The 72,089-nt window shown below is 40.4% G+C and overlaps 1 long non-coding RNA gene across 1 annotated transcript; it reads left to right on the plus strand.

Annotated features, from left to right (window-relative positions):
- The first annotated feature begins 17,356 nt into the window (after positions 1-17,356).
- LOC121495473 lies at positions 17,357-37,241 on the plus strand. Its single transcript, XR_005988998.1, has 3 exons — positions 17,357-17,484; positions 36,031-36,166; positions 37,179-37,241. It is a non-coding gene; the product is annotated as an uncharacterized LOC121495473 (long non-coding RNA).
- Positions 37,242-72,089: the final 34,848 nt, after the last annotated feature.

Consider the following 72,089-nt stretch of genomic DNA (forward strand, 5'->3'; position numbering starts at 1 on the left):
AGGGTGTGTGAGAGACAGGATTATTGGCCCCAGTTCCTTGTACCTCCTGGTATGCATGGAGGTCTATTGTCCCTTGCCCTTGGTTTTGGCTCTACGACTTGCTTTGGCTGATGAGTGGAACCAATCGTTTTTGCTGTTTCCAAGCTCAGGCCTTCAGAAGCATCATGTGTTTCCTTGTGCCTTTTTTGTGCCTCTGCCATCTCCATAAGAAGAGCTTCCTCTGGGCACTGCTGCCTCTTCAGTCTGGGCCCTAGAATGAACCCATGTGGAACGGACCAGATCTTGATCTGCATAGAGCAAGCAAGCCCAGCTGGACACCAGCATAAAGCAGAGACCGTGCTGAGCTAGAGGACCTGTCGGCACCACCACCCTCAACACACACCCTTGAGAAATACATGCTTAGCTGCCTTGTGATAACGAGTGGTAACACGCCACTGTCACCAGCACCAGGGATACTGTACTATTCTTTATGCTTCCCCAATACCATACTCTTACACTATAAATACTCCCTTTATTAAACCCTTGGAGAACCATCCTAATTTGAGTGTCATCTGTTTCCTGTAGTGACACTGAATGAATGATACAGGCACAGGGCCCAGTCCTTCCCTGTCACTATATCACACTGCCAGCGAAGCTCAAAATATGACGTGAAATACCAGCTGCCCCCTCTTCTTTGTTTCCCACTTGCCACTCAATATTCCACTGAAACCCTGATCTTAAAAGCCAATAATGGCATTTAATTTTATTCTTTTTATATGTTAATTTGTTTTCAATTTTTCGACTTTTTATTTGGAAAAAAATTTCAAACATATACAAGCAGAGATATCAGAATGAACACCCTCGTCCCTGTGGCTCAGCTTTGGCAATGATCAACATTTTGCCAATCTTATTTTCTCTCCTGTTTTTTTTTTTTTTTTTCCTTCTGAATCTAATGACTTTTTGGTTTCCAGGGGGGAATCCAGAGGTCCCATCTCAGCTCTAGCCTCCTGTGGTCTCTCCCCAGCATTTGTTGCTCACCCCTCTTTCTCCGCCCTTGCTGTCTCTGAGTTGCCTTTTGCACCTGTGACTGCTGTTTCCTGTTTTTGAATGTCAGCACTTCTTCTTTTTTAAAAAAGATCTATTTATTTTTAGAGAGAGAGTGAGCACGTGTGAGCATGTGGGAGGAGGGGCAGAGAGAGAGAGAGAGAGAGAGAGTCTTAAGCAGACTCCATGAGCTGAGCAGACAGCTTGACTCGGGGCTCCATCTCACCACCCTAAGATCACAACCTGAGATCATGACCTGAGCAGAAACCAAGGGTCAGTCACTTAATGGACTGTGCCACCCAGGTGCCCCCTGAATGTCAGTCTTTCTTTCTTTGTTTCTCTTTCTTTTCTCTCTTCCTTTCTCTCTCTCTCTCTTTCTTTCTTTCTTTTTAAAAGATTTTATTTTTATTTATTCATGAGAGACAGAGAGAGAGAGAGTGGCAGAGACATAGGCAGAGGGAGAAGCAGGCTCCTGTGGGGAGCCCGATGCAGGCACACCAAGGCAGCTGTCCACCTTGAAGGCAAGATTGAGCAAGCACAGCGGTGGATTGATAATCCCACAGTGGATGACCAGGGTGTTGGTCAGGCTGCCATCCAGGGGCTTGTGGCCAAAGGGCATCGTCTGGCTAATGTCATGAGGGGGCCTTATGGCCCCATGACTCCTCTCTTTTTTTTTTTTTGACATTCATGTTTTATTGGGAAGGGTACATGAAGACCACCTCTGACACAGCCCCAGGGGAACCGACGAGCAAGGCGCCGCACACCTTCTTTTGTCTTCTAAAAGCTGGTTTCTTTGGAGTCCTGTCTTGCCCGTTCCAGCCACAGGGTCCCAGTTAACTTGGCTCCTTCTCCTCCAGGCTCAAAATAAACTCAAACTCCTCTGAGGTCAGGGGCTGAATGGAGAGTCTGGGGTGAGTGAACAGAGCCATATTCTTTAAGGGGCCTCCAGTGGCTTTGTGGGCTTGGTGATTGGCTTTGATCTCAGTCAGGGTAACGTAACGCTTCATCAGCCGAACAAACTGTACATCCACCATGGACCACTTGGGGTTGTTTCTTTGCTGGATGGGTCATAATAGGGATTGTTTTTCTCAAACTGTGTGTGGTCTGGGTAAGCTCCTTCACAATCTGACCTGAGCCAAAGGCAGATGCTCAACCACTCAGCCACCCAGGTGCCCAATGTCAGTGTTTCTGAGGCTCTCGTCCTTCACTCATTTTCCCTCTACATCTTCTTCTTGAGATGTCTCATGTACTCCTATGGCATAAACTGTGAGCCTGCTCCATCCCTGGGCTATACTTTCTGTCAGCCCCTGAAGTACCTTCACTTGGATGTCTGTATATACTTCAAACTGAACATGTCCAGCCTAAACCAAACTCAGTGATTTCTCCTTGAATCTTCTTCTTTAGCTCTTAATCCGGGCTTCCCATCTCAGTTCAGAATTTCCCTAGTGACCAGTCACATGACTAGGTATCCTATTACCTCTCTGACCCAGATCTGACTATCCCACTTCTGAATGGTCTTTCTAGTTCTTTTCTTGTTTCTTTTTTCACCTCCTTGGTTCAGACCCTCATCATTGCTCAGTTGGGATATTGTAGTATTCCCTCTGATGAGTCTCTCAGTGTCATTCCTCTCCTCAGCGCTAATATCATTTCACTAAATCATATACCTAATCAGGCTAACCTGAGCCCAGCTTATAAATCTTCTACGGTTCCATTCCAAATGTATTCTGAACATTTTGTTGTAATATTGAAACCTCTTTACCACCTTGTCTTCTCATCTCACCTCCTATACTCTGTCCTCCAAATATAGGGCCCTGATTATTTCCCCTATAACACACCACATGATTTCATGTAGCCTTTGCTCATACTGATCACTGCTTTATGTTTTAAGGTAAAAAAAAAAAAATTAGATGTTGGTTCTCAAACACTAGTTTCAAAGTGCCCCTTCCACAGTCCTTTTGAGATTCTTCTTGGCTTCTGAATTTGTAGTTCCTGCCAAAGGAAATAGTCAACATGGTATTTAATTTTTTGAGCAGTCTCATTAGAGTTTCTCTTTTCAAAAGGGGCCCCTTTGCCATGGCAATGAGTATTATCTCCATAGAAATACCGTCAGTGTAAAGTTTCTGACTCTTCCATAGGACTTTGTGTGCCCCAGAGCAGGAATGGTGTGTTACTCATCTTTTTATACATCCCCAGTGCCTGGCATATAGAAAATGCTCCGTAACTATTTGTTTGAATTGCATCTAAATGAGCATTGGGACCAGGAAGTAAGATCTGGAGAGGAAACAAATGTTGTCAGCCAATTGCAGAGAAAACTGCCAAACATAGAATCTATGAGCTGAGAAGCTGGGGTCACCCCATTCCCTGCAGTGAGAGCCTCCAAGCCCATCAGATGTCAGTTGTATTTGCAAAGCTAGGAGTTCAGGTGGAAGGTTGGATTTTTCTTCATTAAACTTGTCATTCCCCAAGGTGCGGCTCTGACAGGAACCCAGTGAGATGTCAAGCTGAGACAGCTGTTGCCAAACCTGGTGGAGGCATTTCAGACAGCCGGGGACACAGCTGTTGCCTCAAACTTCATGTGCAACATCCTTCTCTTCTTTAAGGAGGTCAAAATGCTTAACAATAAATAGTAAGAAAGAGGCAGTCGTGGTATGATGATAAAGATCATGTGGATTTGAGTCTCAACTCTGGTTCTTATTAGCTGTGTGACTTTGAGTAAGTTACGTAACCCCTCTGAGCCTCATTCTCCTCATTCATAATACTGGTTGCTGTGAAGACTGAGTAAGAAATGTTTTATGAATTGTAGATCATTATTTAAATATTAGGTAAAATTAGAATCTATTAAAATCATGTTTAGTCTTTGCAATACACACATATTAAGTATAGAATGGTCAAGATGATACATATTTACTCTCTTTTATAATGTCCAGCTCTCTGCTCTGAACTGTGATAGATGTAGGGGTTTATATAAGTCAGTTTCCTGACTTTAAGAAATTTACAGTCTAGCTGCGAGAGGAGACCAAGTTATTCCCTACTCTTCCTGTTTCTATAGAGAAGAAGAAATTTCTACTCCACAACCAAGGTAGACCAAGGTAGACCATCCTAAGAGAGGAGGAGTAATGTACATGATTGGTGAGTTGGGCAAAGAGACTGAGCATGGTGTCTCAGCACGTTCTTTCTTCTGTCTTCCTGAATTAGTAGGTCATTGGGAGTGCATGCTTTCTCTATTCTTTGTCACAAAGTAAGCCTTTGGATGGCACTGGGTGGGGGAAAGCTATTGTTGTCCAGCTCATTCTGTGACTAGATGGGTTAAGGTTAAGTTCTGGGGGAGGGTATTAGGAGGTGCATTGTATCTTGGCATTTAACACTGTTTCCTGTCCTTGATGCCATCCTAAGGTATTATTCCTTCCTTAAAACCTTCAACATCTATATCTCCTCCCATTTTTTTGGAAGCACCTGCAACTTACCCACAGGGCTTGAACATAACTCAGGATCAAACTACTTCTCCGACTTTAGATTATTTCAATTAGACCAGTGCCTTAGGAATTCTGTGAGTCTCTCCAGGAGGGCTTGCCCCTCCAAGTCTTCAGAAACAGATCAGAATGCACCCCACATCTGATTCACTTGTAGGTGTCCCATCAATGTGAGATGTTAATGTGCTTCTTTATCTTTGGCTTTAAGCTCTGGGAGGCATGCTTTCCTCTTTGTTTATCCTATTTGGGATTTGATGAAATTCTTGGATCTGCGACCTAGTGTTCTTCACCAAAAATTTGGGAAATTCTTAGCCATTATTTTTTGATATTTTTTCGCCTGTTATCAGTCAAGGTTCCACCAGAGAAACAGACCAGTAGGGTATATGGTAGGATATGTGTCCAGTAGGCTATGTATATATATATGTGTGTAAAGGGACTTATTGCAAGGAATTGGTTTACATGATTGTGAGGACTGGCTAGGCAAGTCTGAAATCTGCAGGATAGGCTGTCAGGAAGGGCAGGCTGGAATGTCTGGGGCAGAAACTGATGTAGTCCACAGATGGAATGTCCTTTTTCCTTGGAGAAATCTCAGGTCTTCTTCAGAAACTTTCTTTTTAAGAAACTTAAAAAGTTTCTTTTAATTAAAAAAATTTTAAAGGTAATCTCTACATGGGGAGATTACCTTTATTTTTTTATTTTTTTAAATTTTTATTTATTTACGATAGGAACACAGTGAGAGAGAGAGGCAGAGACACAGGCAGAGGGAGAAGCAGGCTCCATGCACCGGGAGCCCGACGTGGGATTCGATCCCGGATCTCCAGGATCACGCCCTGGGCCAAAGGCAGGCGCCAAACCGCTGCACCACCCAGGGATCCTGGGAGATTACCTTTAAAAAGGTAACCTTTTTGGGGAAGATTGCTGGGGAAGCCTCAACATGGGGCTTCAACTCATTACCCCGAGATCAAGGGTCATGTGATTTACTGATGGAGCCAGCCAGGCACCCCTCAGCCCTGTTCTTAAGGCCTTTCAACAGATTGGATAAAACTCATCCAGATTATGTAGAATAATCTCCTTTATATAAAGTCAACTGATTATATATATTAATTACACCTAAAAAGCACCTTTGCAGCAACACTGAATTAAGGTGTGGTTGAATAATGGTATAATTTCAAATAGTGCAACATTATTTATATCAAATCTACCTTATTTAAAACTTTAAAAGTCATCATACATGTAAAATACCACATGCAAATACATGCGCAGTTTAGAGTGACAATGAAATGAATACTCGTGTACTCATTCTCCAGTTAAAAAAAAGGAATATTAAAAAAAAAGAATATTAGTTATTTGAAGACCTGTGAGCCTTTTTTCAGGTGTGTCCTCCTCCCTGCTATATGTAAAGTTTAAAATATGAAAAACAATACCCTATATTATTGTGTAAAACTATAAAAACCATGGGTACAGTGCTAAATACCAAATTAAAGACAGTGATTATTACCTCTGGGAAGGAAAAAAAAATGGGATGGGATCAGGGAGCACAGGGTTTCAATTATATTTGTAAGGTTTTATTTTTTTAAATGATGTCAAACAAATAGGCCTCATGTTAAGATCTGGTTAGGTGTTTGCTGTATTATTTTCAAAGAACACAAAGGCAAAGCAGCGCGATGGGTTCAGTGTACAGGTTCTGCGGCCAAATTGGGTTAGATTAGATTTTGACTACATGACTTATTAATTGTAGAAATTGCCCAAATTACTTCGCCTCTCTACAACTCAGTTTTTCTCATCTATAAAGTGGAGATCACAATAATACTTTATGGTATTGCTGTGAGGATTGCATTAATTAGTTTATGGAAAGCATTAGAAGAGTGCTTGGTATATAAGCATACAATAAGGGATCCCTGGGTGGCGCAGCGGTTTAGCGCCTGCCTTTGGCCCAGGGCGTGATCCTGGATACCCGGGATGGAATCCCACATCGGGCTCTCGGTGTATGGAGCCTGCTTCTCCCTCTGCCTGTGTCTCTGCCTCTCTCTCTCTCTGTGACTATCATACATAAATAAAAATTTTTCTTAAGAACCTGCAACACCCCCCCCCCCCCATTATAGGGTCACAATAATGTTTGAAACTCTTGAGGCACATGTGTTTCACATTTCAGAATTTTTGGTTGTTTATTATGCAGCACCACTAGTGGGGTCTGGGGCAACACCCCTTAATTAAACACATCAAACACCTTACTGTTTCTGCAATGACAATTATGAATATTCACTAAGTAAGATAAATAAAGACTAAAAGATTCATGTCATTTCAGGTCAGTTTTACCACCAAATGAGTTTGCTGCAAACTTTCCAAAACCTCTGTTTTCAGAATGGTTTTGAAATCTGGAAATGTGTATAAAAGATTGTGGACTCGTACTATAATGCATCCACCTTATGAGTACTGGCTTGTCTTTAAAAAGAATGAGACAGATCTTTACATATTGAAATGGAAAGTTAAGGCACATTGTGAAGTAAAAATACCATATGTGTTGTAGCATTTGGCCAAACTGTATTATGGTTCCTGTTATAATTATAAAAAGAGATGTCTATATTTTCATATGTAGGTATGATAACTGCATTGAAAGAGAATGGAAGGATACCTGCCTAACTGGTGAGAGTAGTTACCTCTGGGGAGGGGAGTGGGGGAGGCCAAAGGGGGGGCTTTCTCAGTTTTCTTTATATACTTCTGAATTTTTAAAAAGATTTATTTATTTATATATTTATTTGAGAGAGAGCGAATGAGTACGAGCGAGGGTGGGGGGTGTGAGGCAGAAGGAGAGGGAGAAGCAGACACCCTTGCAGAGCAGGGAGCCCCATGTGGAGCTCCATCGCACCCTGGGATTATGACCTGAGCCAAAGGCAAACACTTAACCGACTGAGCCACCCAGGCACCTCAATTCTGAATTTATAAGGTCTTTTATGAAGAGGTATTCACCTCTACTTGGGTAATAAAAGAGGAAAAACTGCTTGGAAAAATAAATTAAGGCAGTATCGTGGAGACCTGAGAAGTTTGTGTTTAAATCAGTAAATGCAAGGAGCTGTTGACATATTTTTAAGTTTACTTATTTCTTTTTAGTAATGTCTACACCCAACGTGGGGCTTGAACTCATGACCCAAAGACCAAGAGTCCCATGCTCCTCTGACTGAGCCAGGCAGGCACAATCAATTTGTGAGCAGAGTAGTAAGGCTCAGAAGAGAAGAAAGTTGGAACTATAAGGTTTGGGTGTGAGTATGGAAAGGAGTAGAGTCCAGGATTAGTCTGTAAAAATCTTCCCTTGAGTTCCAGCCTCAGGATCAGAAGAGTAACACTCTGGATTACTGTTACCTGTGTTTGTAGTTCATGAAGAACCCGAGAGATGACCTGTGGTAACAACAGAAATGAACCTAAGGAGCTTCTTAGCTCCCACCAGAGACCCATAATGTTCTGTGTCACAGAAAGCAAGGGAAGAGAGAATTTCATTAAGGAACTGACCAACAAGGTTAAGTGGTGCTTTCATTTTTGCCTCTATCCAATTTATTCTCCAAACAACAGCCAGAGCAATCTTTTAAAGGCACAAACCTGGTTATGTTGCAGCGTCAGTGGTTTCCCTAGGATCTTACTAAGTAGAGCTGGTGAGGAAGAGCCCTCAGTTTCTTCCATTTGTAAGCCTAGAGCTCTCTGGAGTTGTATTTCTCCTTCTGCTGTGAGAAGCCAGCTCGAGGAAGAGATGCTGACAAAGCAGAGAGCAGCAGAGATGAAAAAGAGAGAGAGAGAGAGAGAGAGAGAGAGAGAGGACTAATAGTATTCAAGTCTCTAAATTCAGCCTCACTTTGAGGTCCAGGATACCACAGTTCTTTTTGAGTTTGCTCATGATGGTTTTGTCCATGCCAGTTTGAGTTAGAGTTCTGTCTCTTGGAGCCCACAGAATCACTCCTAACTTATATACTCCTCTTCAGCAGTGCATTCCCTAGAACATTTCACTGGGGCTCAACTTAGATCTTTAGCAGCACATTTGAATTGTTCCAGTGAGGCTTATGAGGATTTATGGGATCTAAAGTCTCTAGTTTCCCCTTATACAAAAAAGGATGCTACATAGCTAAAGGGTGAAGTGGTGGCAAGTGACTCAAGGAGTCACTGTATTTATATCTTGAGATACAACGGGTCATTGTGGTAGTCATGAGGGCTGCCTACCATCATTCCAGTTCCCCTTTCAGTCAGTTGAATCCATTGAAGGTAGCTATGTGATGTATTTTTTAAAGATTTTATTTTTTAGTAATCTCTACACTCAACATGGTGCTTGTGATCCTGAGATCCAGAGTCCCATGCTCTACTGACTGAGCCAGTCAGGTGCCGCTCTATGTGATTTGTTTTCATGAATGGAATACAAGTGGAAGTGACATGTGCCACATCTTCTTCAAGAGGTTGTGTGTGATTTGCATGTTCTCTTTTTGCTACTCTGGAGATGGTGGAAGTTCATGTTGAGATGAAGCCTGTGTTATCTAAGTGCTTATGATGGGCTGAGACCCTTTGCCAGCCCATTTTGGTCATGTGGATGAGAAACAAATATTTGTTAAGTTACTGAAATTTTGGGGTTGTTTGTTAACCACCATAGAACCTGTCCTATCCTGATTGATACAACTGCTCAAAAAATTGAATATTATAAATTCTGGAAAACTTTGAATTTGTACTTGAGAATCTGTAATGAACAATTATGGAGACAATGGAACTAAAGATTTCAACTGATGTTTAGGAGAATCATTTCCTCCAATTAACTACCTCATATTTTGTTGCTTTTTTGGTAGGCCCTGCTAATTGCTCCTCTCAAATTCACCTTAAAGCCCTAGATTAAGATTTTATTTTGCTGTACTTTTTTCAAAGTCTACTATTGTTGGTGACCTCTACCTTTAAGAAACATTTTTCATTGTTAACTCCTCAGGTACAGTTCAATTTGGCACTCAAGACAGAAGCCACTTGATTTTTTTTCAAGATTTTATTTATTCATCTGAGAGAGACAGAGATAGCGAGAAAGACACAGATAGTGAGAGAGAGCACTAGCAGGAAGGAGGGGAAGAAGCAGGCTTCTCACCATATAGGGAGCCAGACATGGGGCTCCATCTCAAGACTCTGGGATCATGACCCAAGCCAAAGGCAGATACTCAACTGACTGAACCACCCAGGCTCCCCCGACTTGATTTTTATAAAGGGAATCTTCTAGCTCTCAAGATTCCTTTTTTATTTATGGTGCATTTATAGTGCTTTGCTATATTTTCCTTCAGTTTATGTGTCAGGCTCATTCTTAAGGAACCACTTCTTTGGATTTCTTTCTTTCTTTCTTTTTTAAGATTTTATTTTTAAGTAATATCTATACCCAGCATGGGGCTTAAACTCATAACCCTGAGATCAGAAGTCATAGGCTCTACCAACTGAGCCAGCCAGGTGCCCCATTGTCTGGGTTTCTTTTCTTTCTTTCTTTTCTTTTTTTTTTTAGATTTTATTCATGAGAGACACACACAGAGAGGCAGAGACACAGTCAGAGGGAGAAGCAGGCTCCATGCAGGGAGCCTGATGTGGGACTTGATCCTGGGACTCTAGGATCACGCCCTGAGCCAAAAGCAGGCGCTAAACCGCTGAGCCACCCGGGCTGCCCCATTGTTTGGGTTTCTATGACAGAATTTTATACCTAGAACAAAGGTGCTTTAGGCATGTCTACTACATCATTCATCAAAGGTAAGATATACAGTGATTCCCAATGAATTTGAGGTGAGTTTTACTTACCTAGCTTAAAGGGCAGAGGTTTACAATCATATCCTCCCCTACAGAGCATTTATAGCTCTTACATCATATGTGTGTATGTAAAAAAAATCACTGTATAAGATCACTTTATGATAATTAAAATTTCTTTTTAAAGATTTATTTATTCATGAGAGACACACACACACACACACAGAGGCAGAGACACAGGCAGAGGGAGAAGCAGGCTCCATGCAGGAGCCTGATGTGGGACTTGATCCTGGGACTCCAGGATCACACCCTGGGCTGAAGGCAGACACTAAACCGCCACCCAGGGATCCCGATAATTAAAATTTCTATATTTCTTGCAATTGTACTAATTCAAGTTGGAATTATTCAATATTCCCAAATTTGGTATATAGGTTTTGCTATTCATTTGATTTCTTGTTGCTTATTATAGGAGAGGAAATGTACATTTAAACAATGTCTTGATGCCAAGATGTTGGGAGCACCTAGATCCACCTAAATACTTTCTTGATTCTTGTGAACAGGTGTTAACAATATGTCACAAGATGCCAAGATCCCACAAGAAGGTGAAAAAAAGTCAGATGAGACTCTCAAAAAGTAGTAGCTCAGGGAGATCCCTGGGTGGCTCAGTAGTTTAGTGCCTGCCTTCGGCCCAGGGCATAATCCTGGAGTCCTGGGATAGAGTCCCACATCGGGCTCCCTGCATAGAGCCTGTTTCTTCCTCTGCCTGTGTCTCTGCCCACCCCCTCTGTCTCTCATGAATAAATAAATAAAATCTTAAAAAAAAAGTAGTAGTAGCTCCAGCTTGAAAGTGAAGTTCAAATTTATAGATGGTTTAGTGTATGTGTGTGCGCATGCTTGCATGCATCTTAAATTTGGAGATGAGTTACATTATCAGGCCCATGATATCAGGGGCTGTCACAAAGCTAATAAAATTCTTATGGTTCTGTGAGCCAAACTGTCTTTGGTCTCTTTAGTCATCCAAGGAACCCAGGGAGGCCACAGCTAGGAAGGGGAAAGGAAATCCCAGAAGTGGTAGCATTGATCTTTGTCTAGAATTATCTTGTGCAGAAATCTGGCAAGAATAATACAATTGTAGCTTTTCTTGACCTTCCATTGGTCTTCCAAATCATAAACTCAGTATAGACACTACATTATTGATAATTCTACAAAAAATGCATTTTAATACCCCTCAAAAATTCAGGATTGGTAGAAATTGTCCTCTATCCTAATGACCTGAAGCTGTAGACAAAAATGGATGCTTGCCTTCCCGAATAGGAGATAAGTGTCCTCCTGTGTGCTGATGATATGGTTTTAATGTCATGGTCTAAGAGTGGCCTCAGTAATTGGTTCTGAGTAATTAACCATTGTCAGTGCTGTTGATGCAAAGGATTCCAAAGCTAATGTCATTATCATTAGCAGATATTTCCCAAAATTCAATTGATTTAAATAAATAACAAAACCAAACAAAAACAACAATCACAATAAAACAACCCAAATCCAAGAACATGTTTAGCCATTTCATTTGCTTGGGGCTAATTCATCCTGCCAAATCTACTCGGAAGCCATGTGATTTACTGATATATTATTGAGAGTTTGTAATAACCATTGGGGTGACTGTTAACATCTGCTTTGGATATTTTCTAATTCAAAATAAACTTAACCATGCTTTGTGGAACATAGCTTTGTGTAGAGGAATCCAGGCTGCTTCCTGAAGAAAAAAAACAATTTTGCCAGTATGTTCATCTCTGTGGAGAAGGGGTAACTTTTGATTTGGGTGGAGATCCTCACTAGCTTCCTCCATTTTTCAGAGAAGACATTATTATGTGGAATTATGTTCTCTCACAGTGGTATGCTAGAGATGGTTCTCTCTGGCCTAAGAGACTGTGCATATCTCTTCTTACATCTGTGGTCAGTGATGTCAAGTTGGCTAGTTTGAAATTGGTCATAGCAGGAATATATACCCCAGTGATTCCCAATGAGGGTCATTTTGCCCCTTAGAGGACATTTTGCAATCTCTAGAGACGTAATCTGTTGTCACAACTGGGGGTTTGCTACTGACATCTAGTGGGTAGAAGCCAGGGATGCTGCTCAATATCCTACCATGCAAAAGACAGCTCCCCCCAACACAGAATTATCCAGTCCAAAATGTCAATAGTGGTGACGTTGAGAAACTCTGGTTTATACCATAGAAACTGGCAAACATAACAAGTCCGTTTTTTTAAAAAAAATTATTTTTAGGATTATTTTTAAGCCATAGTTTACTAATCACTAATCCCAAAAATGAATTCTTACGTTTTCATCATTGTACAATCTCTAATTCCTATCAGAAGCCCATGGGGAGAAGTCATGTTTCTGGAAATCTAAAAACAGTTTTGTCCCCTGGATAACTTATAGAGACTATGGTTGGCTTTTTTTGTTGTTGTTGTAAATAAAGGGTAGATAGTAAATATTTTAGGCTTTGCAGACTATGTGGTCTCTTTTGCAACTAGTTATGTCTGTCATTATAGTGTGACAGCATCCACAGACAAAACATAATGAACATGGCTCTGCCCCAATAAAACTTTATTTACAAAGCAAGCCACATAGTTTGCTGACCTTTGACTTAGATAGTAGCTTAGCCCCATCTCAGAACTGCCTTCACTAAGATTTTCTTTTGATGCCAAACATTCAGCTTTTACAAAGATATAAGAAATTATCAAATTATGTTTGCTGAAACATTGGTACAAAAAAGTCAGTGAGAACGTTTTCCACTGGGTCATTATATGCTTCATTCTTAAGGTCCTGGAGTAAAGAATTCTTTAAATGCTTGGCTTCCCACTGAGGAACTAATTATGTTTACTTTTTTTTTTTTTTCAGATTTTACTTTTATACTAGAAAATCAAAGCTATATTTGATATTCACCTATAGTATTTCTTAACCTGACTAATGAGAATTAGCTCTGGGTGTTTAAAAAAATATAAGCTCCTGAGCTCCACTCCAGATCTCCTGAATCTGTTTTCCTGGTGGAGGGGTGGGGGTGGGGGGCAGATCAGTTCTTCTCAAGCTTTATGTACATAAAAGTCACTGGAGAATCTTGTCAAATGGCAGATTCTGATTCAATAGGTCAGGGATTCTGAATTTCTGAAAAGCTCCCAGGTGATGTTGATGCTGCTGGTCTTGGAACCACAATTTGAGTAGCAAAGTCCTATCAAAATATCAATATTTTGGTGACAAATTCTCAGATTCTTATCACTAAACTGCATCTCAGTTGTATTTTGATTTAACTATTATGTCTAGGTTCTGGTTTTTATTTTTTCTTTGGTTTCTGCTTTAGTTTATAATTTAAAATTTCATTATGTATGCTTTAAATCTAATAAATCCTTTGGATGGGGTGAGATGGGCACCAGAAATAAGTCTAAGGTGGATAACTTTTTTTTTTTTTTTTACAATTGTGAAATATAAGTTTAGACTGATACTAATTAGTTGTATTTCTCGTAATCCATACATAGCAAATAACCAGGTTAATTTTTATGCTACCTCTTCAAGATTGGATGCTTCAGAATCTGGGATCATTAAATTCAAAGTTATTGAACGTGTTTATGTCTGTTTTACCTTACATCTGTTTAAGCTTTAAAAAGTTCCCTCTTCAGCTTTTGCTGATGCTCTGGGCCAATATAAAGAGGTCCCCAAGATGCTGATCCCTTAGCTTTATACTCTCTGATCTTATCCACGGGGAGTTTCCATACAATCAAGTTCCTTGGGCCGCCCGGGTGGCTCAGCGGTTGAGCATCTGCCTTCGGCCCAGGTCGTGACCCCGGGGTCCCGGGATCGAGTCCCAGGTCGGGCCCCCTGCACGGAGCCTGCTTCTCCCTCTGCCTGTGTCTCTGCCTCTCTCTCTCTGTGTCTCATGAATAAATAAAAATCTCTAAAAAAAAAAAAAAAAAAAAGGGCTCAAGTTCCTTATTAAACCCCACTGCTGTACCACCAATGGTCTGCAAATAGCCTGAGCGGGTCAACCCAACAGAATGAGAAAACCTGAACAACCCCGGAGGCGTCAAAGCGATTCTTGGCTATTGGCGCAGAACCTCTATGGTGCGGCTGGACCGCGTGCCAGAGCGGCCACCAGCTCACTTCCGGCCTCCTCCTCCCCCACCTGCCCGCCCCCCTCGCAGTGCATTATGGGGCACACTGGGGCTTGAGGCGCCCCGGGCCTCTGGGAGGCTGCGACCTGTCGGTCGGACCAAGCGCTTTTAAAACATGCGCTCCTTCAATTTACAGTCGGGAATTAATAGTTTTTAAAAAATATTTTATTTATTTATTCATGAGAGACACAGAGAGAGGCAGAGGGAGAAGCAGGCTCCATGCGGGGAGCCCGACGTGGGACTGGATCCGGGGTGTCCAGGGTCACGCCCTGGGCCGAAGGCAGGTGCTAAACCCCTGAGCCACCCGGGCCGCCCATTAATAGGAATTTTTACCCATCATTTTGTGTGCTAAGATTTGTGAGTAAAAGTTACCCCAGTTCATGGGGAGAAGATAATAGTATTACTCTTCCTTCTTACAGTGGAACGTCTGGATTTTTTTTTTTTTTTTTAATATTTTATTTATGTATTTGACGGAGAGAGAGAACACAAGCGGGGCAGCAGGAGAAGGGAGCTGAGCAGGGAGCCCTGGAGGGACCCAGTCCCAGGAGCCTGGGATCCCAACCTGAGCCAAGGGTGGGCTTTTGTTGTTGTTTTTTTTTTTTAATACAGACCTTTTTTTTTTTTTTTTAAGATTTTATTTATTTATTCATGAGAGACACACAGAGAGAGGTAGGCAGAAACCCAGGCAGAGGGAGAAGCAGGGTCCATGCAGGGAGCCCCATGTGGGACTCGATTCCGGGTCTCCAGGATCACACCCTGCGCTGAAGGCAGATGCTCAACCGCTGAGCCACCCCGGCGTCCCCAAGGGTGGGCTCTTAACCAGCTGAGCCACCAGGCGCCGGGAGCTTCAGGGCTACCATGTCCAGTGTCAGGAGGCCTTTTCAGTCTCACTGTGTGTTTCCCGTTGAAGCCCTTGCACGGGGCAGGAGGTGGCAGAGGGGCCAGCAGACTGTGTTAAGTGGTAGACTGTGGCCTGGCCTGTCAGCCGTAGACTGAACAACTCCTTTGGCCTTTGACGGTGTTTTTGACCGTGTTTGCAGCGTCTCCTGGAGTCCTGAGCACAAGTGGCCAGAGCAGTGGTGCCCCAAGGGCTCGTGGGATGAGGCCTGTTCGGAGTGCTCAGGCCCTGACCCCATGTCCAGGTGGCGGAGGGCAGCCGTCTCTGCCCCTGGAGCCCGGCTCAGGAAGTATGTTAAATTTCCTTTGTCACTAGGTGGCAGAGTATAATTAAGATGTCAGAATTTTCCCTGTAACATTGGAAGGTGTTTCTAGCTCCTTCCTCATGGCCTCTTTCATTACTTTGCAATATTTGCTAATGCCACTTAGGGTTGAGGCAATGAAATAAAAATTCCTTCTGCAAACACTTCCTATATTATCTAGGATTTTGCTTTTTTATTCATTTAACTAACTTACCTCTTAGGGTGAAGCATCCTTAACATAAATCACATTCTCTTCCTAAGGGCTGGTATTTGGATAATCCAAGCTTCTTACTTTTACCTATTATTTTCTTCTTCTTCTTCTCTCTTTTGCTCCCTCCCTTTTTTGAGTGGGCTTCATGCCCAACATGGGGCTGGAACTCCGGACTCCGATCAAGAGTCACATGCTGCACTCATTGAGCCAGCCAGGAACTCCTTTATTTTTCTTTGGAAGCAAATCCCAGCTGTGGTGTCACCGCACTTACACCTATTCCAGTGTGTATCTGTAAAATAAGGACTATTGAATCTGCAGTTTTGGTGATCAACACAAATAATGAATTCTACGCCTGTGGATCACAGTATAAGGATATGCACAGTTATTTACAAAAGCCCAGTTTTGCGAGGGTCAGGGTTGGGTGTGGTCTGACTTGGAGTGGGCCAGTTCCTGTAACTTATGGAATCTGGGATTTATTCTGATGGGGAACATAGATCCCTGGACCAATGCGGATCACCCTTTGGCCCTTAGATGAGTGTATACGAAGAGTTTAAATGAGCAGAAAGCAACAGATCAAATGTGTGGTCAGCATATGCAATTAGAAAATCTTTAATACTGATCTTTCACATGTCCTCTGCCCTGTTTTTAGAGGGGTGGGAAGTCTTCAGCTGAATCTCCTGTGGCTCTCGCTTCTGGGGTGTCAGTCTTGTGCTGTATTTCCTGCCCTTTCAGGGCGAGTCTCAGTGCTTACGTCTTCCTCAGCTAGGGGTTCTCCTTCCTCATTTCTCCCTGATTAGTACTGGCCCACAGTACCCCTTTTACCCCTTTGTCTTAGCAGGGTTGAGTACACCTTTTCTGCAAGGGTTGCTATGTTTTCCTCTCTCCTAGCTTCCTCTTCAAAATCTTATTGTTGTATGAAGGCCCCAGTCGATTCCCCTTTCCACAGCGCTCAGACCACAGATTTGGCTGGTCTGCCCCACTTCTGTTTTTCCACTTCCTCTTCCCCATGTACTGGATGTTTGCCACATGACAGGGACTACACTAGATGTTGGGCATACAAGAATTGAAAGAATCAGAAGAGCCTTTGAAGAGCTCACCGCTTGACTGGCGGTGAGGTGAGGAGGGGAGTAGAGCATAAATTAGGGCAGTGCAACATGGTATGTGCCAGAAAAGTTGTAGGCACAAGTGATATGAGAACCTAGAAGAAGGGTGGGCTTACTGTGCTTGTCAGGGAGGCCAGAAAAGGCTTGTCCCGGGTGAGAATTTGCTTTCTGTTTTTATATTTAATTTAATTTATTCCATTGATTTAATTTTAATTAATTTATCAAGTTATCCATTGATATAGTTGAAATATTTATGCATCTATTATAAAGTTAATTTACATGTATCTGAGCCCTAACCCTGTTACTTTTCTGCCCATCCCCATGCTATCCAAAGGTAACTACTGTTACTAGTTTTTTTTTTTTTTCTTTCTAATTTATTCACGAGAGATACAGAGAGAGAGAGAGGCAGAGACACAGGCAGAGGGAGAAGCAGGCTTCCCATGGGGAGTCCGACACAGGGACTCGATCCTGGGACTCCAGGACCATGCCCTGGGCCGAAGGCAGGCGCCAAACCGCTGAGCCACCCAGGGATCCCCCTGTTACTAGTTTCTTATGTGTCCTTTCAGAATATACAAGCAAGTAGAAGTAAGTTTTTAAATTTCTCCTTTTTTACCCCCCCAAATAGCAGAGTGTACTTACTGGTCTGTACTTTGCTTTTTAACATTATCATTTAATGGTTAAAAAATGGACTCTGGAATCAGAATGCTTGTGTTTAAACCCCAGTTGTATAATTTACTAGATGTGTGAACCTGGCAAGTTACGTAACTTCTCATTCCTTTAGTTTCTTCATGTGTATCTGAGATTTTCAGAATCTCGCAACTTTATATCTAAAATCTCTTATGGACGCTCTATTCTTTTCTGTGTACCAATACTACACTTTTAATTTTTTAGCTTTTATATTATGTTTACTATTTGGTAGGGCCCTGAATTCCCCAGGAAGACATGATAGCACCAGTGACAACAGATGTTATTAGTACAAACTGTTTTCACCACCACCACCACCATTTTATTGTATGTCTACGGTATGTGAGATGTTCTAAGTCACTCCTTGTTTACTTTTGACTGTTTTCCCTTTGCTTTGAAATTTTGCCTCTTTATTTTAAATATATTTACTTCATCATGGATAACATTTTTAAGCCACTTTTAATCCTTTTGGAAGCAAGGAGAGGCATAAATAGAAAAAGACCAGGCAGGAACTGTATTAGGTTACTTTGCATAATAAATCCCTAATCCTTATAACAACCCTACAAGGTAGATATTATTATCCTCTTTTTTATAATTGAAGACATTGAAGCCTGGAGAAGTCAAGTAATTTTCTCAAGGTTATATAGCAAGTAAATGTAGATTCAAACCAGAGTCTATTAGTGTTATCATCTTTGTGGTTCCTGGTGCTTCTTTAAACCATACTGGATGAGGCTCTTTATTAGGATTCTGGTAAGGATAGCAGAAAGACTGTGAAAGAAACTGAATCCGTAATAGGGAACAGTTATACACATTTTTTCTTAATGGCTAATATACACATATAGTTACTGTGGACCATGTAAAATCATCACTATCATGTGATTTTGGTGTTAACTCATTAATTCACCAAATATATCCAGAGTCTACCATGCTGGGCACTTTGCTGGGTGCTGAGGATAAAATGACACATGGGATCTGGTCCCTGGCCCTTAACTCTTCCTGTGAGAGTTAGCTAGCAGGTCTTCCTGGTCTCAACCCTCTTCATCCATTGCACCCTGAGGAATATCTAGTCTATTCTTCATCCAGTGCTAGTTTATAACCATCTTTTTGTTTGAAAGCTGATAATGCGGATATGATTAGCTAATAGTGGCTTCTTGAGGTATTTAAAGATTGTGAAGCTACATCTGGAATCGTTGGCAAAGAGTGCAGTGACTTAATTAGTTATGCCTGCCATGGGGGCAGGAGGGAGAAATGAAGGAAAACAAGCCATGTACTTGTCATACCTGAACTAGTTGTCCAGAATGATCAGTTTCTTTTCTGCAGTTGTTATAAATGACACCAATTGTATTTTATTGCTCGAATTCACCATTTCTTAAATTGCTATATAAGTTATTCTCCTCTTGGGAAGTCCTGGAGTAAAAAAGCCATTTAACTTGGTTGAGACACAGTTTCTCAAACATACTTTTTGTACAGGAATCTGTCCCTTCATTTCTAATTGCACAATCTATATCAGTGCTGGATGTATCACTTTGTCTGAGTTCTGGAAATATGCCACCATCACTGCCAATGTAAGCCTTTGATTGCCTTTGATTTCCTAGTATGTTGTAGTGACTTTTGTTTGGAGGGAAGACTCCTGGGCTGAATGCTACTCTGTTGTATGGAAGCCCTTTATTCAATAATTTCTTTCTTTGTCTTGCCATATAAAATTCCTCTGAGAGCCACACGTGGAGTTAAAAATGGTTACACGTTGCCTGTCTGGAGTTTTGCTGTTTACCTTTTTTAAGACCATGCACAAATGAGTTCTTGCATCACTGGGATGTGTTAGAAGATAATTCTGTTCATTCTGTTTGTTTGCTAAAATCCATGCTCATTAATGAAAAATGTCCTCTAAGAAGTTAATCCTCAAATGACTGTTGCTTCATGGGAAATGTATTTGAACTGCTGAGCAGGTTTCTCTCTGTCCACTTGTGGTATCTCTCTGGCCACAGAGGGCGGGGAGGTGGTGGCAGTTGTGCTATAGCATGAGGTAGTTATGGAAAGAATACTGCATTTGGGTTCACTAACTCTGGGCGAGTCCCGGAACCATTGCTTGGTTACTATGTAAACTTGAGCCAGTCAAACACTGAACATCAATTGCTCAACTATAAAATAATGATTATAATAATTCTGATCTTCCCAATTTAGGGAGTTATTGAGAGGACTAAATAGGATGATATATGGAAAACATCTATTCAAAAGTAAGTTTTCAGTATTAGATGTCTGGGTTTACATTTTTTTCCTGCTGGTGTTTCCATTGCTCTTGTCTTAACAAGATGTGAAATTCAGTCTTTCTTGCAGCTTTTCCTGATGTGATTTTCATGAAAAGTTATAGGCTCAATCAACACCTTATACTAAGACCAACCTGGTTTTGGTGATAGACTTCCTCTTGCTTTTTCTTTCACTCCTGCTCTTATTCATCATTATCTGTAGATTTTAAGCACAATGTGACCCTAATCCATAAATTACACCTCAATGTTAATGTCTTTTAACAATGTTTTTTTTTTTTTTAAGGAGGAGGAAAAAAGAGATGCTCTGTTCTACAAAACTTAAAAAACAATTTAATTGAATAAATGCTTTAGATAGCTGAGGCTCTGAGAGAAAGGAGAGTCTAAGAGTGAAACAATAGTGTTAGAAGTACCTATCTGGCAAAATGTTGAGGGTCTATGCTCTGTGCTGTAACTTAGGTGAAGATGTGAGGAGTTATAAAATGGGATCGCACTGCATACTGCAGTTTTGTTTATCCATTCATCAGTTGATGTACATTTGGGTTGTCCTCATAAACATCTTGTACCCCAAACTGCATCTCAACATCTACTTCTGGAGAGCCCAACCTGCAACCTATTCACACCTGGGACCCTAGGACCTCAGCTTCTGTGCCAATGGGGGGTGGGTTATCAAGAAAAACTTCCAATAGAGGTGGTTCTGCCCAAAGAGAAATTCTAATACCAGATGCCAAGATAATAAAAACCTTTCCATAATAAATACTATAAGCCAGCCTGTTGGCTACTTGGTCTACACTTGGCTTCTTTAGGGAGGAGATTTAATATAGTTGAAATCTAGTGAACAAGAAGAAAGAAGGGTCAGGTAAGAGGTGAAGCTAGAGGGACTGGTAGGGGCCACACACTATGAGTGGCATTTATGCTATGACAAGATATTTGGATACTTCCTGTAGCAGTAGAGACTCATGTAAGGTAGGTGATGTATGATTGGGTGTGCCCTCACTTCATATGTGGATTACAAATTATGGGCAGGTCTTCTTAGAAGACATTGTGAGTTGGCCAGAGACTGAGTGGGGGAAGTTGCTGGAGATGAAGCGATGAAGTGTAGATTGAAGAAGGACTCAGCAAAAAAAAAAAAAAAAAAAAAAAGGAAAAAGAAAGAAAAAAAAGAAGGGCTCAGAACAAATATCAGGGGTGCAAAAAATTCAAATGAGCCTCCAGGGAAGGTGAAAAGGAATCTGGAGAATCTGTATGGCATATTGTAAAGAATATGGCCCTGGAATATTTCTCTTTCATCCTGTAGCAGCTCTGTGACTTGAAGCAGATTACCTAACTTTTATTTTCTTTTTTTAAGAAAAGATTTATTTATGTAATTTTAGAGAGAGAGAGAGAGAGAGAGAGAGAGAGAGAGAGAGAAAGCATGAACGGGAGGGACAGAGAGATAGGGAGAGAGAATCTCAAGCAGACTCTGCACTGAGCACAGAGCCCAACATAGACATTGACCCCATGACCCCGATATCACAACCCTAGTGAAACTGATAGTCGGACGCCTCCCAGGCATCCCTAACTTTTCATTTTTAAAGGAGGCTAGTTATTCTTACTTTTCAGCATTTTGTGAATTTGAAGTGATAGACCATGTGTAATACAACCAGCTCCTCTTAGTTCACTTCCCCTGTCCCTGTAACTGGGATAGGCCTGAGAGGCAGGACCCAAGGTAGAGGTCCAGAGTTGGATCATCAGGTAAGTAGGTGCAGAGGACAGGGATGGTAAGGGCTGCTGGGGACCAAGGAGCAGGAAGAGGAAAGGAGAGGAGGGCCAGAACCCAGGGAATCACAAGGCTGTTTCCCAGGCAGGAGCACATCTGCATGGATAACATTCCTCTGGAGCCCTGTCCTCTTGGAAGTTTCAAAACCACCTTTCCATGATCCACCAACTCAGGCCTCTCTGCAGCCTCAAACGGTGGCTGCTGGGGTCCCTTTGGATGGTGGAACCTGACAAACCTCACAATTTTAGACCCTTTATAGCCGGATGAAGTGAAATCAAGTGCTGTGTTTGGCGGGTGTACCTGCCTAGTATAGAGGGTTTGTACCAGCTGTCTCCTTCCTTTATTCCTTTCCTTTTATTATCTTAAACTCCCTTCCACTGATACATGTCTTGATTTTTTAAGAAGTTAGATTGCATGTGCTAATTTTTGGTTCTAAATGATGTATGGTTGACAACCATGACCTCTGAGGCTTCTTACCATTCTGTGATGCTGGGACTGAAAGTCAAGGGGAGTTCAGCACCTGCTTTCTGAGCCATCTTGGACACCTGCCATCTCAGACCTTTATCTTATCCGTCTTGGAGTCTGCCACTTTTTAGCTGTGTGGAGTTGCTGGCAGCCTCCAAAAATACTAAAACAGTACAGCAAACTGCATTTGACCCCTTGGGACTCACTCATCTTCTGTGTGGAGATACTGCTAGCCTCCAGAGACATGAAAATGGTACAGAACTTGTTTGTTTGACCTTTTGGGATTACTCATTGGCATCTCCACATTCAAAACTGCAAAAATAGTTGAGGTATGCAATCAGAAATCTGAGGCCATGCAAAACCTGAGGTAGTTTCTTTCTTTGATGTTTAACTAGAATTTGTGGGTACTTGATTGTCTTGTCATTTATTTAGTAAACATTTGCTGAGTGCCTCCTGATACTCTGAAATTTATGGAATTGCATGTTGTTTTTTTTTTTTTTTGGATGAAAGATGATAAAATGGCAGTGATTTCACATTATCTGACCTGACATATGCCAGAAGCCATGCCAGGAGCTGGAGATGTAAAGGGATGAGACACAGCTTCTGTCCTGGAAGGGCTTTTAGAGGAGCACACTTGGGACACAAGTGATACAGGTCCTATTACAGATGTGTACAAAGGGTGGTGTGTGGTACACCCCCAAGAGGGAGGTACCAAAAGAAAGACCTCCTGTAGAAGCCTCCTGGACTTTAGTATGTGGAATAAGAGTTTTTTGGTGAAGTTCTCAAAATTGACCAGCCGTTCTAGGGACACATAGTCTGGTAGCTTTCCATTATGTCAATTTAGCTTCAGTTCTAATTGCTGTAATAAATCCTTTATTGTGTATCACTCATTAGGCTCTGCTTCTCTGTCCACTGACTAATGCACACAGGAAGTCTCAGTTCACCCTATGTTTGATGGATTAACATTCCATTCATATATGGAATACATATATATACGGAATATATATATATATTATTTATTTATTTAAAGATTTTATTTATTTATTCAACAGAGACACAGAGAGAGACAGAGAGAGGCAGAGACACAGGCAGAGAGAGAAGCAGGCTCCATGCAGGGAGCCCAATGTGGGACTTGACCCCGGGTCTCCAGGATCACGCCCTGGGCTGAAGGCAACGCTAAACCCAGGCTGCCCTATATTTTTATTTATTTATTTATTTATTTATTTTTTACATAAAGGTTTTATTTTTTTTTTAAGATTTTATTTATTTATTCATGAGAGACAGAGAGAGGCAGAGATATAGGCAGGGGTAGGGAGCCCCATGCGGGACTTGGGATCAGGCCCTGACCCAAAGGCAAATGCTCAACCATTGAGCCACTCAGGCAGGCATCCCTAACATTCCATATTTGAGTACCATAGTATAATATGTTTTCAAATGCCAACATCTATGAAGATATGGCCCCTTGGGTTGACCTCGAGACTGGCTGTCAACCCAGCTTCCCACTCAGCAAGTCATATCTCCAACTTCCACATTAGGACAGAAGCCATTGTTTTAATTCAAGGCAGTACCTTGGAGGGAGCTCCTGGGCACTACTCTAAGAGCTTTGCATGCATTAATTTACTGAATCTTTACAACCTATGAGGTTGGTACAGAGGTAATCCCTATGGTAGGGTTTAGGAAACTGGGGCACAAAGTGGTTAAGAAACCAATTAAAATTTTTTAAAAATCAATTAAAATTGTAAAAAAAGATAAAAGAGGAGGTAATGCTTATTCTTTCTACCAAAAGCATTCTTCATTTTGCCTAAAGGATTCATCATTGGTTGTTTTGAGAATTACCAATACTGTATGTATAGTATGTCTCTGAATGCAAGATATTGCTTGAGGCTTCTCATTTTTCTTATTTTGCCAGCTTCTCCTGAAATAGAGATCCTTGATCTGCATCCTCTTAACTACTGGCTATGTCCTCTGCCTTCCCCCATCAGAGCCTGTGTTTCCTAAGCCAAAGACATAGGGCTCAGACCCTTCAGAGGTCTCTAGAGAGAAGAGCTGGAACCAGAATGCCGTCCTGGCAGAGGATCTCCCTGGGCCTGCTGCTCCCCTACTGGGCTAGCACTGTGGAAGTCCTGCTGCCACCAAACTAGGCCAGAGGGAGGGAGGAGTCTGGCTTTCAGAAAATAAAATCGAGTTTCATAGCTGCCTGAGCCTTGGAAGGAGAGAGAACAAGGAATATATGGGGCGAATACTTTTGTCTGATGGGCAAGGTCTTCCACAGTTACCCTTACAGTCTCCCCAACCTGTCAGTGGGTGAATTCCCATCCCTCACACCCAGAAACAACAACTGGCTCCTGCCAAATAACCACATTGCTATTTTCTGATGCCCTCTGCCAACTCATTCCTACTGATTTCAAGACCCAGCTAAAAGTCACTCTCTGAGATCTCTTCCTCTAGGCCAGCATACCACAGACTTTAAGGGACATGAGCCCTTGTGTAAAATCTCACTTGGAGGCCTTGCTAAATTGCAAATTTTAATCCAGTAGATGTGGGATAGGGCCCGATATTCTACATTTCTAACAAGCTCCTGGGGGAAATAGATGCTATTGATTATATCAATAAGACTCTAGATCTCATTTTTCATTTTGGAAAAGTAAGCCTGCAGAAGTGATTTCAAGGGAAACAAGATGTTTTGCACTAACTCAAGCTACTTTGGCTTTAGCAATTGGTAAATTCTTTGAGTAGATATGTGTGTGGGTCCTGGTTTGCCTGGCATGGTGGGTTTTCCTAGGACATGGGATTTTCAGTGCTGAAACTGAGAAAGTCCTGGGCAAATCAGGATGAGTTGGTCTCCCTACCTCTGGTGGCTATAACTGGGTGGGGGCTATATCCCCCCCCTTTTTAATTTATTGTTATTTTTAAAGATTTATTTACTTGGGAGAAAGAGAGCACAAGTGGAGGGAAAGGGTGGAGGGAGAAGGAGAAGCAGACTCCCCACTAAGCAGGGAGCCCAAGTGGGGCTCAATCATAGGACTCACAGATCATGACCTGAGCTGAAGGCAGATGCTTAACCATTTGAGCCACCCAGGCACCCTGTCCCCTCCTTTTTCATAACTTCTACATCAAGTGATGTCTTAGAGAAAATTTAGCTAAAGCTACGAATGTTTATTACCTAGCAGGTACAAGAACAGTCCAATAACTGGTTCTTTTCTTTTTTGGGGGTGGTGGGGAGGGGTAGAGGGAGAGGGAGAATCTTAAGCAGGCTCCACACCCAGTGTAGAGCCTGACCTGGGTCTGGATCTCATAAATCCGAGTTCATGACCTGAGCTGAAATGAAGAGTTGGACATTTAACTGACCGAGCCACCCAGGCACCCCCCTACAACTGGTTCTTAAGCCTTTGGGGAAGGCCCATTCTCTACGTTAGGCACTGCAAAGAGCACTAGCATGATAGGTTCTCTGTAAAGTGTACTGAAGGATGTTGGGAACCAACCAGCCTTGCTGTTGGTTTAAGTGACAGCCTCTATGGAGAGAGACCAGGACCAAAGAAACACTAGAGCTCAGGCTCTGCACCAAAAATATCAGACTGCTTGTTGAATTTGTATACTTCATTAAAGCAGAGCAGTGGGCTTTGTTCTGCAGCCAGTGAGGAGACCTGAGGGTTTCAGAGCAGAAGGCCTGTGCTCAGGAGTGTTTGGTTCAGCCAGGTAATCAGCTCTGTGCCTTTCTTAGCCTTAATTAGATTCAGATTTTGTTGGTCTTTGTGATATTTTGCCCAGAGGATGGATGGAAGGTCACCTCAAGAAGTGACCACCAACTTAAATATATTTTTCTCCACATTCCTTGAGGTTCCTCTCATTTTTTTCAACACTAAAATGAAAGAGAAGCAGGGAATTGGGTTCTTTGGGCTCTGGGGAGCACACAAAATAGTAAGACCCCCTCCCTGCATTCAGAAAAGCCAATATTGTGGGACCCTGGGGTTACATTGGAGCAGCTTTTTTTCCTAAGGAGGAAGGAGGATCCCTCTCTCTCTCTCTCTCTCTCTCTCTCTTTTTTTTTTTTTAAGATTTATTTATTATGAGAGACACACATACACACACACAGAGAGGCAGAGACACAAGCAGAGGGAGAAGCAGGCTCCATGCAGGGAGCCTCACGTGGGACCCGACCCTGGGTCCTGATTCTGGGACTCCAGGACCACACCTTGGGCCGAAGGCAGGAACTAAACTGCTGAACCACCCAGGGAGCCCTATGGAGGATCTTTCTAATTGAGCCTCAGTCTCTTAAAAAAAAAAAAAAAAAAAAATTAAACCTCTATTTGTTTTCGTAGAAGAAAGGAAGGAAAGAAAGGAAAAATAAGATTTTCCTTGCCTCTAGGCCTTTCAGAAGACACTAGTATGGAGTGTGGAGGTTGGGTTGCTGGGATGGAAGTTCTGTGAACAGATTTTTTTCAGAGCAAGTGTTAGCATTAGTGAAGCTCTCATCCTCCCCTGTGGATTTGTACACCAACCTCTGACACTCATTCAGCAAAACAACTTCACCTTTCACCTACTTTCTTTGTTTTCCAGCTGTTTGGTTCATGCTCTGTGTGCACATATGAGCAACTCTTGATTATTTTGTTTGCTTATAATCTTTTTTTTTTTTCCAACAAAGAGGAAGGATAGAGTTCCTCAGTGAGGCTGTAGAAGTTAAGAGACCAGGAGATCAGGATGGTGTGTTGTCACTGTTGGAAGGGACTCCAAAGGGCTCCAGAGATTTGTGGCTCAGAGTTGGATGGCAGCCCTCTTTTCACAGAAAAGCTGAAGAACCTGAGACTTGGAGGGGAAAAATGGCTTGCTTGAGGCTGGCAAACGAAGAATGAGATCTGCAAGTTTTTTTAATGTTCTCAGTTAAAATTCATGGAGTCTCAGAGTTGAAAGGGACCTCAATAGTTTTGTGTCAAGCTTCAAGCAGATGCTCAATTTCTGGTCTCTGTATCCTTCAAGAGACCTGGCTATATGACTACTGCTGGCCTTGTTGGGTGCTGGGGAGACTGCCACCATTCCAGAAAGTGGGGCTTCGTTTGATGATTCCATTGAATGTAGGATATTCTTGACCAGGACTGTGTTTTGAACTCTCTCTTTCTGAATACATTAATTTCAATTAGAATTATACCAATGTTGATGAATTTCCATTGGGAAGATATTTCCTGGAGCAAACTTTATTTAGCTTTAAGCAATTAATGGTAGGGCACCTAAGAACTTTTAATTACCACAAAGGATTATGCCTCTCCTAAACATAACCCTTTACTTTGGGCAGAATATCTTGTAGCTAACTCGGTTTTGTAGAACAAATTTCAGAAAATGCTACTCTGAGCTGTGGAATAAATTCTAAATAGGTACATGTAAATTTAATTTTTTTTAAATCGTAATATTTTAAATGTGATAGAGGAATTCACCACTCAAAAGCAGTCGATGGAAAAGATATTGCTAAGTGAGAAGAGCCATACTTACTTACAATTGGTAAATTATGTCTAATTGATAAATCATGTTTTTATTGGTATATATGTTTTATAGATCATTTTGGAAAGATATATATATATATGTATTTTATTTTATTTCTTTAAAGATTTTATTTATTTATTCATGAGAGACACAGAGAGAGAGAGGCAGAGACACAGGCAGAGGGAGAAGCAGGCTCCCTACAGGGAGCCTGATGTGGGATTCGATCCCAGGACTCCAGGATCACGCCCTGAGCGGAAGGCAGGCGCTAAACCGCTGAGCCACCCAGGGATCCCCTAAAGTTTTTATTTTTAAAAAAGATTTTGTTTATTTATTTGAGAGAGAGAGAGCACACAGAGGGAAAGGGAGAAGCTGACTACCTGCTGAGCAGAGAGCCTGACATGGGGCTGGATCCCAGGACCTTGGGATCATGACCTGAGCTGAAGGCAGACGCTTAACTGACTGAGCCACCCAGGTGCCTCTAAACTAAAGAGATTCTCTCTCTTCTTTAATTCTCTCTCTCATTAATCCTCTGTGGAAATACGTAGCTAAAATATCATTTTCCTCCTTTCTCAGATCAAAATCCTTCCATGATACCTGTGTGCATATCAAGTCTAATCTCCTCTGCCTTATTGTTAAGACCCTGTGTTGCAGACCCCATTTTAGCTCTTGGATTTACCTAATATTGGTCCCATTCTGGTAATACTCAGTTCAGTCAAGCTCAACTGGTTTATCCTTTTTTCTGACTTCTTGTGACAGTTCTAATCTAGTCTATATTATGCCATGTAACATTCATTGATTGATTGTACCACTGAGGCTCAGCCCTTGGTGCTGTGTGGCAGAGGCTAACTTAGCTTGCTTTCTGGAGGGTTTGAGTACTTGAAGACATGCTAAGTAGCCTGGAATGATGCACTGAGTTGGAATCCAGAGGAATAGACCAAGAAGACATCAGTTGGAGTGGCCGAGCAAATGGGCAGTTAGTGAGATGCTAGAGCAAACAGGGGGCATGAGGTGTGAATAAGCATAGAGAAGGAGGTGGCCTCTTGTTCCTCTCATGTTGGACTTGAGACCACTTGTGTGATCTGTCTAAGCTGGGGACTGACTGCCACTGTATACTGGTACCATCTATAAGAGAGCAGAGCAGGGAGTTCTCTACTTTTTCCATGCCTCCACATACTCATTGCCACCCGAAGTCTGGGTGGATTCAGACACTATTTATAACCAATTAGAAGAAACTTAAGCTAGAAGTAGCTTAGGCAAAAACGGAGTGTATCCAGTAATTAATCAAATCAAATTAATCCAATAATTATCCAAAATGTAGGAAGTATGGCTGCAACCTGACCTCAGGAACTGGGTGCCTAGACTTGGATGCTGCCAAGAATCTTGTCTATTTCCCTAACCTCTGTTTCCCTTTGCATTTCGATCTTCTCTCTTAGAGACAGCAAGATCTTCTCTCTTTCCTCCACATGGTGGTAAACGTAGCCATAAAAAGCTCCTAAATTTTTTATCTTTCAACTTCCACTATCAGAAATTTATCTTTCAACTTCCACTATCAGAAACTGATCTCTTATTCCAGGTGGGAGAACTCCCGTGAGGGGCTCTAATTGGCCTGCCTTGGGTCAAGTGTTCACCCCTGACTAATCAGATGTGCCGGGAGAGATAAGGCCACATAGGAAGATGCCGTGCAGATAGGGGTGGCGTGAATAGTTCCCAGGAGAAGGGGGTTCTGGCAAACAGTCCCACGGATATCTAACCTAATAGCACGACAGCAACTGTGTACATGATCGTGTTCAGTACAGACATGTTGGTCAGTATGCTGGAAATCAGGAAGGAAGAACTAAGGTTTGGCACACCACCCTTCCTATTGTTAGAGCAAAGTCAACAAGTCTTTATTAAGAGTTTGTCTCTGGGGATTTGATAATTGTTGGACTAGCCTGCGACTCGGTACACTGTCATTTTTTTCTGCTATGTTAACCCCAGGACCTGTGGCTACATTCAGACACCCAACAGCCCTGACATTTCTTTGCCCTGTAGAGAACTCCTAATGACTTCCACTGTTATCTTGGTTTTGATGACTGCTGAGTCACTTCGTTTCCCAGAGGGAGAATGGTGAAGTCACCAACACTGCCAGGTTATCAGCAGCCATAAGCTCTGGATGGAATGTTTCTGGGGAGAAATGTAAATGAACAAAGGAACCTGACACTTCTTTTTAGAAGAGGGCCATCAGGTCATCCTGGGTGGGTTAGCTGAATGGCAGGAGGTAATGGGAAGAACATTAACATAAAATGCTTAACTCTAGAACTTCTCCTCCAATATTAGGGGCACCAAAATCAGTAGGTTCCTGGTTCATAACGCTGGTGGAGAGTCTGCTATTAGAAAATTAGGTGAGGAATAAAGCTGGGAGATAGGGAAGGAAGTGTGACATGAAGACCCAGAAGTGCCTAGGTCCCTTTGTTCAATCTCTTGCTCCATTCTGGCTTCTGCTGCTTGATCTGGGCTCCCCAGCTGCCTATGCCCCCCATCTCCCATTTCCAATCACTACTAGGCTTTGACTCACCAATTTATTCAGGATTTATGTCTCTGCTTCTCTCTTCTGTTACATGGATGTTTGTTGGGCATTCCTGTGGTCTCTTGACCTGTTTTTTGAGCCCTTTCTTTTTGTGACCTAGTCTGGAGCTGGTTCATCCAGATGGCACTGGGCAACCCAAGCTCCACATGCCTCCCTGGTACCTGCCTCCAGTTTTATTGGCACAGAGCCTGGAGTTTGCTGGGTGGAGCTTTTTTCTTTGCTGCGCCCCAACAGTGCTCTATAGGACTTAATCCAGACTGCTTTAGCGTTGCCTCTTTACTTGTGACTACTTGCCGTCTAGCCCAAGTTGGACTCATCTGTGTACCGCCAGCACCTGGCACAGAGCCTGGCACAGAGAAGGCTCAGCCATGATTGTCAAGGGATTGGGGAAATGTTCGTTTTTCTGTACTCCTTCTTTGGGTTCAGATATATCTTATCACCACACTCTTTCCTGTTCTCCTTTTCCACCTGCTTTCCTTCCTTTTCCAGCCAGTCTGTTGGAGGGAGCGTGTATGTAGTAGTTAAAAATGTGGATTCTAAAATCAGATTATCTGGTTTTAAATCCTGGCTTTTTTACTTCTTAGCTTTGTGACTATTTTCAAGTTGCTTCACTTCTTTGTGCTTTAGTTTCTTTGTCAAATGGGAGTAATAAATAGGTGCAACCTTGTAGGACTGTTGGAGGACTAAATGTGCTTGGAGTAGCAAGCCTGTGGTATGCAGTAGGCATTCTAGAAGTGCTGGTTGTTGTTATTCTCTCCACCTCTGCTTCCCACTCCAATAAGGATCATTTGACTTTGTTCCTTTTTGTGTTCTTGGGCTAACCCCCAACCTCCCTCTCCTTGTGCTCAGTGTTTATGTGTCAACTTTAGCCTCTGGCCCACACAGCCAAGTATTTGCAAACACACATTTCTAATTGGCTAACTGACCTGTAGCCCAGGAGATATCCAGCCTCAATCCTTTTATGTGTTAGCATCATCTTCTCTAGCAGTGGTTCTACTAGAGGTCAGGCCAGGGCCTGGCTCAAACCTCATCCTTTTAATGGCTGATGGAGAGAGCTACAAAGGAGTAAGGCTCATCTCTGCTACTAGATCAAAGGTTGGCAAACTTTTTTTTTTTTTTAAGATTTTATTTATTTATTCATGAGAGGCACAGAGAGAGGCAGAGACACAGGCAGAGGGAGAAGCAGGCTCCCTGCAGGGAGCCCGATGTGGGACTCCATCCCAGGACTCCAGGATCACACCCTGGGCCGAAGGTAGTGCTAAACCACTGAGCCACCTGGGCTGTCCAGGTTGGCAAACTTCTTTTGTGAAGGGCCAGGTAGTAAATATTTTAAGCTTTGTGACCACACATGGTCTTTGACCCTTCTCTATAAATCTCTGATTTGTAGCATTTGCCAATTTCCATGGTGTCAATACTTCTACCACGGCCAATTTCATACTACAAATGTGAGGCCACTAAACTTGAGGCTGAGAAAAGATCTGCACAATCAATTCTCTGCAGCCATAGCATACCATTAAACTATACCCCCTTCCCTACTCACTCCTGGAGCCTAAGGACCAAACACCTCATTGGAGAAAACTTGAAAGAAACCTTGCTCCCACAATCCCTGCCTCAAGATTAGGCTCTTTACTGTGTTTTGGTAGATGGATATCATTATCTTGCTCTTCCAGACTTCCTAGATTTCAGCCTTTGCCTGCTTTGATCACCAACCCTTGCGTGCTCATCTGACCCCCTGACTCCCTGGGTTCTTGTAGAGCACAGATGGTCTCACACTTCCTGATCTACCCTGGCTTCCTGGCTGTCAAATATCTGACGTGCTTCTGAGCACAGAGAGCATATCCACGCTACCTCCTGCAGGGGCTTCTGGTTTCCAGGCTGTGATCCGCCTTTACCACTCCCAGTTCTTGCGACACACCTCTCAGGACTCCAGGAGGTGAACTCTCATCCTACTGATTGGGAACTTAGTTCCCAGTTCAGTTCTTCTTTCCCTGTCCTGGCTCTTGTCTGATTAGCACTATCTGTCTACTAAATCCGTACATGATTTTTACCATCGCCTCACACAAAAAAATAATTACTTGGTATTTTCTGTGTGCCAGGTCCTGTCTAGCCCCATGGAAAATACCTCAGTGAATAAATTAAAGATTGTCTCCCCTTGGGGAAATTATATTAAAGTGTGATGAGGCATATACTAAACAATAGGCATAATAAATACATGATACATTATAAAAGATGGTGATAAGTATGATGGAAACAGTGAGCAGGGAAAGATGAGTTGACGCTGCTGATAGAAGGCACCTGGTTAGAGTGGCTTCTTTGAGAAGGTGATATTGAGCAAAGCCTTAAAAAACATTCCATGTGTTCTTTACTTTCATACACAAAATTTGCTCATCATCAACACGTAGGTGGCTCACTTCAGCCTGAGAACTTCCAGGACTTTATGTTTATTGCAGAAGGACTACTTATAGTAAGAGGCAGAAAGTGTTATAATTGTGTGCTTGGGCGTTGATATAGAAAACATGGCCTTGAATCCTTGCTCTGTGGCCAATTAGGGCAGCTGTAAACGTTTGCTTAATTTGTCAGACACAATGTGTTTCTTGAGGGCAGGGGCTGGTTCTGTCTTGTTCACCCTGTTGTCTCCATGCCTAGCATAGTGGTATTTGACTCTATTAATACTTATGAAATGAATGAGTTCAAAGTTAGGTTTTTGGTTTGTTATTAGCCATATTGCCCTGGGAAAATCCCTCTCTGAGCTTTCAATTCCTCATATGTAAAATGAGGATGTTAATCATGATAGAGTAACCATTTTGTGTTACTGTATGAGCTAAGTTGTAAGAATATATAATGCATGTAGAGCACTTATCACAATGCTTATCACACAGCTAGTGCTTGGTTAATAAATGTTAAGAGTGGTTACTGTTCGTTATAGTCAGCATACAGAATTAATTTTCTACGTTAGAGATACTATCATGGAAAGATTCCTTGCTTCCTTCTTCAGTAACATGATCCCATCAACCAAGCCTGCACAGTTGTGATCTTTGAGGGAGTATGAGAGGTGTGCAAGGGGTAGATGGTGGGTAGAGTGGGGCCTGGAGGAGCCAAGGGACAGAGGAAAGAGCCTGGGTAGCAGGACTGAGGGGGTTCCTAGAGCACTGTGGTCAGGGCAAAGGCTGTTGTATAAACAGATAAACACTCAGCCAGAGATGGGGAGTGGAGTTGCGGTGTGCACATAATAACACAGAGCAAAGGGATTAATGGAATTTTAACTGAGATTAAACAGAATAATTAGTAGGGCATAGGCATCACTAGTAGGGTCTGGAGACAAAGCCTAGACCCTGTGTCCTTTGCCAGGGTCTTCCTCCATCTTAAAGTGTCTTCTCAGCCCAGATTCCCTGGCTTTCCCAGCAGTCCCCAGTGTCTGCTGAACTGACTCTCTTGCCTCTTTGATTGTCTTCAATCTGATTTCTGAAGTTTTCTCTCATGAAGCAGTCAGCCTGGATGAGGAGCCCTGCTGTCTCTATGGGCATGGCCAGGGGCATCACTTGCTAACTCATTAGGAATGTAACCATCACTGTGGTTCTTCCCAGTGAGTATAGACAGTCATTCAGTGCTGTTACACAGAAGGCAGCATTCTGACCAAACAGGCCTGGCGGTAGAAGGCTTTTCTTCCTACCAGGCTCCTGGCTGGAAGCAGATGTTTTATGGAAGTCAGTTGCCATCCAGTTAGTCGGCAACATTTGTTTAGGACCCGCTGCACGTCTGTCCCTGTGATGAGGGAGACAGCATTTCAATGCAGAAAAGATAATGATCCTCATCAGAATCTCTGATTATTTCCTTAGCATTGATTCCTAGAAGTCGCTTTACTTTTCTAAGGGTTAAGAATACTTTTCAGCCTCTTTATGCATATTGCCATATAGTCTTCCAAAAAAGATGTACCAATTCATATGCCCACTCATTGCATTTGTTAATGCTCATTTTATTATACCTTTGCTAGTACTGGTATTATTAAAAGTTTAAAAATATATATAAAAGACAGGCATAATGGTATTTCTTTGATTAAAGCTTCATTTTTTATTAAAAAGGGGATTGAACATTTAAAAATATTTGCTATAGAGATAATAATACTTGGTCTCCTCACCATGGTAGGTCCGGCGGAATTTTGATTTGATCTTTTTTTGGCTGAATTTTATTTATGGCACTAGTTTTTAAAAATATATATACAGTAAAATCTACTTTCTTTGTTATGTGTACATTTTTCTGATTTTGATCGGTATGCAGAGTTGTGTAACTGCTAACAATCAGAATATAAAGTTTTCTTCCCCAAATTCTCTAATTCCCTGCCTCTTATAGTGAAACCTTCTACCAAATGTTAGCCCCTGGCAACTGCTGATCTATTCTTTTTTTCTTTTTTAATTTTATTTATTTATTCATGAGAGACAGAGAGAGAGAGAGAGAGAGAGGAAGAGACACAGGCAGAGGGAGAAGCAGGCTCCATGCAGGGGAGCCCGATGTGGGACTCGATCCTGGGTCTCCAGGATCATGCCCTGGGCCGAAGGCAGGCACTAAACCACTGAGCCACCCGGGCTGCCCTGCTGATCTATTCTATGTCTATATTTTTGCCTTTTCCAGAATGATATATCAGTGTCTTTAATAGAGCAAAAAAAGTTTTTTTAAATTTAAATTCAATTAGCCAACATATAGTACATCATTAATTTCAGAGGTAGAGTTCAATAATTCATAGATCATAGGACAAAAAATTTTAAATTTGAAGTCCCATTAATCAATATTTTTCTTTTATATATTGTGCTTTCTTGTCCTACCAATAACTTTTTGCCCAACCCAACGTCACCAATATTTTTCCTATATTTTTTTCCAAAAGTTTTATAATTTCACACTTATGTCTATAATCCATTTTGTTAAATTTTGTGCAAGGTGTGCAATGTTGGTCAAGATTCATGGTTTTGTATATTGATATCCAGTTGTTCTGGCACCATTTGTTAGAAAGTCTGTCCTTTTTCTATTTTTTTAAAATTTATTTATGATAGTCACAGAGAGAGAGAGAGAGAGAGGCAGAGACACAGGCAGAGGGAGAAGCAGGCTCCATGCACCAGGAGCCCGACGTGGGATTTGATCCCGGGTCTCCAGGATCACACCCTGGGCTAAAGGCAGGTGCTAAACCGCTGCACCACCCAGTGATCCCTCCTTTTTCTATTTAAATGCATTTGCACCTCTGTCAAAAATCAGTTGGCCATATGTGTTTTTTTCTGTGATGAGGGATTATATTAAGTTCCTTTCTATTCTGTTCCGCTGATCTATGTATTTATCCTATCTTTAATACCACATTGTCTTGATTATATTAAGGTCCTATATTTTTGCCTCTTCCAGAATGACATATAAATGGAATCATACAGTATATAAAATGTGTGACTAGCTTGTTTCACTTAGAGTAATGAATGCCTTTGAAATTCACCCAAGTTGTTGTGTATTTTAATCTTTCATTCATTTTTATTGCTCAGTAGTATTGCATTGTATGGAGATTGTTTAACCATTCACTTGCTATTCGTTTTTAAAGTTGGTTTGGCTATTATAGGTTTTTTGTCCTTTTTAGAATCAACTTGTAAATATCTTTAAAACTTGCCCTCTTTTGGAAAATATTGGGATTTCCAGAAGCCTAGAGACCAGTTTGGGGAGAATTGACATTAACAATATTGAGTTTTCCTATCAATGAATATGGTATATCTTTCCATGTATTTAACTCTTAACAATTTTTTTCAGTGTTTATTTTTAGCTTAAACCTAAGTCTTTAATGTTTTGGGCTTATCAGTGGTATTGTTTTAAAATTTTCAGTTTCTAATTGTTCTTTGCTAGTATAAAGAGAGAGAATTAATTCTTTGTATATTGACCTGTTTCTTATTTTGCCCTTTTAGAAAACACCTGCCATTGTAAAGAAGTCCAGTTAATTCTGATGGAGAGACCATGTGGAGGTAGACCGTGGAAGATGAGAGGCCATGTGTTGAGGAACTGAGGTGTCCCAGCCAGTAGTTAACATCCACTACCAGATTCGTGAGTGAAGCCATCTTTTATGTTCTAGCCTCAGCCAAGCTCCTAGCTGAATGTAGTCACCTTAGTCAACCCAGATGACATTACGTAGAGCTGAAGAACTGCCCATCTGAGCCTAGCCATCCCACAAAATTGTGAGAAATAATATATCTTTGCTGTTTTAAACCATTAAGTTTTGGAGGAGGTTTGTCACAGAACAATAGACAAATGATACCAGGTTTATGATAGTTCACTTAGCTAATCCTGGATACTATAGCCTCGCCATGAATGCTAGGCTTTTATATTTCTTACTGAGTCTCCTTGTTGCCAGAGTCAGGTCTTGTATCCCCAGGGATGGCAGCTGGCTGCCAAGTCACAGCTCTCCCTCTTGCCCACTTACTTCACAGTGTACATGTAGTCCAGATGGCCTGCATCTCTGCTTGAACTTGCATTTGGCCCCTGAGAGGCCTCTGCTTGCCTTGCTATGCTGACCTTGGCTGCCAACTACTTGCTCACTTGGCTGATGGCTGCCTGTCGTCTGGTTCCTTAGGTCCTCATCACAATGTCCTCTCTCTGGCCTGATCAAAAGCCCTAGGACATTCATTTACAATAGCTCCTTCCCACCTCCTGATATGAGATTCTTTCTCTGTGGGGACTGTTTTATGCTGCTACAAGCAGATCAGTGTTTTTAGACCTGAAACCCTGGGTATAGTTTTAAGAATTGGCAGCTGCTTAAGCCTGACCTAGAACCTACAGAGTAGCTAGATTTTCTTGATAAGATAATACATATGCATTGCTGAGCAACATGCCTGGGACATAGCAATTGCTTAATAGTAGTAGTTATTATAATTAACATTGAAAGAGATTATTTAATCTAAGAACCACATTTTTCAGCAGGAGAAAGCAAGGCCCAAAGAGACTGAGTGACTTGTCCAAGGTCACTACAGCTCATTTGTAGTTGAACAAAGACTAGAACACTAGTTTCTCAATCTCTAATCTCACACCTTTTCCATTGTACCACAATTCTTTGGTTTAGGATGCTTTGGAGGAAAAAAGAGGAAGGAAGAAACTACAAATTATCTGCTTTATTGGTGCTTTTGTAAGTATCATGTCATTTTTATCCCCATAATAATTCTATAAATTGTTATTTTCACTTTACTGATAAGACACTGGGGCTCAAGGAAATTAAAATCTTGCCCAAAGGCCCCATGGACAGTAGAATGAGGGCTCCAACTCAGGCCTGTCTGACTCCCAAACCAGCCCATGCTTCTCCACCATGTCATGCTCTTCCTGGGTCAGGGTGGGGATCCTGAGAACCACAGGAAAGAAATGTTTCTGCAGGGCTTGGCAATGACCTGGCTTCATTTCTTCCCAGTTCTCAGATGCACTAGCTGGTCTGCACGCAAGAGCCTTTTATCCTTCCTTCCACACAATCCTTTTAACTGAAACCAAGTGGCCAAAGCTTAACTGTAATTCTGCAGAACTGGCGGCAAGAGGCCTGGCTATGGCTTGGGCCGCTCACCCCAAACGTGATGTGCACAGAGAGTGGGGCTGACATTGTTTAGCTCTCTGCTCAGCAGTGCCCAGCCAAGCCTCCCGGTCTAAATTGAGCCCTTAATCGTTTTCCTGGCATTTGCTCAGACAGGATTTTATTTTCTAGTAATAAAAGCTCCTACATTGTAGGGGGAAAAAAAACAATCTGCCTTTTTTTCCTGCTTTTGTGAATGCTTCACCACCTGTCCTTTTTTTTCCCCCTTGTTTTTTGTGCTTGGGGCAGAGCCAGGTTGTTTTGTGCTTGCTGTCAAGTTTTGGGGAGCTCTTCATGGACAGAGAAATGTACTCACATTGACTGTGCCTCTGCTTATTACTGGCAGCTTCCCATCTCATGGACTGAGAGGTTTAATCCTACAGACTTGACTTTTGGGTCTGTGGGTGGCACAGGGAAGAGGGGCCCAGGAAAGGAGAAATGAAATGAGTCACCAAGGGCTTCCCACCTAAGAAGCTCTTGATGGCTCACCTCTTTCCTTCAAGAGTTTTCAGTGGCTTCCCAGTGCCTGCAGAATCTAGTGCATACATTCTAAGATGGTATTCAGACCCACCTGCTTCCTCAGCCTCCTTTTTTTTTTTTTTTTTTTTTTTTGGTGAAAAAGAAAAGAAAAAAATATAGATACCTAAAAAAAAGTAAAAATGAAACTCATCAGAATCTTCACCACCATAACATATTGCTATGTATCTTTCCAGACCTATGTACAAATATACATAAATATATATGTATTTGAAATATGTAGATAATTTTTTGAATCATCCATTTTTAAAATTAATTTATTTTTTATTTTTTACAAACCGACCTTTGAATAAGTTCAGCTATGAAATGAAAACGACAAGGGTCATTATCATCTAAATTCTGACCTACATATATGGTGACAAGTATTTTATAGTGTGAATTCAGGACAAACCCATGCCAGTCAAATAACAGCCAAAAAATATGTATACATATTTAAAACAAATTTAAGTTCTTTGCCATTTCAATTTGCCATTCTAGTCTTGTCTTTTGACAACTCCCACAGTGTACACTAACCATTATGTATCAGGCACTTTCACATTTCTACACAACTTTGTACCTGCTCTTCTTTCTGCCTGAAATGCTCTTGACACACTTCCTGGCACATGGTAAGCGCTAACAAAGTTAGTTACACCTCTTCACTTCCTTTCCTGTCTGGTGAGCTCCTATTTACTATTTAAATCTCTGCCAAAATAGCTCCACCTCTGTGAAACCCTGCTCTCTCCCCAAACCCACACTTGTCCACTCACCAATTAGCCACTCACTATCCATTTTGGGATCCATGGATTTGCCACCTCCCACCCCAACCTGTCTTAACACTGAGCTCTTCCAAGGATTGGCACCCAGGATGGGCTGGGAAACAGGCATCAATTCGGTCAGAAGCAGCAATTTTCTGGATGAAGTTGAGCCTATAGCAGCCTATAGTGGCCTATAGCAGAGGCCCAGGCACTGCTGGACTGGTCAGAGCAGTCCGTGAGCTGACATTTGGATAGAGATTCCCAAATTGCTAAGGAGACCCCTGTTGTTTCCTGGGCTCCTCCCTCTCTGGCAAGGGCCAACGTTCAACCTCAGAGAACATTATAGTGCCCAAGAGCTCTCTTGGCAGACCTCAGATGAATTGTTTACTCTCTCCTTGTTGAGTGAATGCAGGCTTCTGTGTGGTGTGTCCAATGCTGGGCACGTGTGAGACACTTCTCAAGGTGCTTGGGACAGAATTCTAGGCTTAATGGTGGTGGGCTGTGGGGGAGGGAGAAAACCCAGCATCCCCACCCTTGACCAGACTTCCTGCCATATCTTTGGAGGGGGGTACATTTTGTTCTCTCTGACTCGCCTTTGCCCCCAGCTTCCTACACTGAGCTTCTACCCCCATCTCCACTTAAAAGGGAAATTTTATGTTTTCTTACTGGTGTGCAGTTGTTACCTGTCTCCTCTACCTGCCATCTCGCCATGCAGCTCCTATGTCGTAATCTTCCACATCCTTCCACCTGCCCTTCCCTCTTCTTCCAGACTTGGAAACACTGAGGTGAGAGTCAGGATTTACAGGGTGCTGCAGCTGATTTGAGCAGCATTTGTTGAAAGCATGAGTTCGGTGCTTCACAATGCCATGGCTCACTTTTGGGTGGTATTCATCAAGAAAAGGGGCTTCTAGCCTTGCTGGGTAACACACCTCCAACCTCAGGCTTCCTGAGAATGAAAACAGGAAACAACAAAAGTGATGGAAACAACATCTAATGCTACCTAAACTCACATGGTGTCTACAGGTCTTACCAACCTGTGAAGATCACTATTGGGGTCATATTAGGAGTTATGGCCTATGTTTTGCTTACCCTTCCTGTGAGACTTTGTCCCCTAGAAGCATTTCACAGCTACTCACAAGGACTCCTTTCATTTTTCCTCTCACGCTCATATTGGTGCATCTCTGGATCACCTAGAGACTCGGGGGTGAGTTACAGTGGATGTCCTACGTGTTCATGTCTGCACCAAGAATGCTTTCTGCTCATGTGGAAACTCTTCAGGTGACTAAGCAGCATTGAATGCTTTGAAATTTTCCCTGTGTTAGGAAGACCACTGTCTCATCCATTCCTCCTCACCTCTATCCCCTCACTCTCTCCCTTGCCCCATTTTGCATCTTAGTTTGTCCTTAGGCCCTAAAGCATTAGTCCCTTTGTGAAAACAGCTCCCTCAGCTTTTTCATGAAGCCCCTCTTTCTGCTAAGTTCTGACTTCTGGGTGTGGCACTGGGCCAGCATACATGCTGCAGCTTCCTACCCAACTTTGTCTCTTTTTCTGGCATGTGAGCAAAACCATGTCCTCGTCCTTACGTGGAGTGACTCTCAGATGCCCCAGATGCCAGTTCTTCAAACATATCAGGCATGGCTCAAACCAATTAGGCTCAATTTGGGACCCCATTAAAACAATAAATGTTTTTCTAGTTCTTTCCAGTTTACAAAACCCTTTTACGTACCATTATTTCACTTAATCTTTGAAATAGCCCTTTGAAGTGCCTGTTATCTTTAGCCTCACTTTATGGGGAGTATAATAAGTTCAGACTACTTATTTAGTATGTGCTAGGAATTTTCAGTACTATTTTATAGAGTCCTGGGCCCCCTCTGTAATTGAACCATAATGCCCAAGACTTAGATAGTTGAGGAGGATGTGGATAAAGTCAAAATGGCTGTCTTCAGGGGCACCTGCCTTCAGCTCAGGCCATGATCTCAGGGTCTTGGGATCGAGCCCCATGTTGGGCTACCTGCTCAACTGGGAAGTCTGCTTCTCCCTCTTCCTCTGTGCCTACTCATGCTCTCTTTCTCTCTATCTCTCAAATAAATAAAATCTTTAAAAAAAAAAAAGACCGTTGAGAAAGAATAAAGCAAAACAAAACAAAACAAAACAAAATCCAAACCCAAAATGGCTGTCTTGAGACCTGGAGTTGGATACAACTGGCAACACCCAGCGGTGATGGAAATCTCTGATAGAGCAATGGAGAGAATTATGCAGTCCAGGCAGAAATGGCTAGATTGTTTTTCCCAAGAAGCTTATGAGGCTTTTCTGTTCTTTTTTGGCTGGTCTTCATTTTTTCATCTGTGCTCCACAGTTCTTGGCTGGGACTTATCATATAGTTATTTTTGTGAGTCCTTTATCATGCTTGTTCTACTGTAGGGTACTTGAGGGCAGATACCATGTCTGTGACATCTTTGCATGCTCTACAGCAAGAGCTAGGAATACAGTAAGTACTCAATAAATGTTGAAGGAATGAATGACTATTTATTCATGTTTCCCACTTAGATTTCCAAGTGAGTAATTCAACTGTAGCCATTTCTTTCCCATTAGCACTTTTGTCAGAGGGTAGGCATGGTGCATGATGAGGCAAATAACGCAAGCCTATTGGTCTCCTGCCTCATTTCTATGTCTTTATGTGGCCCAGCTACTCCCTTTTGGGTCCACTGATGTACCTTGCTTCCAGTTGCCCTCCCTTCCTGATCCCCACCCACCATTTCTGAGTCTAAACCAATTGAGGAAGTAGATCAACCACCTCAGTGCCACTAGTGGACTTGGCAGCCAGTCATTCACCTAAACTTGGGGTTTGATGGTCTAGTAACATGTTCTCCCAAGTGACATGTGTCCTCTTCCTGTCCATTGTTGACCCAAGCCACAGATCTGGCTTATACCCGATCTCTAGTTCTCCTGCTCAAAGGCACTGTCCCCCTTTAGGATTGGACATTGGCCCTGAGCTCAGCCTGAGACTGGGCCCTGACATCTGATGTGACACTTGCCAGCTGTTCTCCGGGGACAGGAACCTGGATCTGTATACCAGTCTCTTGCTGCCCATGGATAATTTGTCTACAAACACTCCCCACCTGTCTGTCTGCCTGACTGGGGAAGGCAGACAGGATGCTTGGATTCCTCTCCATTGTGCTCTACTCATTTGATTGGACCAGTTGCTTTAGTCATGCTTGGGCTTGTTGTGTCTTCTGGCCATTGTGCCTCACCCATCTGGCTGCCAGTCTGGTATTTGCCTTTGCAGCTGGGCCTATTCCTTCTGCTAACGATCTGTCTGTGTATATGCAAGGCCAGGATTTTGTTTTGTCCTCTCTGCCTGTTTGGCATGGCTATGAGATGCCCATGGTGCCTTGTGTGTGCATACTCAAGTTAAAAACTCATTTGCTTTAATCTTACTGTGCTCCTTAAGAGGTTTGGCATGGAAGAAAGCTTGAAACTGATTGGATAAACTAAGGACTAATGGTTAGGGTGATTTTTATTGATCTGTCCTGTTTCTATTATGACTGATTTTTTGCCCATATTTAGTCAGATTCCAAATACTGCCTCCTAGGAAATTAATATCCTTGATCTAACTCAAATCAGATATATCTTAGTCATAAGGGTCCAGGTTCCTTTTGGGAGGTGTCACTTCACTGGACCAGATCTCCTACCCAGTCTGGGAAAACACACCTTGGTAATCACCATTTGGGGGCCCTTTTATCATAATTGTTGTAAAAGATTTAGTCATGGCTTTCTTAAAATAGCAGTAAATTGTAACATCTTTTGAAAAGAGTTATTTGGTTCAAATAAATTAATGTTTCCATCTAGAACAGGCAATGGGATGCAGAATGAAGAGAAGTATGGAAGAACCATGTTACAGTTTGACAGCAGATCAGGGTCAGGTGTTCACTCTTGGGGGAGAAAGAAAGCATTGGGTTTGATGGATAGCACCATGATTAAATATTATTGCTTGTAGGGAGACTGGGGTGCCCTCCACTTGATTTTCTAATGGACATTTCAAATCTAACTTGTCCCAAACTGAACTTCTGATTGTCATTCCTGTCCATCCTCCTCCTACTTCATATCTCTATTTCAAATCTGCTTCACTCTAAGCTATCTTATTTTAGTGTGTGGTGGCTTTCTCCCTTTAGTTGTTTGAGTCCCAAATCTTGAATTCATCCTTGACTCATCTCTTTCTTTCACATCTCCTATATAACCTATCAGAAATTCTGGGAGCTTGGGCAGCCTGGGTGGCTCAGTGGTTTAGCATCTCCTTCAGCCCAGGGCCTGATACCTGGAGACCCAGGATCGAGTCCCATGTCCCATGTCAGGCTCCCTGCATGGAGCCTGCTTCTCCCTCTGCCTGTGTCTCTGCCTCTCTTTTTCTCTGTGTGTCTCTCATGAATAAATAAATACAATCTTTAAAACAAAGAAAAAGAAAAAGAAAATGTCTTTAAAAAAAAGTTATTCCGGGAGCTTCACTTTAAAAATAATTTGATAATTGGACCATTTTCCACCATTTCCATTGTTACTTCCCCAGTCATTGTCTTCCTCTTGGTGTACAGGAAGAGCCTCTTAATAGGTCTCTCTGATTCTACCATTGTCCTTTCTTCTTCCCTCCTGCTAGATTATTCTCAGCACAGTATCTGTTGCAGCCATGGCTCCTAAAGTATGTTATGGTTCTCCAGTTTACCAAAAGTAAAAGCTAAAGTCTTCGTCATAACCTCCAGGGTCCTCAGGCCCTCAATTAGCTCTCTGACCTCATCTCCCATCACTTTCTCTCTTGTTAACTTTACTCTAGCCATGCTACCCTTGCTGTTTCTTGAACATGTCAGACATGTGTCTGCCTCAAGGCCTTGGAACTGGCTGTTCTCTCTTTCTGGAATGTTCTCTCAGAAATCTGATATTAGCTTGATCAGCTCCCTCTCATTCTTTGAATGTTTACTTAAATATTACCCTTTAAATGAGGCCTACCAGGACCATCTTTTTAAATACTGCCTCCACCCTGCTATCTATTCTAATTTTTCTTACCCAATTCAACTTCTTTCCTCGAAGCGCCCATCACCTTTTCACATACTATAATAACTTCTCTAGCTTTTAGCACAGAGTCTTGGTCAGAGTAGATTGGCAACAAGGGTTAGTTCTTGCTTTTTTGCCAGACAGGATGACTCTAAAAATTTTTTTAGTGTAGGTTTGCTTTACAAAATGTAGAACTTTCTTAAACACCATCTTTTTTTTTTTTATTGTTGCAGTGAGATTCACATTATAAAAAATAAAACATTTTAAAGTGAACAAATCAATGGCATTTAGTGCATTCACAATATTGTGTAGCATCTATTTTTGGTCAGACCTTCATGTATTGTGTAGCTACTTCCAAAATATATTTGAATCAGCAGTACCTTTAAACTTGGTCTTCTAGCAATTTCTTTTGTGCCACAAATTTAAAGATAAAAAAATGAAACCACACTGACAACATAGATTGTCTGACCCCTTGACTATTTTACAGGAGGGAAATCTCAAACTGGGCAGCTTGGATATAGAGTTAAAAAAATAAATCCCTTTATGTTTATAGGTCTTAAAAAAACAAACCAACTTTCTGTGAAGTTCAGTGGTTTTGTTAATTGTTTCAAGATGTTGGATGTTTTAAAGTGTGTTGTAAAAGTCCTCCATGATGACAAAACAAAACTCATTAACTTGTACTTCCTTGTTGAGATTTTACTTAAATATATAAAATGTGAAAGTTCAAGGTAGGACAGTCTTATAATTGCAGATTTAAACCCATTACCATTAGAAAAGGAAAAAATAGAGATAATATGATACATCTCTGCTTTGTTGAGCTAGATCTGGGAACCCTAAATCTCACTTCCTTTGTTCTTTCCTTGTCCCTTTACAGTACAACAAGGTTAATCCAAGAAAATTCCTAGAAGGATACATAAGAAATGGCTAAATTTTTGCCTCTGCAGTGGGGCTCTGGGAGTGGGAGGAGGAAGACTTATTTTATAATTACATAATATACCTTTGTATACTGTTTGAATGTCTACCAAGGCATGTATTACAGTTTCAGTAAAAAAAAAAAAAAAAACAGTAACAGCAAGCTAAACTTTTGTTTAATTTCTCTGAGTACCCCATGGTTCTGGGCATTTATTAGTCAGAACTCTTTGTAGTGATAGAAGCCCATATAAATTGGCCTCCACAAATAAGGGAGGTGGTTTACTGTGTCATAGAGCAGGGATGGGGTAGTTCACAGAACTACAGGAAGAACTGCAGGAATTAGGGTCTTAGGGCTAGAATCAAGGCCTCCATACTACCAGGAATTCTTTCTCCTGCTGCTCTTGTTATCATCTTTACTTGCATTTGCTCCTCTTTGCATGTTGGTGTCATTCTCTCCTACTTTTCCATATGGACATGGCTGCTGGTAGTCCTAGCTTACGAACCCCACAGGAAAAAAAAAAAACCTTTCTCCCAGAGTTTCTATTTCAGTCTTGATGAAGATTCTAATTGGTTTTGTTTGTGTCACATGCTTCACCTTGAACTGTTGAAATTGCCAAAGAAGTTGGCCAGACCTGGATAATTTGCCCAGTGCGTAGCCAAGGTAGAGGAATCTCATAACAGAAGAAACGTGTGAAAGCTTTTTGGGAGAAAACATAGATTACCAGTCTACTACAATCTACTTCTTAACTGCCCAGTCTAATACAAACTTCCCTCTTGTAATTAGCATTCCAAGAATGTCCCAGGCCAAAGTAACGCAGCCATCATGCAGATTCCTAAAATATATTCACTCTATCTTGATTTAGCTCTAAGTCCAAATCTTTGAAAGATCTTCCTTCTTCTTGGGAGGCTTTGAATGAGACTTTTCCTGGTTCAGCAACCCATGTCTAATTGAAGAATATAATATCCTCAATGAAAAACTCCAAAAAGGATTAAAAGGGGAATACATTATGTGGTGGTAATCTTTTTATAATAAGTATTACCTCCTACTGAACAGGAATAGCAAAGATGCACCCCTCTGGCAAAGGAATGAATTTCTTCGACACATATTATGGCAGCTTCAGGTTCTCCCAAATGGAAGGAATTTCACCAAAGTGAAGTACTTATGCAGGGTTAGAGGTCAAGCTTTCTCAGTTCCTCTGGTGCCTCTCAGACATGCCCATTCCAATAACTAGAACTCCAGCATTTGTATTAGTCAATCTTAAAGCACTATCTGTAAACAGAAATGGCTTTGCAGTAAAGTTACATATATTTATTTAATGTTTAATTTGTATTAAAATGGAAATCTGGACTTTTTTGTCTTTACTATTTTGAATTAGAAGGAATCACTCAGCTCATTTTTGAGTAGTGAACATGTTCTTCAGAATATATATATTGTCTATCTATCTTGCATATATATCATCTATATCCATATATCTATATCTAAATACCCCTTTACAGGAAATAATAATTTAGGTAATTGTATTTTGAAGACTTTTTTTCAAGATTTTATTTTTTTATTTATTAGAGAGTGTTCATAAGCAGGGGGGAGCTGCAGGCAGAAAGAGAAGCAGGCTCCCCACAGAGCAGGGAGTCCTCTTTGGAGCTGGATCCCAGGATCCTGGGATCATGACCTGAAAGGCAGACACCTAACTGACTGAGCCATCTGGGCTCTCCAGGAGACTTGTTTTAAACAACCTTTCATGCTCTTGAGGAAGGGGCATGGTGTTATTGGTTTCTTACCTTTTTCACTGGGCTTTGATTTTTTTCATTGGTCATAGAAGTTCTTTCTAATGATACTGAGTCCAGTCTTAAGGACTTTAGTGAGGGGGGCAGGGGAAAGAGGGACTAAAGCTTCAGGTATGAAAGGATGAAAGGGAAGTGGTGAGAAAGTAAGAAGAGCCATTAACCCAGAGTTAGGAAAATGGTTCAAGAAAAATCTGGGCAAGTGAATTTAGAAAACTTGTGTGATGGGCCTTGTCTTTGTGCCCTGGAGTTACATTGGATCAGAAACATTCCCAGCTGACTGTACACTTTTTATAGGATTGAAAACCTTACATTATCTATTCCCAGGACTTTTTAAAAAAATGTTTTATTTATTCATGAGAGACATACAGAGAGAGGCAGAGACACAGGCAGAGAGAGAAGCAGGCTCCCTGCAGGGAGCCTGATGTGGGACTCAATCCCAGGACTCTGGGATCACGACCTGAGCTGAAGGCAGATGCTCAACCACTGAGCCACCCAGGTGTCCCATATTCCCAGGACTTTTGAAGATCAAGATCACCCTTTATGAAACCTTGATCATTTTGTCAGATGTCCTCCAAAGTTTTCCTTCCAACAGAAGCAATGCCTAGCTTACCAGCTTATACCTTAATTCAGTATCTGCCACTGGCTAACCCTCATAGTGTTCCTTCTAAAATTATTAGACTAAAGGGGACCCCTAGACCCTCAGGGAAACGATGAAGAAGAATTTCCACACCAGAGCCCCCAAGCTGGGATAGCAACAAATGAATCTTATTCCTAATCTGTTTCAAGTCAGGCAACATAGAACTGAGTTTTTTCTTTCTTCTTTTTTTTTAAAAGATTCTTACAATTTTTTTTAGATGTTATTTAATTATTCATGAGATACAGAGAGAAAAAGAGAGTCAGAGACATAGGCAGAGGGAGAAGAAGGCTCCCTGGGAGAAGCCTGATGTGGGACTCGATTCTAGGATCCTGGGATCATGACCTGAGCCAAAAGCAGATACTCAACCACTAAGCCACCCTGGTGTCCCCCCTTCCCATTTAAAAAAAAGATTTTATTTATGTATTTAAGAGAGAGAGAGTATGAGCAAGGGGAAGGGCAGAAGGAGAAGCAGACTCCCTGCTGAGCAGGGAGCTTGATTGGTAGGGGAGGCTCAATCCAGGACTCTGGGTTCATGACCTGAGCCAAAGACAGACACTTAACTGAGTCAGCCAGGCTCCCTTTTCTCCTCTTTCTAATGATACTTTGCCTAAGGTTGCATGGAGACTCAAGGCAAAAGTTTAAAAGTTTAACCACTTGATTCTCCACTGTACATCTCAGACTATTAACTCCTCATCTAGAGTGGAGAATAGTGAAGGGAAGGTTAGAGAGCCTCCTACTTTTCTACAATAATCGTTCTTTCTTTTTTTAGATTTTATTTTTGAGTAATCTCTACAACCAGTATGGGGCTTCAACTCAGGACCCGGAGATCAAAAGTTATATGCTCTACTGAGTGAGCCCGCCAGGCAACCCTACAATAACAATTCTTAATTTCCTCTGAGTGTTTGTTGTTCATAACTTTTTTTTCTGGGACCAAATAATTCTCAGAGAAGAGGAACACTTAAATTAACTCAAGTAAAACGGTATATTTATTATATGGTTCTAACATCTCATGTCCGAGACAGTGAGGCAATGCTATAGGTGTTTATGGAGAAGAAATGACCTTAGAGGGTCAGCAAAAGGGAAATGGAGACTAAAGAAGGAAGGCTGTTCTTATCCTGGGATGATTTGGTCTCTCTTCTTGCTTCTGTCTGTTTTGGTTTTCCATGCAGAGCATGCACTTCTTATTCATGGTGTCTTTGATCCTATAGTTTCAGCTTGGTTCAGTGTCTCACAATGGGAGAGAGGTAGTTGCCCAAAAGGAAACTGGAGTGCTACTAGGAAGAGAGAATGAATTCTGGGCAGATAAAAAATGAAAAATTTGCATAATAATGACCAATCTGTTCAAGTGAATTCAAGTTGGCTGAATTGTTTGCCATGTCTGAAGTGAAAGTCACCATGCCACCCAAACCCTAGCACCTAGCCCCATCCGTGGAACTGGAAGATACCCAATAAATGTGTGCTGAGTGGATAAATGGATGACTGGGGCTGAAGGCAGGATCTATGTTTGATTAATTTGATTCATCTTTGTAACACTCATAAAGCACCTGATAGACTTTTTTTATACATGGCAGATGTTGCAAAAGTATTAATAGAATAACTCTCACTTCCTTTGTTCTGAGTCTTGTATTTTTTAAAGAGGCAGAATCATTGTATAGTACAGTGGTCTCCAAACCAAGTGGAGTATACAAGACAGTCCACTGTGTATGCAAAAAAATTATGACTCCTCTATGTGTTTACATAATAAGAAAAATTAAATGTTACTAACATCTAATAAATAGATTGACATTGGTACTTTCACATAGGTCAAATGTGAAATGTAGTTCACAGAGTGCTCTGAGGGAAGAGAGAGGTTCTCATAACACAGAAGGCTTGACTAAGTTTTTTTTTTTTTTTTTGTGGGTGTTGGTGTTCAGCATGCTGTAATTATATTGCAGTTCATATGGGTCGAGGTGGATTCAGAGAGTAGTATATTATCTAGTTTTAACTAAAATAACCCTCACAAAATGAATAAAAGTCTTCAAAAGCTATCTGTGAAGAAATTATGAAGGTAATACCTCATATGGAAACAATGAGAAAATGGTTGGGCGAACACTTCCCCTTTTATGAGTTCTTTGTGATCCATGTTGAGATAGAGAAACAACAATGATATAGTCAGATCTAGTAAATAGCAATCCAAAAATTTAGAAATTTTCATGGAGTCTCTTGGAACTATGGATTAAAATAATATCATTAATAATAGACATTGACCCAAACTGTACATTGGGCTTGAGTTTTATCTTTGTAACTGTCATGATTATTGTGACATTTGGATATGAAGCATCCAGAGCATTAAAGGGCAGATCTCTACAGCTTTTTTTTACAATGATGTTTTAGCCAGGCAATGCTCAAATTCACTTAACATAATTTCACTAACTTTATGGTTTTTGCTTGAGGATAGAAGTTAAAAAGCTGCATACAATTAAGGAAACAATCTTCGGCCATGGGAAAAATTGGCTGAAATAATAAGCAAAAAAAGTGTTCCTTTGTCAGCAGAAAGCCTTGGAAGATGCCTAGAAAACATTGATGAAGATCTGAAGAAACAAGCATTAGGATAGATTTGACAATGTGGGAAGTTTCTGATATGGTTGGATCAAAGTACAGATGTTTCTAACTTGTCTCAGTTTATGATATTTGCTACATTCTGTTTCAACAATGAAATACATGAAAAACTATTCTGTCTCTCACTCTCTTTCCACTGATGTAAAGATATCCTGGGAGGAATATATTAATTATAAATATATTAATGACTTCTTTAATAAAAGAAGTGGTAAGGCTAGAGGGACAGAACCACAAGAGAAATTTAATCACTGCATCATTCATAGACAGCTATTACAGAAAGGAATTCAAAGCTTTAGTGTTTAAAATTCCAGGAGTATATGATGGTGAATCTTATGAAACAGAACCATTACTAGTAAAAATTTTATAATGATCTAGGGTTTGCAGATTTTTCTGTAAAGAGGAAAATAGTCAATGTTTTAGGTTTTGCAGGCCATATGGTCTGTGTCACAACTTTTCAGATCTACTCTTGTATGGTGAAAGCAGTCATAGACAATATGTAAATGAACAAGTCTGACTGTGTTGTGGTAAAAATTTATAGATACAGTGGTGAGTTGGATCTGAACTGAGGACTGTAGTTTGCTGACCCTTGCTTTATAATGAACCAGGAATAGCCATGAACATGGAGGTTCACTGTTTTTATCTTGTGTCAAAGCCCTTAAAAAGGTTGCTAAAGTTAAAGAAAAATCTCCAATTTATTGACCTTTTATGTGATGACAAGTGGTTGTTGGTAATATGCAACATACCAGATAAATTAAAAGAAAAATAAGGACAGATTAAATAGCTCGTTTCTACCAGGTGAAGTGACATTTAATAATGAAAAACAAGCTGCTTTTTAAAAGAAACCTAGAGGACATTTTTGAAAATGGCTTTTGGGGAATGTTTTTTATTGTTATATTGTTTAGTTGTCGGAATTCTATGTCTGTCACCTGCATACTTAATAAACTTGGAAACAGAATTTTCCCATATGTTTAATACTTCCCCAAAGAGTTTTAGTGGGTTTTGAATCTATTTGTTAAAAAAATGTAAATATGCAAATCCTTCCAGTTTGTTTGCAGGAATAATTTTTTGACATCAAGCATGATGGAAATTTATTAGCCAAACTTCAACAAAAACTTCTGTATAAATGGTGGCTAGGATTGAAAAATGAGTATTATGATTTAGTGAGGTTAGTGAGAGACTAATGTTTGGTTCCAATAGGAACTTCCATGTGAAGTTCTTTTTCTAGCTATGAGAACTATTACAATTAAGTGTTGATATAAACTGAACTTAGAAGCCTTCAAACAAAACATTAAACCAAGGCTCTAAAAATAATAAGGCATATTCAAATACATTGCTTACAGTTTTTCTTTGTTCTAGAAATTAGTGAAATAAAGACTATTTAAAGTGGGTTTTTTTCATAGTTTTCTGGATTTAAAAAGATTTGAATATAGTTGATACACAATGTTATATTAGTTTTAGGTGTATAGTATAGCGATTCAACAAGTTTATACATTTTGCTATGCTCACCACAAGCATAGCTACCATCTGTCACTATACAACACTATTATAGTAACATTGACTATATTCCTTATGCTGTGCCTTTTAGTTGTGTGATTTATTCTTTCCATATCTGAAAGTCTGTGTTTCCCACTCCCCTTCACCTATTTTGCCCTATTCCCTACCCTCTTCCTAACTGGCAACCATCAGTTTGTTCTCTGTATTTACAGATCTCATTCTATTTTTGTTGTTCTTTTTTTTTCTTTTTTTTTTTTTTTTTTAGATTACACATGAGTAAAATCATGTAGTATTTGTTTTTCTCAGCCTAACTTATTTCACCTAGTATAATACTCTCTAGGTCCATCCATGTTGTCTCAAATGGCATGATCTCATCTTATTTATGGCTGAATAGTATTGTTTATGTATATGCATACAGAAGCACACACATAAACACATCCCACATCTTCCTTATCCATTCATCTATTGACACTTAGGTTGCTTCCATATCCTGGCTATTGTAAATAATACTGCAATAAGCAGAACTGCAAACATCTTTTCAAATTTGCATTTTTGTTTTCTTCGGGTAAATACTCAGTAGTGGAACTACTGGATTGTATGGTATTTCTATTTAGTTTTTTGAGGAACCTCTATACTGTTTTCCACAGTGGCTGCACACAATTTGTATTTCCACCAATGGTGTGTGAAGGTTCTTTTTTCCCCACATCTTCATCAACACTTGTTATTTCTTGTCTTTTTTATTTTAGCCATTCTGTAGGGGTAAAGTGATATCTCATTGTGGTTTTGATTTCCATTTCCCTGATGATTAATGATGGTAAACATCCTTTCAAGTGTGTGTTGACCATCTGTATGTCTTCTTTGGAAAAATTTCTATTCAGGCCTCTGCCCATTTTTATTTTTATTTTTATTTTATTTATTTATTTATTTTTAATATTTTTTATTATTTATTTATTTATTTATGATAGTCACACAGAGAGAGAGAGAGAGAGAGAGAGAGAGGCAGAGACACAGGCAGAGGGAGAAGCAGGCTCCATGCACCAGGAGCCCGACGTGGGATTCGATCCCAGGTCTCCAGGATCATGCCCCAAGCCAAAGGCAAGCGCCAAACCACTGCGCCACCCAGGGATCCCTTCTGCCCATTTTTAAATCAGATTCTTTGCTTTTTTGGTGTTGAGTTGTATAAGTTCTTTATATATTTTGTTATTAACCCCTTATCAGATATATAACTTGTAAATACCTCTCCCATTCAGTAGCTTGCCTTTTGGTTTTATTGATGGTTTCCTTCTCTGTGCAAAATCTTTTTATTTTGGTGTAGTCTCAATAGTTTATTTTTGCATTTGTTTCCCTTGCCTTAGGATACATGTCTAGAAAGATGTTGCTATAGCTGATATCAGAGAAATGACTACCTGCGTTCTCTTCTAATAGTTTTATGGCTTCAGCTCTCAGATTTAGGTCTTTAATCCATTTTGTGTTTATTTTTGTGTATGGTATTAGAATGTGAAACTTCGTTATTTTACATGTAGCTGTCTAGTTTTCCCAGCACTGTTTATTGAAGAGACTGTCTTTTCCCAATTGTGTATTATTGCCTCCTTTGTCATAGATTAGTTGACTATATAAGTGTGAGTTTATTTCTCGGCTTTTTATTCTGTTCTATAGATCTGTATATCTATATTTTTGCCAGTACCATACCATTTTGATTACTATAGCTTTGTATTAAATCTTGAAATCTGGAACTGTGATACAACCAGCTTTGCTTTTCTTTCAAACTCCTTTATGGTTCCATACAAATTTTAGTATTATTTGCTGCAATTTTGTGACTCTTCTGGATTTTTTAATGTTTATCTTATGTAAATTTTATCATATAGAGTAGCATGTGTATATTTTATAAATAAAAAACACATGTATTGGAGTATATATATTAAATCTTTTAAAAAAGAAATTCATAGTGATATATGATCCAAAAAGTCCAAAGAGTATTGTATTTAGTAGGGAAGTAGTGTGGCATAGCCAAACATTCATAAACGGAAGCCACACAGATCAGCTGTGGTTACTAACAGTAACTACCATTTAATAAGTTGCTCTTAGGGCTAGGCATCGTGTTAGATTAGTTGCAGAAATCATCTCATTTTACTCTGTCCAAAATCATACGCAGGAGGAATGACATGCTGTATCTCCTTTTATGTCCACCTAACACATCCCAGGATACTTTGAGGGTAGGCTGGGTCTCATGTTACATGGCCCTCAGATTCTTTCAACTCTAAAATTGCTGGTTGAGCTCTTGTCTCTCAGGCTCTAAAAATCATTAAAAGGAATTTCTGTGGCATCCACTGAACAAAAGGAAAATAATCCATAAAATCACCTCTTAACATACTGTTGTAATCAATTCTCAGTTCAATGGGGTATTGGCAGGAAGGATGGAATGGTAGGTTCAGAAAAATCTACAATTGCAGCTAAAACAAAATTATGATTAACTCTCTGTTACCTGGAGATAATTAACTGTAATTATAATGTTGGCTAGACCTGGGTGGCATTTCTTTCCCAGTGGGGTGGGCTGTTGGGGGGGCCATACTAAGTCCATTTTTCTTGGAAAGCTCAGAAGACAGGTGGTCTCCTCTCATCCTACTTCTTGTTGGAGTAGAGGCTGGTAATCTGAACTCCTTATTTGCTGCCCATTGCTAACCCTGTAGGCTGGGGCAGCATGCCACTCTCAGAGCACTGCTACACTTTGACTACCATTGATCAAATCTGAATAGTAGAGCAGGGACTAAATATTACCATCTTACAGATGAGAAAATGGAGGCTTGAAGAGATGAAGTAACTTGCTCACTGACTGAAAACTGTTTCAGAGTTGGGATCAGAGCTTGGGTCTGGCTGATTCAAAAGCCTATGTGTCTTTCACTGCTTCCCTGCCACTTAACTTGTGGAGTTGGTCCTATTGGGGCAGAGATATTTTTGGAGGGAGACTCTTCCTTCTTGACTTTCAAAATATATCATATTGGCAGATGCCAGTTCTGCTTATTCCAAGTGATACCTTGTGCATCTCTTCTTCTGTGACTTTGTTGAGAGTCAGAAAGGACTTCGAAAATCATCTATGCCAATGGTCTCATTTTACAATGAACAAAATGAATGCCCAGAAAGATAAAGTAACTTACCCAGGGCCCCCATGGTAATTAGTGATGGCTATAAACCTGCTGTGTTTGAACTTTTGAACTCCTCACATTTTGGGAAAAAAGATCCCAGAATATAAATGTGAGTGATTCAGCTTAAGTTTTCAAACATCTATAATTGAGCAGCAGAGTTATAATTTTCGTAAGAAATAGGCCACATCATGGTTTTCATCAAACTTATTTGAAACCTGAAGCCTGCTTGGGGTGGCACTTATAGTCTACTAACCCTGGGTTTGTTCTTACTCTTGTTTGCCTTGACTTAAAAAGATGAACCATGTGATTCCCAAGAGTTTGGAAGCTTTACTGATGTTTTCAATAAAACAGCATGTAGAACTAGAACTCTTCTATTTTAGGATTTTTTTTTTTTTTCTGGTCACGAGGCAATGAGTAACTATCACTAAACTCTATTTCTATCTGAGATTGAATTTATGAAAAACTCTGATTAGTTTTTTTTTAGCTTGCACCTGAGCCTGTAGAATTACACATAGCTTCTAACTTGCCCTTTCTTCTTGTTATGGAGAATGAGTGAACTTACTAAATAGCAGCTAAAAGCAGCAGAATTATTTTTTTGTTTTCATTCATTTATTCAAACAATAAAAAACATATTTAACACTTACCATGTGCCAGGCCCTGTGTTCATCCTTGCTTTTGAAAAGGCATTCATGGTCTAGTAGAGGAGACATATCCATATGTGGTTTTTGAAATGACACATGATGAATGTTGTCATAAGTATACATAGCATTGGGAAACTTCTTTTTGCCCAGAGGAGGTGGAGAAGACACTGGCAAAGTGACATTTGATCTGGGCATTAAAGGATGAGTAGGAGTTCATTAGGCGGAAAAGAAAGGCTGACACAAACAAAGTATAAAGAGGAATAAATTCCAACTGGGTGGTAAAATCTCATAATGTAAATGTGAATGACTGGTATTTCAACACATTGGGTCCATGGAAACTCATTTCAAGCTTTTAAAATCTATTTTTAAAAACTAATTTTTAAAGCTAAGTTGTAATTATTATTTGGCATTGCTGGCTATCATTGTGCTTCACTGTTAGGTGCTTTAAATCACAGCAATTCTGTGATGTGGCTATTGAGGAAGAAATGGAGTCTCAGGGAGCTTAAACGCTTTGCCAATGTCACAAAACTAGTAAGAGACCTAGCAAGAGTTTTGCTCTTCAAATATGCTTTCACTCACTAAAGTTTTTATTTTTGGTTCAAATAATAGTCTTTACTATAAAGTATAAAACAAACCTTTAAGAATGATTTATTAAATGAACTTTAAAGTATATAGGAGAATTTAAATTTAAAAAGAGCTCATCTGGTCCAAGGCCTTGAGGTATAGATTAAGAACTAGTCACTCAGGTTAGGTGACACACTTAATGATGGGGCTACTTAGGATAGCAACTGATAGTTGATCTTTTGCTTCCATCTGGTCTTTTGACACTGAATGCCAATTATGCATCTTGGAGATATAAAAGTAAGAAATAGTTTCTGCAAAAAAGTTTAATAACTTGCTTGAAGCTCATAAGGAATAGACCTGGCATAGAACCTAGGCAGTCTGGTTCCAGACCCCATGCTCTTAACTTTGCTTTTAGAGAGGAGTGGAGATGGAAGTGAGATGGGCAGCCCCACTTTAATTCTGTCATAGTTTGCTCAAAGAAGTTTCTCACATATATTTAGTACCTCAGTGTCCCTATTCGCAGTCACATTTGCCTAACACATCACCATTTATAAAGTACCTCAATAAGCTTGACTTTGATGGCATTTCACAACAACCCCAGGAGGTATAGGCAGGGCTTTGTTATGCTTATTTTGCAGATGAGGAACCAGGCTTAGACAGGTTAAAGAAATTGTTCAGCTTTAGTCACCTCTATGCAGAGATGGCATTTGAACCTGTTGAAAAGTGAAAAAAGTAATCACTAACTCTAAGATGCTTATTACCATATAGATGTGGCAAAATAATGTCTATAAATGAAAAACAAAATGTGATATGTTTTCTAAGAGGTAAGAGTAGGATGATTACAGGTTCAGATGACAAGTAAATCATGTCCTCTTGGCTTTCTGTTAGAGAGGGATATGAGCTGGGTTATAAGTGTGGGAAAGATACGAACAGGTATTCCAGGGGAGGCATGAGTAGAGACCTAGTTTGTGAGCCTCTGTTTCATTCTCAGATCCTAACAGCTGGCTCCTTCATCACTGTTTTTGAAGACTCAAACTATCCAGGCTAGTCTGAACAAGAGTTAGCTTGGCTTTTTCCCTTTCACATTGGAAAGCTTCCATCATGTTCCCCAGATCCTGTGATATTCCTCAGGTCATGGTCCTGTAGTTTGGATTTCTGCTGTCTTGGTTTTCTGATCATGCCCATAAGGATGCCTGCTTCCCAGTCCAGTACCTATGGCCTTGCTTTTTCCATGAACACACCCATGGATGATGTTTCTTGCCCTCACCATTGGACAATACCTGTTTTTCACACAGTTGACCCTATGCAGTTAATTATTCAGGCAGCTCTGAGTTCCAGTCCACCTTCTAGTCCTGTCCTTTTCTCAAAATGCTTTAAGCACTTTATCTCATTTGCCTGAGAGCTTTATAGGGAGAAAGGACTTCAGAATGGACAGAGTACTTGGACATGCTTTCTGAACTTAAGCTTTCTGAAAGTAGAACTATCTCTTATTGCTTTCTGAATCTTCTGTCAACCTAGGTGAGGTTTATAAATACTCATAGTGCATGAAGAAATGAAAAGAATGGTAGGAAATAATGCTAGAAGAAGTATGTTAAGGGTGCAGAAGAAATATTTAAGTGGTGTCCTCATAAAGCAGAGCTTTCTTCACAGTTGGGATAGATGGTTTTACCATTGGGAAGAGAGGAAAATAATAAAAAGGAAGAATAAATGGATCTTACTAATAGCCTTCAATAAGAGGTTTCACCTGTGATTGATCTTTAAAAATATTTTATTTATTTATTTATTTATTTATTTATTTATTTATTTATTTGAGAGAGAGAGAAGGGAGAGGGAAAGGGACAAGCAGATTCTTTGTTGAGTGTGGAGCCCAGTGTGAGGCTTGATCCCATGACCTTGATATCATGACCCAAGCTGAAACTGAGAGTTGATGCTTAACCAACTGAGCCACCCAGGCACCCTCATCCATGGTTTATTTTGATCCCTGACATTATAGACTAAGAAACTGAGACCCAAATATATTAAGTAATTTGCTTAAAATTATACAGTTAGCCAGTGGTAGAGCCAAGATTTAGATGTAGACTGTCTGATTCTACTGGGTTTTGTTCCCATCAGCCAGAGTAGAAAACACCATAATTTGTGGACTTTGAATAGAGTACTCAGAATGGTTTTGCCTCAATACTGGAGAAAAATTAGCCTCAGGATAAATGTTGCATTGATCCAGCTCAACAAAAAATTGGAAGCAAACCCCAAAAGGATCAAACTGTTTACAAGTAATTTATGATGTCCCAGAACCAAACTCAAAAATATTTATAGGACTACAAAAAAATCCATTGTTTGACATTTCTCCATAGAAGCATCCAAATGGCCAACAGACACATGAAAAAATACTCAGCATCGCTCAGCATCAGGGAAATACAAATCAAAACCACAATGAGATACTACCTCACACCTGTCAGAATGGCTAAAATTAACAAGTTAGGAAATGACAGATGTTGGTGAGGATGCAGAGAAAGGGGAACCCTTTTACCTGTTGGTGGGAATGCAAGCTGGTACAGCCACTCTGGAAAACAGTATGGAGGTTCCTCAGAAAGTTGTGAATAGAACTACCCTACAACCCAGCATATTACTAGATATTTACCCCAAAGATACAAATGTGATCCCAACAGAAACCTGCACCCCAATGTTTATTGGCAATGTCCATAATAGCCAAACTGTGGAAAGAGCTGAGATATCCATCGACAGATGAATGGATAAAGAAGATGTGATATATATATATATATATATATATATATATATATATATATATATGTGTGTGTGTGTGTGTGTGTGTGTGTGTATATATATATATTAGCCATAAAAAATGAAATCTTGCCATTTGCAATGACATGGATGGAACTAGAAGGCATTGTGCTAAGCGAGATAAGTCAATCAGAGAATTATCATACAATTTCACTCGTGAAATTTAAAAAGCAAAACAGAGGAGCATAGGGGAAGGGAGGGAAAAATTAAACAAGATGAAATCAGAGAGGGAGACAAACCATAAGAGACTCTTTTTAAAAAAAAATATTTGATTTATTCATGAGAGACACACAGAGAGAGGCAGAGACACAGGCAGAGGGAGAAACAAGCTCCCTGCAGGGAGCCTGATGTGGGACTCAATCCCAGGACCCTGGGATCATGACCTGAGCCAGAGGCAGATGCTCAACCACTGAGCCACTGAGGTGCCCAAGAGACTCTTAATCCTAGGAAACAAACTGAGAGTTGCTGGAAGGGATGGGGGATGGGGAATGGGATAAAGGTGATGGACATTAAGGAGGGCATATGATATAATGAGCGCTGGGTATATGCAACTGATGAATCACTGAATTCTACCTCTGAAACTAATAATACACATGTGAATTAATTGAATTTAAATAGAAATAAAAGGAAAACAAACAAAACAAAAATATCCATTGTTCAACAAAGTGAAATTCATGGGATCCCTGGGTGGCGCAGTGGTTTAGCGCCTGCCTTTGGCCCAGGGCGCGATCCTGGAGACCCGGGATCGAATCCCACGTCGGGCTCCCGGTGCTTGGAGCCTGCTTCTCCCTCTGCCTGTGTCTCTGCCTCTCTCTCTCTCTCTCTCTCACTGCGTGCCTATCATAAATAAATAAAATAAAATAAAAAAGTTTAAAAAAAAAAGTGAAATTCATAAGGTCTACATCCAATCAAAATACATCAAACATGCAACGAGGCAGGAAGACAGTACTCATAATGAAGAGAAAAATCAACCAATAAAAACTGACCCAGAAATGACATAGGTGATATAATTAATAGACAAGGATATTAAAACAGTTAGTATCATTGTATTCCATATGTTAAGCCAGAGTAAAAATTCATCATATTAGAGATACTGAAGATACTTTAAAAAAACCCAAGTGAAACTTCTAGAGATGTAGATTATAATAGTTGAAGCCAACAGTCCTCATGAAAAGATGCTCATCTTTGGTGAAGTGTCTGTTAAGGTCTTTGAAACATTTTTTTTTTAGTCTGTTTTCTTATTGTTGAGTTTTAAGAGTTCTTTGTATATTTTGAATATCATTCCCTTATCAGATGTGTCTTATGCACATATTTTCTCTTATTCTGTAGTTTGTCTTCTTATCATCTTGCCATTGTCTTTCTCAGAGCAGACATTTTTAAATTTGATGAAGTCCACCTTATCAATGATTTCTCTCATGGATCATGCTTTTGGTGTTTTATCTAAGAAGTCATATCCACACTCAAGATCATCTAGGTTTTGTCCTATGTTATCTTTTAGGAGTTTTATACTTTTGTATGGCTTTATGTTTAGATCTGTGAGCCATTTTTGATTTATTTTTAGCATGGGGATATCCATTTTCAATAATTTGTTGAAGATTGTCTTTGCTTCATTATATTGCTTTTGCTCCTTTGTCATAGATCAGTTGACTGTATTTCTGGGATTTCTATTTTTGTCTGTTCTTTTCTCAGTACCACACTGTCTTGATTACTGTAGCTTTATGGTAAGTCTTGAAGTTGGGTACTGTCAGTCTTTCAACTATACTCTCCAACATGTTGGCTATTCTAGCCTTTCCATACAAATATCAGAATCAGTTTGTTGATATCCACAAAATTACTTGCTGGGATTTTGCATTGAATCTGTAGATCAAGTCATGAAGAACTGACATCTTGACACTATTGAGTCTTTCTATCCATTATTCTTTTGTTTTGTTCATCAGAGTTTTGCAGTTTTCCTCATGTAGATACTGGGAATATTTTGTTAGATTTATATCAAAGTATATTAATATTTTGGTCACTAATGAAACTGGTATTGTGTTTTTAATTTCAAATTCCACTTGTTCATTGATGGTATGTAGAAATGTGATTGACATATGTATATTAACTTTGTATCCTATAACCTTTCTATACTCACTTGTTCTTTTGTCACTTCTTTCAGATTTTCTACACAGACGACAATTATGCCATCTGCAAACAAGGGCAGTTTTCTTCTCAGTTTGTAAACCTCCTATTTCTTTTTTTGTTTGTGTTATTGCACTAACTATTGCACATACTGGAAGTATGTGTTGAAAAGGAATGGTTATGGGGGACATTCTTACTTGTAGTTGATCTTGGGAATTCTTTGAGTTTTTACTATTAAAGATGTTAGCTATAGATTATTTTTTGTACATATCCTCATCAAGTTGAATAAGTTTCTTTTATTTCTAATTTATTGAGAAATTTTATCATGAACACGTATTGGATTTTTGTCAAATACTTTTTCTACTTCTAATGTTCATATCATGTGATTTTCTTTTTTTAACCTATTGATGTGATAGAGTCCATTAACTGATTTTCAAATGTTAAATCATCCTTGCGTATCTAGAATAAATCCCACTTGGTCATGGTGTATAATTCTTTTTATAAATTGTTGGACTCAATTTGCTAATATTCTGTTGAAGATTTTTACATCTTCAAGAGATATAAAAAAGATACTGTTCTATAGTTTTCTTTTCTTGTAATATCTTTGTCTGGTTTTGGTATTAGGATAATGGTGGCCTCCCTGAATGAGTTAGGAAGTATTCTCCATTGCTATCTTCTAAAATAGATTATAGAGTATTATGGATCTGGTGATACTCGTTTTGGAAAGTTATTAGTTGCTAATTCATTTTCTTTTATAAATATAGACCTATTCATATTGTCTGTTTTTTCTTGTGTGAGTTTTGGTAAATTGTGTCTTTCAAGAAATTGGTCCATTTTATCTAGGTTGTGGGCACAGAGTTGCTCATAGTATTCCTTTATTATCCTCTTGTTGCCATTAGGTTTGGTAGTGATGTCACCTCTTTCATTTCAGATATTAGTAACAGCCTGGCTAGAGGCTTGTTGATTTTTTTGAACCTTTCAGGGAACAAGCTTTTGGTTGCATTGATTTTCTCTATTGATTTCCTGTTTTCAGTTTCATTGATTTCTGCTCTAATTTTTATTATTTCTTTTCTTCTGCTTACTTTGGATTTAATTTGCTCCTCTTTGTCTATTTTCCTAAGGTAGAAACTTAGCTTATTGATTTTAGATGATTCCTCTTTTCTAATATGCATTCAATGCCATAAGTTTCCCTGTAAGCATTATTTCACTGCATCTCATAATTTTTGATAAGTTGTTTTTGTTTTCATGTAGTTCAAAATATTTAAAAATTTCTCTTGAGATTTCTTGTTTGAACCATGTGTTATTTCAAAATGTGTTGTTTACTCTCCCCATATTTTGGAATTTTCCAGTTATCTTTCTGTTATTAATTTCTAGTTCAATTCTATTGTGATCTGAGAGCAGACATTATATTTATGTTCTTTTAGGTTTGTTAAGATGTGTTTTATGGCCTAGAATGTGTTTTATCTTGGTGAATGTTTCATGTGAGCTTGAGGAATAACGTGTGTTCTGCTGGGTTGACTACATTTCTAGACTGAATGACACAGCTCCTTTCAAGGTGACCTTCTCTGTATAACTCTATTCAGGTTTCATCAACTGCTCTTTCCTCTCATCCTATGAGTGTAGAGGTAGTAACATTCCACTGCAGTTACTAATCTGGGGTTACTCCACTATTCCGTGTGGGTCCTCTATAACCACTCCTTGTAAATAGTCCTTTATTAAATCCCCAATTCTTTTTAAATTGAAAGTACCATGTTTTTTCTGCTGTGACCTTGCTTGATACAGTCGGTTTGGAAGTGGATCCCAGAACCTTTTCTAATTGAGCCATCCTAGTGGCAAACTTATGTCCTGGGGAAATGGCTAAAGGAATGGTTGGAAGGATTTATAACATAGGAAGCCCAAGGCAATTTTGTCATTGGGCAACCTTGTTCAAGTATAATGCAAGTGAAGAGTCATCCTCCCTTATTTTTTTAACAATGTCTTCTGGGCAGGAATTTCTACGAGTGATGCTAGAAGCAACTGGAAGCAGAAGCTCGGCTACAGCTGTGTGGCTTCAGATGTACCAGGCAACAACAGCATGTATAATCCTGAACTCATTATTTATTGCTACATATCAAATCTCCTCAAGACAGAGTAGCTTAAAACAATAGCCATTTTATTATCTCCCATTGTTCTGGTCTCATTAGGAAGATTCTCATTTGTGGTCTGTCATTCAGTAGCAGTCAAATGGCAGTTGTAGCTAGAGTCATCTGAAAGTGTGAGTTGGATGTCCAAATGGCTTCTTCATTCTGTTTGGCAAATTGGTACTGACCACTGAATAGGAGAAAATCTGCAGCTGTCTACCATGCTTGATTTTTCCCCATAGGGCATATTCACATATTTCACAGTATGGTTGTCCCAGAGTTGTTAGAATTCTAACATGAAGGCTTATTACTGCCCCCAGGATGCATTTTCCAAAGGAGCCAGATGGAAACTGCATCATTTCTTATAACTTAGCTTTGGAAGGCATGCAGCATCACTGTGGCCACATCTGTTGGTCAAAAGTTAGTTCTAGGCCTGCCCAGATTTAAGGGAAGACAGTCAATATCCCAAAGCAGTGGATCATTGGAAGACCATCTTTAGGGACTAATGATCATAAGATATAGGGGTGGTTACTCTGGCACTGCTGATGGCAGCAGCAAGGATTGGAAGCATCTCTTTGGAATGCTGAGGTTTCTGTTGTAGATAAAGACCACAGGCTGAAAACAAACTAAACTGGCTCTTCATTTCATCCTCACATCTGCAGGCTGAGGTCTCTTTGGAAAATCAGGAAAGGGCCTGGACTCCGGGAGTCTTGCAAACTAAGAACCTAAGTATTCTACTTTAGGGCACATGGCATTAGGGAGGCAAAAATAACCCAATTTCATATAAGTGAAGAAACTGAAGCTAGAGAGATTAAATAAATGGCAAAGTCAGGATCAAATCTAGGGCGCCTAGGTGGCTGGCTCTGTTGGTTAAGCATCTGCCTTTGGCTCAGGTCATGATCCCCGGGGTCCTGGGATCAAGCCCTCCAACGGGCTTCCTCTTAACCAGGAGTCTCTGTCTGCTTCTCCCTCTCCCTCTGCCTGTACCCCCACCTCCTCTATGCTTGCGCTCTTTCTCTTGTGTGTGCACATGCTCGCTCTCTCTCAAATAAATAAAATCTTTTTAAAAAAGGTTCAAATCTTGGTCTGGCTGCTGTGAAAAGCTCCTAATACTAAACCAGGTTCTAGAATTTGAAATGTCCACACAGGCCAGGGAAGTTCAATAAATGCATCAGGCTACAGTAAAACAGCCATCAAGAAGCAGCTTATATAGCAACCAAGCTGAACACTTACCTAAAGAGACTGCCTTTTAACATACTTGTAGACAAAACCAAACTAACCAGTCAAACCAAATTCTACCCCACAGCAGTGGTGTAGGTGGTGTAAAGATTACCTGTTGACAGCTGAGAGGTATTTGTGCCTTTTCTTCGTATGGATGGAGCTAGAGTTTGCAGACTGGTGTTTTTGGTCACTTTCCTATGGAATGGCAAATAAAGCCATTCCACACACTTATGCCCAAGGGTGATCAGTTTGTGACCTTCATGCTAAATTGTACTATTATTTTCCCAAATATGTTAATTCATTTAATCTTCACACAGCCTTGTAAAGCAAGTAGTATTACTTACATTTCACTGATAAGGACCTGGTTGCAGAAGGCTTACACAACTTAGGCAAGATTGTACAGTGTTAGAGCCATAATTCAAAGCCAGGTCTATGTGATCCCAAATCCCTGATTTTTCTTCTATTCCAATGCTTTTTGGTTAACCTTTCTTTATTTTCAAAATGAGGGTAATAGTACCTACTTTGCTTTCCTTAAAGGGTGATTGTGAAAATAAACACAGTGAATATGAAAATGTAGATCGAAGACTTGTCCTTTTTATTTTTTTTATTTTTTATTTTTTATTTTTTGACTTTTTTTGACTTGTCCTTTTTAAAGTGGTAAACAAAAGTATGCTACTGTTTTAACTTATTTAACAAAATATTTTGAGAATTTACTATGAATCAGGTATTCATGCTGGAATACTGCAGTGAGCACAGGTGTAACCTGACAGCATTTCGCTTCAGCTGCACTGAGCGAAATGCACTCCCTTGCTTTCTACCCCCTTTCCCCCATTCCCTTCCCACTCCCTGTGGAAACCTGCCTGGCACTTACCTAGTGCAGCCTGGAGGTGTGAAGTCCTTAATACCCTATGTGGCAACTCTTGGCAATGGGTAATGGGAGCTGATGGATAAATGCCATACCCCCATCCTACTCTCAGGTAATTTCTCTTCTGTATCACATTCTATATGCCTCCTAGTAGGATTAAGGTCCTGGTGGGATTCAGCTCTGGTTATTCAACTGAATTGACCAACTCAGTAACACTTTGGCTTTTCCTTTCACCGTTTCTTTTCCTCTAGCTCCTCACTCTTGCTCCCTGACAGGTACTTGTCTCAGACTTTGCTTCTGATGGGGAAACCAGAGTAAGATATTTGGTATCTAGAGTGGTCTTGGAAAGCTGATTTTCAGGCTAGGGGAACTGGACTTTGGCTTATCTTCTGTGTGAACTGAGGAACCACTGAAATGTTTTGAGCAGAGTAGTAACTTGACCTGATGAATATTTTTATTTACTTATTTTTAAAATGAGATATCTATTTATTTAAGTAAGAGGGAGAGAGCATAGTAGGGAGGGTCAAAGGACAAGGGAGTGAGAAACTCAAGTAGACTCCTCACGGAGCGTGGAGTCAGACACGGGGCTTGATCTCATGAGCCTGAGATTAGACCTGAGCCGAAACCAACAGTCAAACGTTGAACTGGCTACACCACTCCCCTGACCAATATTTTTAAAGGATCACTGTACCTGTTGTATTAGAAATGAACTTTAGGGGAGATATTGGCCCTGTCAGTGATGGTCAAAGTGAAAGTGGTAAGAAATGGTTGCATTCTGGATATATCTCAAGGCAACTGGATTTACTGATGGATTGCATATAAATTATTAGAGAAAGAGAGACATCAGGATAACTATATGTTTGGCCTGAGCAACTGGAAAGATTGAATTACTACTACCTGGGATAAGAAATAGTATGAGAGGAACAGGTTTAGAGAATTAGGGTGATTAGTCATTATTTTTTCCATTTATTCATTCTTTCAAATTGTCAAATATTAGATGAGTAGCTGCTCTATACTGGACATTGTGTTTGGCTCTGGAAATTAAATGGTGAATAAGAAAAATATACTTTTGTCCTCCTAGGCACTCAAAGGATAATAAATTTGACGTTTATAATTCAGTGTGATAAATGCTCTTGTGATTAGAGGAAGGATTCTAACACCAGAATGAAGAAAGAGGAGGAGGGATAAAGGGGTAAAGAGAAGAAGGAAGACGAGAAAGAAAAATTTCCTTGATTTAAGCTTTTGCTATGCACCTGGCTTTTTATGAGCTTCTTTATCCCATTTTGTCTTATTTAGTCCTCTGTGAGGTAGATATTGGAAGGAGTGGTGGAGGAGGTTAATGGATTAAGGTAACATTGTATCAAAAATTTTAAGAAGCATGTCTTGATTCTATAAAATGAATAAAACATCTAGCCTTGTGTCAAAAACTTGTGCAAACCTCTGTGCTGAAGGCAAGGCAAGGTTTTTGAACTTCTTTTTCCTCTCCCTAGATTTAAACCCAAGTTGTCAGATGTTACCCTCTGTGACCAGCTACTTTACAGGAAATCAAAAGAATGAGTGCAAGATGGCTGTGCCTCCTTCCATATGGGAGAAGGTCTTGCTCCTCTGATCACTCTTACCTCAGGGAAGGAGCAGGAAAAGAGACCCACCAGTCTCAATGAGCTTTGAACCCTTCTAGTCACTATCCACAATTCAGATTAGTGTTTGGTCCTCTTGGGAGAAGAGGGAGGTAAGTAGGCAGAAGAATGGACAATTTCTTCTTTTCCCAGAGGTAGGATTACTTCCTTTTATAGATGATAGGGTTAGTAATTGGTCTAAGTTCAGCTAAGCAGCAGAGCCTAGGACCAACCCAGGTTTGTCTAGACTTTTTCAGCTCTGCAGAACCAAGGTCTGCGATCTTTGAAAAGAAAACCTGTAGCCAAACAGAGAAAAAAGGTATGTGGTTGCTTAGAGGCTGCTTATAAATAAAGGCCTGCAAGGCACAGGAATTCTCAGGGGATCAGAAAGTGCCAGCACAAATGAAATTTCTGAGCCATGTGGCTACCATACCGTGAAAATATTGGGCTTGCCAGATTTCAGCTCTCTCTGAAAAGAGCTTAGGTCAAGAAAACAAACTGAGATTGGCTAATTGTTACCCAGATTTTGACCCTGCTGAAATGTCTCCCATATGATTCTCCCTGGGTTTCAACCTACCATGCTCCTATTTTTTTAAATAATTTTTAAAATGTTAAAATAACTTTTTTTCTGATCATAAATACTTTTCATTGTAACAAATCCTAAAATATAAAATTTTATAGAGAAGAACTTAAAAATTATCCATAACCCCACAACTCAGATAGCACAGTGAATTTGTTGGTACATACCCTTCTAGATTTCTAAACTCTATGTTTGCAAGTTTGATGTGATGTCCTTTCCACCACTTCTTAGTATATCCCAAGTTTTGGGTGCTGAAGAAGGTGTTGGGCAATGCAATTCCGGAAAGAGAACAAATCAGATCCAGCACAAGTGCCTCTTTTCCCTTTGTCTCCTTCACCCATAGAGTCCAGGTCCTGAGTCCTGGGGGTCCTGAGAGTCTAGAATGAAGGCTTTGAGCCTGTTGAGAAGTTAGAGAACAGTCGAATAGAGAGGACATGCTAACTCTGGAATCCTGAGGCTTGTGGACTATTTGGTTTGAAATATAAGACTTGGAACCCACACTAAAGTTTTGATCATTCTTCTGGCCTCTATATGGACTCTCAGTGCACAGAAAAAGAGGAGCTGGTAAACTTTTTCTATAAAGGACCAGATGGTAGATATTTTAGGCTTTCTAGACAATACTGTCTCTCTACTCAACTCTGCCATCGTAGCACAAAAGCAGGCATAAAAAATATGTAAATGATGGGCATGACTGTGTTCCAGTAAAACTTTATTTAGAAGAATGGATGGGAGGCTAGATTTGGCTGCAGGACCACGGTTTGCCAATCCTTGTGCTAGCAAAAGGAAGAACATTTGGGAAGAAATTAGTATCTTTTCCCCATTACCAAAGGTGGACCCCTGGGCCTACACACACACACACACACACACACACACACACACACACACAGACATACTTGAAATGATACTGTAGATTCAGCTTTTAAAATTGGGGTAAAGTAGATATAAATTTGCCATTTAACCATTTTTAAGCATATAGTTCAGTGGTATTAAGTATATTTACATTTTTGTGCAACCATCACAATCATTCATCTCCAGAACTTTTTACATTTTGCAAAACTGAAACTCTAAACCCCTTAAATACTCTCATTACCTGCCCCCTGCCAGCCCCTCACAAATACCATTTTACTTTCTGTCTCTCTTTATGATTGTAACTACTCTAGCTATCTCAAATGAGTGGAATCATATGTTATTTGTCCTTTTGTGACTGGCTTCTTTCTTTCTTTCTTTCTTTTTTTTAAAGATTTTATTTATTTATTCACTAAAGACACACACACAGAGAGGCAGAGACATAGGCAGAGGGAGAAGCAGGCTTCATGTAGGGAGCCTGTTGTGGGACTCAATCCTGGGACTCCAGGATCACACCCTGGGCCAAAGGCAGACGTTCCACCACTGAGCCACCCAGGCATCCCAATGACTGGCTTATTTCACTCTGCATATTGGCTTCAAGATTCATCCATGTTGTAGCATGTGTTAGACTATAGATTACATTTTATAATATTTTAAAACTTTACAATATTTCCTACATATTCTCCAGGCATTTAAAAACCTTTGGTAAATACCATTTTTGAAAACTGCATAATATTCCATTGAGTTAGACAGACTGAAGGGAGATTCATTTGAGATCAGAGCAACCTTCTTGGGAGGAACACTGCTTGCTCCCCTAAACACAGCTGATTGGATTGAGGACTAATGTACTGACAAAGGTTGTCCACTCATATACAGGCTGCCCAGTAGAAATGCTTGCTATAGAAGTGCCCAGCATAAGCCAATAGAATCCAGTTGGGAAAGTGTAATTGTAAGGCAAACAAAATGAGAGCAAGTCACACTGAGGCCCACAGTGATAGTCAAGCTGCCACTTTAATCCACCACAATGAATAATCTGAGCTTGTCTTTTCTTTTTATTCTGATGAACTTGGCAGGCAGAACCAGTGTATCCATCAGTAGATGATTCATATTTATAAACATTCTCCTTTGCTGGGCATTTAGGTTATTCCCAGTGTTTTGCTGTTATAAACAGTGCTTCAATAAGCATCTTTGTGCATAATCCTTCTCTGCATACCCAGTCAGTTATCTAGGACAGCTTATACCTTCAGTGGAAAATGTATTATGACTATGGATTGTTCGGTCTCTTGGCCCCTTAGAAGTTGAGGATCCAAGAGAACTTCACTGCTAAAAACATGGATTGACTGGTCTTAAGGAGAACTAACAAAATGGCTCAAACTTACAGGTGGAGCCCAGAAAATCCGGCAGGACAGTAAGGCACTACTGACTAAGCAGAAGGGCCATGAACATAATCCCAAGCTGGTGAACTGAGTCAGTTCATTGGGGATGGCACTGAAGGGCGGGGAAACATGAAGATGGAGACCTCTGATGAGTGGTTGTATAAGCTACAGGGTTCCCCTAGCTTTAAGGTGTAAACTTGGTCTGTTGGATTTACATGAATTTTGAAGACATTAATGACATGGTAATGCCACATGCTGTAATACTGGCTGCAGTAGAATTACTCAGCCATATCCAGTTCTTCCCACTTTGGGGACATATAGAAGGGTGTGCTTTTTTGTCTTTGGCAGATAGTCAGGGTCATGAAATATGTAAATGATGACCATCCTGGCCTACGTTGGTGGCATGTGGGCACACAAGGCATAGGGAAGAGTCACAGGCATTTTAATGTCAAAGAGTCATCTGCATCTGTCATCTGATACAGAATAGAATGAGAGCTCACTGAGAATTACATCTAGTTGTATTGAGTTACCTTGTCTGTATGTCTTGTAGCCACAGCATCACAGCATCCCTCCGAGGCCTAGACTTCAAGTGGGCCCCAGGTTATAGGTCCTGTACTCTCCAAAGTGCCTGGGGAACTTCTCAGCTGTGCTTGTGCCAAATTTGTTGCCAGCTTTTAGTGTCTCCTGGGCTCCTAGAGATTAGAAGAGGGGAAGGAATATTACTGAGGAGTTCCCCATATTTTCTATTTCATACTGGAGCTTGGGATCAAGACTGGAACTCCAAGAGAATTACAGTGGAATTTCAGGCTTCTCAATGTGAAAGAAGAAACACACAAAAAATCACTTTTTTAAAAGCTCCATTATCTCAAAATGGGCATGATAGAGGGTTGTAGCAAAGATAAAGTGACATACACTTAGGATAGTGTCTGGTAAGCAGTGGGAGCTAAATAAACATTAGTTCTCTTTAAAGTGCTCCCCAGGAAATGCCACACTCACAGTCCTGTAGGTCTGCTTCTCTTTGCCCACTTGTCTTTTTTCTACAAACTGAATTCTTTTCTGTATCCTCTGTGCCTTTTCTCTATCTCATGTGTTTTTGCTGACTTCTATTTTGGTTCATTTATGGCTTTTCATGGCCTCTCCAGTTTCTCTCAAACTTGTGACCTGTAAGCTTCTGTATACCTGATTCTATTTATATTTACCAATTTAAATTCTTAGGAGTAGAATGGGCTGGTTAAGTCTTCTCTATCTGGGCAGATCTTTTTCTGGGCCATATGATAAGCTTCTGGCTGCACTGGGGTCAGGTGCTTATGCTGGTATGGCAGGAGGGAAGAGTTGAGAGTCTGAAAGAAGCCCGATGGCTTCAAGGTGGAATTTAGAGCATGGCTGCCTGGAGCTGGGGGCGGCAGCAAGACAGTTTCCTGTAGAAGTGGCTAGGGATGTAGCAGACATGCCTTAACTGGAACATCTAGTTGAGACTCACTGAATTTTGGGTTTTTCATTGCCCAAATTAAAGAGGTGTAGAGACTTACCTAGAGTCACATTGTAAGTGGTAGAGCAGAAATTAGAATTTGAGGCAATTGGTGTCACAGTCAGTTAAGTGTCTGACTCTTGATTTCAGCTCAGGTCATGATCTCAGTTGTGAGATAGAGCCCCATGTTCCCACTGGGCACAAAGCCTGCTTTTAAAAAAAAAAAAAAAAGAAGAAGAAGAAGAAGAAAAAAAAGAAGAAGAAGTTAGAATTTGGCTTAGTTGGGTTTCTAGTAATTAGGTATAAATATAAAAAAATATTTAATATTTCTTGATGGTCTACCATGTTTGGGACATTAAACAAACCAAACCAAAATCCTTGTGCTTGTGGGCTTACATTCTAGAGGAGGAAGAAAGATAATAAGTTCAATCATGAAAGATAAATTATATAGTATGCTAGAAAGTGACAAGTGTTATGGGAGTGAGGGAGATTAGATGTGCTACTAGGGGACAGGGGCTATGATTTAAAATAGGGACATCAGTGTAAACCTCAATCTGATGGTAGGAGAGCACGCTCCCCTCACCATGCTGCAGGTTTCCTGAGAATAGGACTATATGTATTCCTTCTTCTCCCACTGGCCTAATGCCTTGACTATGGTCATCATGGAATGACTGCTTATTGAACTGAACACTTGCAGGAGTACTAAGGAAGGACAAAGAAAGGCTCTAAGTTTTTTTCTTCTTCTTCTTCTTCTTTTTTTTTTTTTTTTTTTTTTGGCGTCTTCCTGTGTAACCTCATTTTAATAGCACGCTTCATGGAGCACCCCCATATCATATAAGTCATTGCAGAAATGTGCCCTTTCACTCCTTGTGGGACTATTAGCTTCATGATATGCCTTGTAAGCACTCTTAATACAAAGTTGTGGAAGGAGATTTAATTAACAGAGAAAATACAACCTAAGCATTAAATACCAAACGACTTGGAGTCTCACAAAATCCCATTCCCTTGAAGGCATTGGAACAGTGGGGAGGCTGTTTGTCAGTGGTATGCTGGTAAATGTCTAACAATTGGCTCTCTGGGGCAGGGAAAGGATCACAATTTGGAGGTTTGCACCACTTCTGTGGTATAAATACTCTCTGGCTGACTTCAAATTACAATGTACTATCACTAAAGGTGGACTTGGGAAGAGCTATGCAGTAGCACTCTATGATACAATATTTTCTTCATACAGATACCATTGATATAAATAACCTCAAGAGCATAGATGGTAGAAAAATGTAGTAACACAATTAGAAGGTGATGAGTTTTGAGGATTTATTATCATTGTC

This window comes from Vulpes lagopus, chromosome 7 (genome assembly GCF_018345385.1).
Source record: "Vulpes lagopus strain Blue_001 chromosome 7, ASM1834538v1, whole genome shotgun sequence".
Classification (NCBI taxonomy): domain Eukaryota; kingdom Metazoa; phylum Chordata; class Mammalia; order Carnivora; family Canidae; genus Vulpes; species Vulpes lagopus.